A 69,525-nucleotide genomic window follows, 5' to 3' on the forward strand; every position below is an offset into this window, starting at 1 on the left:
CAGAGCCCCGTGCCCAGTTTTCCTCCAAGCCATGTGACTTGGGACCCTTCCAAACGTGGGCCCCTGGAGAGGGTAACAGAGATACAGACCAGCTCAGAATTGGCGACATTGATTTATTGAACACACAAATCAAGACAGAGAGGAACAGAGCAGAGAAGGAAGGAGAGAGAACGGGGGGCCCTGGCCGAGGAGGGGACCCTGGTCAGGGACACCCTGACCTGGAGTCCCCTTCCTGTGTGCGCCAAGGGGATGCCCTCCTGGGGTATCCTTAGGAGAGCCAGGAAGAGGCCGTCCCAAGGAGGAACGGGAAGTCAGGGCTGGGCGGATCTTACAAAGTGCTGGGGAGGTGGTTGGTGCTGGCCCCAGGGGGCCCCTCTAGCGGAGGGCGGGGGCTGGCAGGGCAGGGTCCCTAACATTTGCGGCAGCCGCTGGAGCAGGAGCCGCCTCCACAGGGCGCGCACATGCCCGTGCTCACCGCCAGGTTCCCGCTGCAGGGGGCGCAGCAGGCGCTGCCCGTCACGGGCCGGGAGCCCGACATGCAGATGTCCCCGCAGACGACCCCACCTCGGGAGCTGCTCACACCTGCGGGCACAAGGGCAGAGTCAGAACCCACAGCCCGACCTCCCCTGGGCTAAGGCACCACTAGTTAGGAACATTTTCTTTTTTTTTTTTTTTGCCACACCCAGCAGTACTGGGATCAATCCTGGCACGGTTGGGGCACCAAATGGGATGCTGGGAATTGAACCCGGGTCTGCCATGTGCAAGGCAAGTGTTCCTTTCACGCAGGAACATCTTGGTTTGACAATGCTAGGGTCAGCCCCCCTCCCCCAACCCCAGTACAGTCTTTCCTATTGTCTGACTCCAAATCCCTCCGGCTGTGATGCCAAACCCCTCTTTTAAGGGAGTCTCGGTGGAAAAAAAAAATAAGCTCTTTGCAAGTTCATCCATGCACGGAAAAATGGGTGTGGGCAGGGGTGGGGGAGGAGCCCTCCTGGACCCAGTACTTACAGACATTCACGGAGCCAACACCTTCACACAACCTGTGTGGGAGAGAGAGAGACAGGTGAGGATCACCCGGAGGGCAAGACAGAGATTCACAAAATTGCTTAGCCAAGGGGCCAGGAAGAGAGCAGGAATTACAAGAGAAGGTCTCCCAGTACACAAGTATTTCTGGCAAAGTCACACACACAGAAAAAGAAAAGCCAACCCCCAACACCAAACAGCAGGACAATCAAGGCCCACAGATCTTGTCCAGCCCAAGAGTCAAATGTCACGCAAGGCATCGTGGGTCACGTGGACCACAGGTAACACAGGGGAAGGTCCCACCTCTGCTCCTCGCCCTCCAGCAGGCGCCGGTAGGTGGCGATCTCGATGTCCAGGCCCAGCTTGGAGTTCATCACCTCCTGGTACTCCTTCACCAGGCACGCCATGTCCTGCTTGGCCTTCTGCAGGGCCTCCTCCAGGCCGGCCAGCTTGCACTTGGCGTCACACAGGGCCGCCTCGCCCTGCTGCTCGGACTGGGACACGGCGGCCTCCAGCTTGGAATTCTGAGGAAGGAAGGGATCGAGTGGACTGTGGGCCCTCTGTCCATTTCCCAGAGTGTCCAGTCCCTCTGCCCACTGGAAGCCCAGAAGCAGCCCCGAGCCCCTGCGGAGGTCACCCTCAGTGTCCCTCAGGGACACACCCCTGCTAACAGGAGAGCGGTGAGGGAGATCCGGACAAGGACACTCAGCCCAGGGCACCTGGCAAGCCCGCGGTCACTCTGGCCCAGGTCGAGATGACCCGTACCTGGCACTTGGCGTTCTCCACCTCGGCCGTGAGCCTCTGGATCATGCGGTTCAGCTCGTTGATCTCCTCCTTGGTGCGGCGCAGGGTCTCCCCGTGCCTGATGACGGTGGCCTTCATCTCCTCACACTAGGGGCAGAGGGGACAGAGGGGCCTGAGACTCAGGATGAGGTGGGGGGTGCCATCATCAGAACCCCCAGGTGCGTGTGCGGGTTGTGCAGTGCCCAGCTTGAGTGACTGTGTGGCAGCCCTGCCGGGAGCTGCCGACCCTTCGTCTTGCTGTCCTTAGGGGCCAGGGTCCCGGGTAAGAGAAGCCTTTCGCAGTCTGTGCTTCACTGCTGGCTGTGTGGGAGCCGGGCCCGTGCCTCTCACCTTGCTGCGGTACCAGCTCTCGGCCTCGGCCCGGCTGCGGCTGGCAATGTCGTCGTACTGAGCCTTGATCTCGGCGATGATGCAGTCCATGTTCAGGTCCCGGCTGTTGTCCATCTTGACCACCACCGAGGTGTCTGAGATGTGGGCATTGAGGACACGGATCTCCTGCAGGGCAGGGGGAGGGTCAGGGGGCTGCTTGTTGCGGGGCCCTCCCCACCCGTTGCTCAGGTCTCCAGCCCTGCCCCTTCTGACAGCCTCCAAGCTCATGGCCACTCCACGTCCACCTGCAGGTGGACACGGGCCCGCCGGATGCTGCCCAGTGTGCCTGGTCGGGCCTCACCTCCTCGTACAGGCGCCGCAGGAAGTCGATCTCCTGGGTCAGGGCCTCCGCGTTGGCCTCCAGGTCCGACTTGCGCAGGTAGGCACAGTCCACGTCCTGAAAGTGGGTCTCCTTGAGCTCAGCTGGCCCCGACTGTCACCCGGTCCTGACCCCTCACTCATTCTGGGGTCAGGGCGGCTCCACTGCGTCCCCATTCCTGTCTGCGTTCGACTGTGCAGGGGCCTCCCCAGACACCCCACCTTGGAGCCTTGGTGCTGGCCTGAGTCTCTTGGGACCCCCACGGAGACTCAGTCCCCGCTGCTCTTCATAGAAGGATCCACGCAGGCTTCCCACGGCCCCGTGTCCTCCTCTCTCCAGCATCCCTCATGTTTGACCGTCCCCTGTCCTCAAAGTTCCCACTGTGCGGGCTGGGGTGTGGCCACCACCTCAGGGCCCATGACACACCGCACCCCAAGACACAGCTGCCATGCACAGGCACCCCCATGTCCACCCCAGAGGTGGCCAGGCCACACTGCGCACACCTGGAGCAAAGCCCACCCTGCACCTTGCATGGAGCCATCCGAGCCTGCCAAGGCCACTGTCCCCGACCAAGGCTCCTCACAAGGGCTGTCCCTCTCAGGTCCCCATCCCAGGCCCGACCCCAAGCCAGGGTCTCACCTTCTTCAGGGCCACAAACTCGTTCTCAGCTGTCGCTCTCAGGCAGACTTCCTCCTCGTACCTGAGGCAGAGCAGGGCCAGAGGTCATGTCAGCAGCCGCCCGGCACCCACCCATGCCAGCCAAAGGGTTGTGGTCCCACCCACACAGCCAGGGCCCCGAGCCCCCTGGCCTTCCAGATGTCTTGGGATTGTCAGACCCGTCATGATAGGTTGGGGGTGACGGGCCATCTGGGCCTCAGCATCCCAGTGCCAGCCTCTCTGAGGTCTCCTCAGCACCCAGCACACTCAGGACACCCATGGGGGCCCAGCAGCCAGGCCCCTCCCTGTGTCTACCAGGCTCAGGTGTGGGGAGAAGGGCCCCAGAGACCCTGGCTCACACACTCGAGGCTGGGGGCACACAGAGTCAGCACCATCCCCCGAGGGAGCAGAGCCCCCAAGGGGTCTGGATGTCACAGGCTGGGCAGGATGGGACCCGGGGAAGCAGCAGTTGTGCCCACAGCACTCGGGAGCTGCTGGCCCCAGGGCCGGGGATCCCGGGGATCTGGGCCCTCATCCTGGCCAGATGCTGGCACCAGCCGCTCAGAGAAAGCTCCTGCCACGCAGAACCCTGCATCCTGCGCACCCCCCCCCCCCCCCAGCCTCCGTCCCACACTCACTTCTTCTTGTAGCCCTCCAGCACCTCCTGCACGTGGTTGAGCTCAGAGGCCAGCCTCCCGCTGTCGGCCTCCACACACTCGGCCTCCCGCCGCAGCGTCTCGATGTAGCCGGTGAACAGAGGCTCCAGGTTGCTCTCGCAGCACTTGCGGTTCTGGTAGAACTGCCACTTGGTCTCCAGCAGCTTGTTCTGCTGCTCCAGGAAGCGCACCTGCGTTGGGTGCAGACGAGGGGTCAGAGGGCTCTTCGGGCCCCTGCGCCCATGCTGGGGGGACCTGGGCCAGCGCGGGTGGCTCTAAGGAAACTCCCGGGCCCAGAGCTCTGCAGGCCTTGGGCGAGGGGCTCACCTAATGGGAGTGCAGACATGGGCCAGGATGGGAGAGGCAGAACCTGTCTGATCTCTCGGCGCCCTATCATGAGGGTGGGCATGAGGGGACAGTCCACTCTGGGCCTCAAACACCATGTCGGGGGACAGTGTTGGCTGCTTTGCACAACTGCCAAAGCTGGTGTGGGCCCTGGGCTGATAGGCCGTTGTCTGGCTCAGTCTGATGAGCCTCTGGACTGCAGGTGGCATCTGGTCTTGGCCCCTCAGAGGCAAATGTCCCCATTGTGGGCACACTTGGGGTGTCTGGGAACCCCTCAGCGAGCTGAAGCTATGGGCTCTAGGAACAGTGCTAAGCCCCTGGCCCCTGTCCTGCACCTGAGGCCAGTGCATACTGCTGTCCCCCACCGGACAGGAGAAACTCTGTCAGCCGGGAGCTGTGCAGAGCGGGAGGGTTTCTGAAGTATCTGCCTTTTTCCTCCAATTCAGGGTTTGTCTCCGTTTGCAATGCAGCCCTTTCCTCCCCGCTCTGCCCCTCTGCACTCTCAGCTGGCCTGGACAGCCCTGCTGTGCTCCTGTGTTGTCTGTCTGTCCCCTTGGAGTCAGCCTCCCGAATCTGCAGACTTTCTGCCTCATTTCTCCCAAGCCTCTGGTCTAATACTAAGTTTTGGTGGCGTTCAGGTGTGACATCATCGAGTCCTACCCAAAATTTGAACCCTAGACTTGTTTCTGTTTTCAGCTGTATTTCTCGTCTTCTTTGTAGATCTATATTCTTCCTGAAACTAACATTGGACCTTTGTCATGGTCTCTCGCTGGTTCCCACCCTGCCCAGGCTATGCACAGCGTATTTGTGCCAATAATCAGGGTACCTTGCCCTATCTTCTCTGTGTCCGGGATGAGTGTCCATCTCCTCCATCACGCTAGAAGTTCACCTGCTTCGCATCCCTGCTGCCCTTGTCTACTTCCCCAGTCCTAGCTAAGGAGGCAGTGGGGTTCAGGAAGGGTTTGATCAAGGTCACCCACCTTGTCGATGAAGGCCGCGAACCTGCTGTTGAGGCACTTGATCTGCTCCTTCTCCTCCTGCTTCACGCACTGGGCGTTGGGGTCGATCTCCAGGTTGAGGGGCGTGAGGAGGCTCTCGTTGACAGACACGGTGGTGATGCAGGGCGGGCTGGGCCCGCACACCCCCCCGGAGCGGTACCCGAAGCTGCTTCCGCAGGAGCCGGCGCGGAAGCCCCCGCAGACGCTGCGGCTGCCGAAGCCCCCGGTGATGCCTCTGTAGCAGGAGATGCCGCGGTAGGGGGCGGCCGTGATGCAGCAGCGGCCGGGCCGGGGCCCGCAGGCCGAGGCGCAGCTGAAGGCGCGGCCTCCGCAAAATCCTGATCCGCAGGTCATGGTGCTTCTGGAGAATTGAGTTGTGGGGTGCAGGAGAAGAGTTCTGGAGTCTGGGCTGAAACTCCAATGTGCTCCTGGAGGCCCTTCAGCCCTATTTATGCTGGACCGAAAAGGGGCTTGGCCATGCAGATGGAGTTGGGGCAATTTGTGCTTTATGGGCTTGGGCTGGTGGCCGGGTCCAACGCCTTTCTAGAATGTGCTTTAATGCTGGAGTGGCCCGCACCCTCCTCTGTGTATAGGATGCCAACCCCATGGGCTGGAGGGGCATTTAGCATGTTTCATCTTCAAAGTGCCTCGCCAGCAGGTGCTTGCTCTCATCTGAGGCTGCGGGGAGAGCAGGGCTGGGCAGGGCGGGGAGGCAGGAATGAGGCCAGGGGAGCAGAGCAGGCAGCCACGTGCTGGCGGGTGGGAAGGATGGGCCCCCCTGTGCGAATGGATGGGGAAGGAACCCAGAGAAGAAGGTGTTTACAAAGAACATCCAGAAGTTTCCATCCCATTGGCGCCTGCCTTCTCTGACATACATCTGGATCCTCCTGTTTCAGGTTGCCCAGAGATTTCTTTCCAGGATAGCATTGCTGGAATCTTATTATCTCATTCTTACTTTGGACAACCTGGCAGGCTACCAAATGTCACCTGCCCACACGGCAGAGTCTGCCAAACTCCTCGTGGCGTACCCAATATGCCAAATACCAGTAACAATGATGGGTCTCATTCTCCTAACCCTGAAAGAGCCTTGAATGTGGCACTTTTTAAAAAATCTCAGGGCTAGGACAAAGGAGACGTTACTGGGGCCTGCTCGAGGCAATCGACGAACAACAGGATGGTCGTGATCGTGATCGTGATAGCATTGTTGATAAAATACTGTCCCCCCTCCCCCATTTTGTATTTTAAAACTTATCACACAGGAGCCAGGGTTATAGTATAGTGAGTAGAGTGTTTGCTTTGTGTGCAGCAAGAGAAAACGGAAAAGCATGAGGTTTCCATGGTAGCAGCCAACATCTGAGTAAATATTTGTGTTTGATGATTTTTTTAACCTTTATGCTGGAGAGCTCGGCAAGCTACTGAGAGTATCTTGCCTGCACGGCAAAACCTGGCAAGCTACCCATGACGTATTCGATACGCCAAAGACAGTAACAACAAGTGTCACAATTTGTTGTGAGACGGTCCTGGTGTCCGCTCAAGCAAATCCATGAACAACGGGAGGACAGTGCTACAGTGCTATGCTGGAGTGATAGCACAGTGGGTAGGGCATTTGCCTTGCACGTGGCCAACCTGGGTTCGATTCCTCCGCTCCTCTCAGAGAGCCCGCAAGCTACCGAGAGTATCCCACCCACACGGCAGAGCCTGGCAAGCTTCCCATGGTATAGTTGATATGCCAAAAACAGTAACAACAACTCTTACAATGGAAACGTCCCTAGTGCCTGCTTGAGCAAATCGATGAACAATGGGAGGACGGTGCTACAGTACTATTATGAGAGTTTTACACATATACAAAAGTAGAAAGAAGAGTTTAAACCAGAGTTTCTCAAAGCTGGGTTCCCCAGTGGGTCCCAGGATATTCCAAGAGGGTCAGAGGTGAACATCACATAAATAAGGGGACACAGCCCCAGAAAGGGCCCACAACAGGACAGGGGCCCACAGGAAGGTAACAGGGCTGGAAAGACGCCACATTTGGGAAAGGCTGTTTTAAGAAACACTAGTTTAAGCAGTGTTTATTGCAAATGTTCTACCAAGGGATGCAGATTTAACTTAGCCATTAACACTGAGATATTTGCATTGACATTTGCACAATTCTTTGATTGTTATAGGATTATGGCGTGTAACCCTGAAATACTTCTATGTTTCTTAAGACTAGGATGTTACCATTTTCATATACAGGAAAATTAATAATAGTTCCTGAAATAATTTCCTAAATTATTTTGTTAGGTTTTGTTTTGGGGCCACACCCAGTGTTGCTCAGGGGTTACTCCTGGCTCTACACTCTTGAAAGTGCTCGGTGGACCATATGTGGTGTTGGGGATTGAACACATGTTGGCCGCATGCAAGGCAAGTGCCCTACCACTGTACTATTGCTCTGGCCCCTAGTATCCATTTATTATTGAATTTTTCAATAGCCAAAACACTGTTTTGCTGGGCCATTCACTGTGCAGCCCATTTGCTCACATGGCTGGGCCGTTTTTATAGGATGCGTGAATCCAGACCATTCCCACCATCACAGAGATTCCATGGCACAAAGCTGGACCAAAGACACAAATAGGTTTTTGTTTTGTTTTTTCCCCATTTGTTTGCTTGTTTGGTTTAGGGACCACAGGTGGCAGTGCTCAGGACTTACCCCTGGTTCTGCACTCAGGAATCATTCCTGGCAGGCTCGGAGGACCATATGGGATGCCAGGGATTGAACCTGGGTTGGTTGCTTACGAGGCCAACGCCCTGTCTGCTGTACTTATCGCTCTGGCCCCAGACATGATTAGGTTTAAGATACAAAATGTTGGGCAGTAGCACAGCAGTAGGGCATTTGCCTTGCACGCAGCCAGCGCGGCCGAGCTGGGTTCGATTCCTTCGCCCCTCTCGGAGAGCCCGGTAAGCTATCAAGACCTACTGAGACGTAACAAGAAGTCTCAAAATGGAGACGTTGCCAAACACAGTAACAGCAAGTCTCAAAATGGAGATGTTACTGGGCCCACTCGAGCAAATCGATAAACAACGGGAAGACAGTGTTTGTTTGTTTTGTATATTTTATAAACAATGCTCTACAATTCTTAATGTGCCTCTGCAGAAAACCCCAACTGTCAGGTTCTCCTATTATTGGGGACAGGAAACCAGCAGATTACTTGAGGACCGTTTCTTCTTTATAACTCCTCTGGGAAGCATAGATTCTATATCGGGAGGGGGCTATCTTCTTTTTATGGCCACCTACTCTCTGATCATTGTTACACACCATAAATAATCACCAATTCTCACACTGACCCTCTCAAGTATGTCCTATGACCACACATAAGGAAATGGAGGCTCGGGGAGGTCAAATAACTTGGCCAGACTCTCCCACCTGGTGGGCAGTGGTGCCCCGGACTGGGGGCCGCAGTGGGAAGCTTGTCACCACCAGCAACAACAGCTTCTACCTTTATGAGTTTCTCAAAATTGAAGAAGGCAGAGGCAGCTGCGAGAGGGGCTAGGAGTGGGGACAGACAGTATAAGGAAGAAGGACAGAGGCAGAGATGTTGGGAGCAAGGGAGGTGGCAGCAGGTACATGGAGGTTGGGAGGATCCTACAACCAAGAACTGAAGGAAGGAGATGAAAGCCTCAGCTAGCCCTGTCCATCTGGTTAGCTCGAGAAGCTGTGCTCACCCCAGCCGCCCCGGGAAGTAGAAGAGGCAGAGAACAGTGAGAACAATGATGGTGAAGGGCAGAGAGGCCGGATGGGCAGAGTACCACTGCTGAGGGAGGGGCGGGAGGGAGGGAAGGACGGAGGGAGAGCAGGGCCTGGCATGTCCACGCAGAAGGTCAAGGATCAGGCTTGGGGATGGGAGACAGAGGCTCACGCACGGCACCAGGCTCCAGTGGGGTGTGGCACCCGCTGTCACTTTATGTGTTTGGGGAGCTGGGCCAGCATTTCCGAGGCCCTTTATCCCCTCACCCGCAGGTCTGGGCCCTGCCCACAATTGAGCGGGGCAGCTCCCTGCCAGCCAGGTGGCCAGGTGTCCGCAGAGAAGCACCGTGAGTCAAGGTACAGCTCGCGAAATGCCCCTGTCCCCGGGATAACTCCCTGTAAAAATATCCTGCGTAGTCATGAGCTGATGACTCGTGACCAGCCCTGGCTAAGCAGTTTTAAAGAAGCGCCTGAAAACAAGACCCGCAGTGTCAAAGGGGACAGCATTTCGGTCAGCTGCAGGCACTAGTCGTGGCTGCTGAACTGATTCAGCCTGTAGGTTGTCTGCTAGTGCAAAAGCGTGGAGTGGGGTAGCCAAGGGTTGCCCTGCTGTGGCCAAGGCGGGGGCATGGGAGCTTTATGGAAGTTCAAATGGTTTGTACTGTGAAGCCTGTCGCTCACTGGGAGAATGTTTGGGGACGCATGTGAGGCCTTGGGGAAGAACTGGGGTGCCCCTGTAGTTCTTCCCGGAGCTTCCTGTGGACTTCATCCTGATGCACCCCTTTCCTACCTGACCTCCGTTTGGATCCTGGGTTTCATCGTTCCCTTGGTTTTCTTTCTTGGGGCCCAGTGATTCTAAGCTATCCAGGCCATCCATTTAGCAGAACAGCCCAAGGAGTAACGTTGCTGGGGGCCTGCGATGTCAGGGACCCCGAGGCTACCCCGCTGGCACCGGAGGCCTCCAGGGCCAAGCCTGGCATACTTAGGGTACATTGTGATCATGCCCAGCGTGTAACCCTCACCACTGTACCATCTCCCATCTCCTCCCGTAATTTTTTTTTTTTTGTGGGGCTGGGAGTTGGAGCACCTTGGGAGTGCTCAGGCTCTGTGCTCAGGGATCACTCCTGGCAGGACTCTGTGGACCATGTGTGGTGCCAGGGATGGAAGTTGGGTCAGTTACATTTAAGGAAAGAGTCTTATCGGCTGCACGATCTCTCTGACCTTGGTTTTATTGATTCTCTCTTGGTTTTCTTTTCTTTTTCTTTCTTTCTCTCTCTTCCTTCCTTCTTCCTTCCTTCCTTCCTTCCTTCCTTCCTTCCTTCCTTCCTTCCTTCCTTCCTTCTTCCTATCTCTCTCCTTTCTTTCTTTCTTTCTTTCTTTCTTTCTTTCTTTCTTTCTTTCTTTCCCTCTTTCTTTCTTTCTGTCCTTCTTTCTTTGTTCTTTATTTTTTTTAAATTTTGGGCCATGTCCTGAAATGCTCAGAAATTACTCCTGATTTTGTGTTCAGGAATTACTCTTGGCAGTACTCAGAGGACCATATGGGATGCCGGGATTTGAACCCAGGTGGTCCTACCGGCTGCACTATCTCTTTGGCCCTCTTGGTTTTCTTTCTGTGTGGCCTTACTAGCATGTTTAGAGAACCCACACTCCCAGTGATCCTCTGCCAGGAAGTGGGAAGTTCTGCACTAGGACCCAGGATATGGGGCCTTCAGGCCTGGTGGTGCCATTGTTAGAGACCTCCAGAGCAGGCTGATTCCCTGGGGATGGAATTGCTTTGTATGTGTACCTAATCCCCTTGTTATTATCCTGGGCCCTTCATTGATTTTCCTGACAACTTTAGATCCAATGTATGCATCTGTTATACTATATAGTGTTCAAATTTCCGGTTTCTGAACATCATACGTCGGCAGATTATGGATTCCTTCTGAACAATGTTCAACATCATTTGCTGGATAAAGCTCGTTTGTTTATACTGGAGGGTCTCATGATTGTTTTGGGTCTACTTTATGAGCAGTGCTGCCACAAATGTTTCTTCCTCTGATTTCTAGTTTATCTCTGCAACTTTTTTTTTTTTACTTTTGGGCCACACCTGGTGGTATCCTGGGCTTACTCCCAGCTCTACTCAGAGATAACTCCTATGAATGCTCAGGGGACCATATGGGCTGCCAGGGATTGAATCTGAGTCTGCTGCATGCAAAACAAGCCCCCTACCTGCCATACTATTACTTGGCCCTGAGTGTACAACAGCTCGACTAGGGCACCAGATTATGTTAAAGATCATGCAAGAGGTATATACTCAGTACTGAGAACTGTTTAATAAACCTTGTTCCAAACTTAAAAGATATTATCATCTCTGGATGTCCACTTTTCTCCACATCGTATGGTTTACGGACAGCACCTTTGCTTCAATATGTTTAAATCTAGTCACTCCGGCAGGCTTGTGTGATTATTCTAGACTTACAGAGCAGGGCACGGAGGCAAGGGAGATAAGAGGCTTGTTTTGGTAGTTTAGGTGGTGCTGGGGCTGGTGTTCAAGCTGGTGTACCTGATACCCTCAGAAGGGATCAGCATGTCTTCTTGCTACATGGCCACTGAGCCAAGATGCCTGTACATCCCACACAGGTAAGGCGTCCAGCATGCAACACCCACTGGTCTTTGCCCAGTGCTCTCCACATGCCCCGTCCAGTGTTCTAGAACAAGAGCATGCAGGAGGACTCTCCTGATCCGTGAGCTCAAGAGAAGCCCTATGTTCAGATCATAGACAAAAATATACCTGCCCCCTCCCCCCACACACTGATTGCTACAGATGTTCGGTTCCTGAATCTGTTCCAAGGGCTTGGCACACAGTAGGTGCTCAATAAATATTTGTGGAGTGAGTGAAATGAGTGCCAGCTGCATCTTTAGTGCTGAGTCAAGGAGCCACCAAAGCTTGGTGGTTAATTGCACAAAGCTTCCAGAAGGGAGGGGGCGGGGGCAGAGTGACGCTCTGCAGACGGTGGGCATTCCTGAGTGGGTGGGGGGAGATGGTGCTAACTCCTGAGGGGAGTCTAAAGGAGAGATCCAGTGAGTAAATGTGTCCTTGGCCGAAGTGAAGGCCTTGGCTTGAGTAGTGATGGGAGCCACGGGGAGACCCAGTGAATGGGATAAGAACGCTGATCCCGCGACTCTATATGGAGAAGATGATTGGTCTAAGATTATTACTCTCCAGGGCCACTTGGAAGCACAAGGACCAGCTGGCGTTGGAGAGAATGGGAAGAGCAGAAGGTTGGGTAGGGGTGTGGGCGTGACAGAGGGAAGAGGAAGGAAGTGGAGGACAAGAGAGAGGGTGGGAGGGGAGATGCCTTAGAGGAAATGGTTGGGGTGGGAAATCGGGGTGAAAGAAGAGAGGGAGAAGCATCCGTCTAGAGGGGCGGGGGAAAGGGCATGGCACTGAGTTGGACTCCCCTGACAAAGTGACATATCTGTTCCCACACTGGCCTTGGACGGGACAGGAGCAGGGCTGGACTGGCCCGTGGGCTCGCCAGGATCAGACCTCCTGAATGAGGCGCCACCTTCCAGCCTCTCCAAGACTGTGTGACCCCTTGTCCTCGGATGTGTAACAGGGAGTCGTCAGCCAGTGTCGGGCTGTCCTGACTCTGAGCAGAGCCTCTTCTGCACTCAGCAGCAGCAGCTGCCTGGGTGTCACAGAGACAGTCACTCCCTGATGCTCAGTTTCCCTCTCGGTGACAGAAAGCACCAGAGCTCGATTTAAAGAAAACGTTCGGGGCATTCCCTTTTGTTCTCTCTCTCCTTTTGGGTGCTGTGGTTTGCAAAAGAGGCATTGAGTGGCAGGGTGGGATGTGGGGGATGGGGGGTGGGAGGGATACTGGGAACACTGATGGTGGAGAACGGGCACCGGTGGAGGGATGGGTACTCGATCATTGTATAACTGAAACCCAAGCACAAAAAAATTGTAAGTCTACAACTGTACCTCATGGTGTTTCACTAATAAAAATTTTTAAAAAATGTAAATGATGGAGAATGGGCACTGGTGGAGGGGTGGGTGCTCGATCATTGTATAACTGAAACTCAAGCACAAAAATTTGTAAATCTACAACTGTACCTCATGGTGTTTCACTAATAAAAATTAAAAATAAATAAAAATAAATTAAAAAGTTTTAAAAAGTCTTGGTGCTTCCACACCCGTCAGCAGAGAGCATGTGCTCTTCCCAGTACACGGAAACCATGCTTATGTACTTCCAGAAAGAGGCGGCAGACATCAGCCCTGGGTCATGGAGCAGAATCCTAGCAGCGACATGGTCCTGCATCCCTGAACACTGCCTCCCCGATTTCTATGTTCACGTCCCCATCTCCTCTTGCACTGGGGCAGCATAGAAGGTCACAGTGGCAGAGCTCAGGGTCTCAGTGGACGATGTCCAGTACCGTGGGGGACGGAATTAGAGGCTTCGCGCCTGCACTGCCACTGTGTCACATCACTGGGTCCTGGAGTTCTCTTCTGGCTGAGATGTTGGAGCCAGGACAGAAGTTCTCCCAGCCCCCTGGACTCACTCACACAGGAGGTATTTTTTTTTTAGTAGTGAAACACCATGAGGTGCAGTTGTAGACTTACAAATTTTTGTGCTTGGGTTTCAGTTATACAATGAGCGAGTACCCATCCCTCCACCAGTGCCTATTCTCCACCACCAATGATCCCAGTATCCCTCCCAACCCCCATCCCCCCATCCCCTCCTGCCTCTGTGGCAGGGCATTCCCTTTCGTTCTCTCTCTCCTTTTGGGTGCTGTGGTTTATGAAAGAGGCATTGCGTGGCAATCATGTTCAGACTATAGTCTACTTTAAGCATGCTTCTCCCATCCTGGGAGGATCCTCCCAGCACCCTTTATTGGTGCTCCCTTCTCTATCTGGGAAACCCTAGTGTGTGCAGCCGGCCTCCAAGCCATGGAGTAAATCTCACAGGACGTATTTCTTGAGCACGGGCGGTGTGCCCTGGGAAGCATTGTCCATGAAGGATTTAAGTTAATTCCTCCTCTAGTCCTTCAGGGAGGCACTAAGGTAGGCGCTAGTGGAATCGAGACGGTATAGGAGTAGGAATTGGCCCATCCCATGAACCCTGGAACTTCAGGGCGGCTGGATCTGCAGCCCCACGGCAACCTCAGGTCTGTTCAATACCACAACAGCAGCAACAACAACTACTAATATGATTACATACACTCAGAATGTGTCAGGCTTTCCTAAGTGGTTTACATGGATCGACTCTTTTAATCCTTACAACAACTTTATGAGGTGGGGGGCTATTATCATCCCCATTCGACAAATCATAAAATGAGGTACAGAGAGGTTCAGTAATTGCCTGAGGTTACGCAGCTAGAAAGTGGAAGAGCTGGATTCTGAAACTCGACAGTTTGGAATCTGGGCCTGTGTCTTTGGGGGATGGGGTGGGAGAGGGGGTACTCTCAGGCAGTGCTCAGGGAGCCTGGGGGGTCACTCCTGAAGATAATTAGCTGATAGAACTTGTTGGTTCAGAGCTAGGGCTAAGGACATGGAGTTCCTTGGGGGTCTCCAGAGAGAGAGAGAGAGATACATTCAGAGGTGTTGGGGTTGGTGTGAGGTGCTGGAGTTTAATCTCTGGTCCTTGAGCTTTTGTCCAAATTGCTAAGCCGGCTTCTGACTTCTGGGCACGTAACGTTTGTTAATGTTGCTGTTTGTTTTGGAGTCACACCTGACAGTGCTCAGAGGACCATGCAGTGCCTGGGATGGAACCTGGCGTCCAGCAAGCCAAGGATGCACAAACCCTTTTGAGCTTCTCTCTGGCCTATGGGTCTGTATTAACTGAGATCCCATGATTTAAAGATTTTTGGTTGCAATCATGTTAGAAAAAAAATTTGCTGAGGATGTAAGTACACATCATCGATTTGCTCGAGCGGGTCCAGTAACGCCTCCATCGTGAGACTTGTTACTGTGTTTGGCATATCGAATATGCCACGGGGAGCTTGCCAGGCTTTGCTGTGCGGGCAGGATACTCTCGGTAGCTTGCCGGGCTCCCCGAGAAGGGTGGAGGAATTGAACCCGGCTCGGCCGGACCGGCTGAAATTTCTTCTTCTTCTTTTTTTTTTAAAGCCAGCAGAGCTCAGGGCTTACTCCTGGCTCGGCATTCATGGATCATTCCGGAGAAGGCTCAGGGGACCACATGGGGTGCCTGGCAGGCATTAAACCCAGGCCAGTTATGTACAAGGCAAGAGTCCTATCCACTATACTGTCTCTCCATCCCAAACCACAGTTGAAATAAAAGTGTTATAAAACATTATTCTTATGTGTATGATCCTCGTGGGTTTTTTTTCACTGCTTGATTTTGTCCTATGTCATCCAAAACAATTCTGTCCATTCAGATTCGGTCCCAACACGATCTTCGAGAGTAAGGAGGCTGTGAAGCTCCAGTTTCTTGATGCTTGTAGAAACACATGTTGTCTGTATTCTGGAGTTTTCTGAGCACATAAATACCCTCTAAGTCTCCAAGACAGGACTGGATGGGAACACTCTGCTTCCCAGAGAAACAGTGCTTCCCTCAGCTTATACTGAACCGCCAGTGTCTGGGGTTCTATGCAGTCCTTTTGGGTTCAAGCTCCGCATGAAAGATCCACACCACGGAGGCTCATTCTAACATGGTTGCAGGTTACTGAGAAACTTCTGCAGAGGGGAAGGGTGTTGCCTATGAGTAAAGAAAGCAGTTCTCAAGAGACTGATGGTGCAGAGATAATTTTTTATAGGACTCTGTCTAGATTGATTCTCTAATAAAAACAAATGATAGGGCTTCCCAGAAGCAGGCTGAAGGCTTCTTGGTCCCAGAGGAAACATGGATGTTTATGGTAAAGTTTGAACAAACCATCCATGCTCAGTGGCTTATTGGGCCTGGGCCATTCCTGAGATCGCTGGGCCAGTGCTGTGCTCCCAGGGTTCCATGGAACCCTTGAAGGGCTTCTTCTCTCAGTGGAGGCTGACCAATAAGGACAAAATATTGACCTATCACTGATCTGTATTCACATGGGGTAGGTCAGTAAGTGCACAAGCATATGTGTGTGTGTGTGTGTGTGTGTGTGTGAGAGAGAGAGAGAGAGAGAGAGATTTGTGTGGGGAGACGGATGAACAGAGACAGGGGACAGAGACAGAAATATGTGTCTAGGTGAGGGATTCGGCCCCAGATGTTGGGTTTTCAGGGGTATCTGAGTGAGGCTGTGAAGAGTGGGTCTTTGGAGGTACAAAACCAGGCTCTGATTAGTGTGGTTTGTTCAGATCAGGGGAGGGTATGCAGTGAGGAGTAAGAAGTGTTAAAGAAATAAAAGACAGGAATGCCGAGTCAAGGGCTTTGATGAGCATGAGAGAACCGGCAATATGATGACTTGACCCAAAATTTCTGGACATTTCAAACATCTTGAGCACGGGTACTTGAGCAACACCATTTATTTATAAAGTATTGATAAACGGCAAGATTTACAGCCGAGGACCCTGTGTGTGTGTGTGTGTGTGTGTGTGTGTGTGTGGTGTGCTTTCAATACTTTCCCCACTTACAATCATGAACAACTTTGTAACTGGGTATCTCATGGTGATTCAGTTACAAAATTATTAAAAGAAAATGCCAATACTCAAAAAACAAACGAACAAACAAACAGGCTCTGAGTGTGAGAGAAGCGAGTGCTCCGACCCACAAACCCTACACTGCATTACAAGCCTACACTCCCAGAAGCTCTAGGGCTGGCCCATCAGCACCGTGGACAGCGCCACTGACCTCACCCTGGACCTCGGAGGGTAGCAATGCCCTTTTGGCATCACTCATGAACCCATTTTCCAGTCCCTCACTTTGGCCAATTGCACTGGGGCATTTGGGGAAGGTGAGCTGGCCCTTTGAAGACAAAAATTGTGCAGTTTGGGGTAAAAGGCCATAAACATCTGGCCATGTTGGGTCCCAATTAGGGACATTAAGGGAGGAGCATCAGCAGCTAAGCAACCCAAGCCAATTATGGAGCCTAATTGCTCCTAACCCCACGGGTGCATCAGGCTTCTGGATATATAAAGGCCCCACTACGCCCGAGACGTAAACATTTAGTCCTCTTGGTCCTGCACTAGGACATCCAGCTCCTCACAGTTCTCTGGGCCCCAAAGAAACACCATGACTTGTGGATCATTCTGTGGCAGCTCCTTCAGCTGCGCCTCGGCCTGCGGGCCCCGGCCCGGCCGCTGCTGCATCACGGCCGCCCCCTACCGCGGCATCTCCTGCTACAGAGGCATCACCGGGGGCTTCGGCAGCCGCAGCGTCTGCGGGGGCTTCCGCGCCGGCTCCTGCGGAAGCAGCTTCGGGTACCGCTCCGGGGGGGTGTGCGGGCCCAGCCCGCCCTGCATCACCACCGTGTCTGTCAACGAGAGCCTCCTCACGCCCCTCAACCTGGAGATCGACCCCAACGCCCAGTGCGTGAAGCAGGAGGAGAAGGAGCAGATCAAGTGTCTTAACAATAGGTTTGCGGCCTTCATTGACAAGGTGCGTGGCCCTGATCACATCTGTCCTCAACTCCACGTAGACTCTCAGGCTAAGCTGTGAGGGTGAAGTAAGAGGCAGGAGACCTCACCGTCCAGGAGTTCTCAGTCAGACAGGACAGGCAGACAACACAGAGGCACAGCAGGGCTGTCCAGGCCAGCCGAGAGTGCAGAGGGACAGAGCTGGGAGAAAAGGGCTACCCTGCAGACGTGAAACAAACTCTGCATTGGAGGAAATGAGGAAATTGGCAGCTGCTTCAGAAACCCTCCCGCTCTGCCCAGCTCCAGGCGGACAAAGTTTCCCCTGTCCGGTGCGGGACAGCAGTGTGCACTGGCCTCAGGCGCAGGACAGGGGCCAGGGGCTGAGCTTGTCCCTAGAGCCCGTGACTTCATCCGGCTGAAGTGTTCCCAGACACCCCAAGTGTGCCCACAATGGGAACATTTGCCTCTGAGGGGCCAAGTCCTCTGTCCCCCGAGACCAGGCGCCACATACAGTCCAGACACTGATCAGACTGAGCCAGACACCGGCCTGTCAGCCCAGGGCCGGCACCAGCCTTGACAGTTGTGCAAAGCAGCCAACACCGTCCCCCAACATGGTGTTTGAGGCCCAGAGTGGACTGTTCCCTCATGCCTACCCTCACGACAGGGCGGAGGGAGATCAGACAGGTTCTGCCTCTCCCATCCTGGCCCATGTCTGCACTCCCATTAGGTGAGCCCCTCGCCCAAGGCCTGCAGAGCTCCGGGTCCGGGGGTTTCCTTAGAGCCACCCGCGCTGGCCCAGGTCCCCCCAGCATGGGCGCAGGGGCCCGAGGAGCCCTCTGACCCCTCGTCTGCACCCAACGCAGGTGCGCTTCCTGGAGCAGCAGAACAAGCTGCTGGAGACCAAGTGGCAGTTCTACCAGAACCGCAAGTGCTGCGAGAGCAACCTGGAGCCTCTGTTCACCGGCTACGTGGAGACGCTGCGGCGGGAGGCCGAGTGTGTGGAGGCTGACAGCGGGAGGCTGGCCTCTGAGCTCAACCACGTGCAGGAGGTGCTGGAGGGCTACAAGAAGAAGTGAGTGTGGGACGGAGGCGGGGGCGGGGGCGGGACGCAGGGGCCGCATGGCAGGAGCTTTCTCTGAGCGGCCGGTGCCAGGGTCTGGCCAGGAGGAGGGCCCAGATCCCCGGGATCCCCGGCCCTGGGGCCAGCAGCTCCCGAGTGCTGTGGGCACAACTGCTGCTTCCCCGGGTCCCATCCTGCCCAGCCTGTGACATCCAGACCCCTTGGGGGCTCTGCTCCCTCGGGGGATGGTGCTGACTCTGTGTGCCCCCAGCCTCGAGTGTGTGAGCCAGGGTCTCTGGGGCCCCTCTCCCCACACCTGAGCCTGGTAGACACAGGGAGGGGCCTGGCTGCTGGGCCCCCATGGGTGTCCTGAGTGTGCTGGGTGCTGAGGAGACCTCAGAGAGGCTAGCACTGGGACGCTGAGGCCCAGATGGCCTGTCACCCCCAACCTATCATGATGGGTCTGACAATCCCAAGACATCTGGAAGGCCCAGGGGGCTCAGGGCCCTGGCTGTGTGGGTGGGGCCACAACCCTTTGGCTGGCATTGGTGGGTGCCAGGCGGCTGCTGACATGACCTCTGGCCCTGCTCTGCCTCAGGTACGAGGAGGAAGTCTGCCTGAGAGCGACAGCTGAGAACGAGTTTGTGGCCTTGAAGAAGGTGAGACCCTGGCTTGGGGTTGGGCCTGGGACGGGGACCTGAGAGGGACAGCCCTTGTGAGGAGCCTTGGTCGGGGACAGTGGTCCTGGCAGGCTCGGATGGCTCCATGCAAGGTGCAGGGTGGGCTTTGCTCCAGGTGTGCGCAGTGTGGCCTGGCCACCTCTGGGGTGGACATGGGGGTGCCTGTGCATGGCAGCCATGCCTTGGGGTACGGTGTGTCATGGGCCCTGAGGTGGTGGCCACACCTCAGCCCACACAGTGGGAACTTTGAGGACAGGGGACGGTCAAGCATGGGGGCTGCTGGACAGAGGAGGACACGGGGCCGTGGGAAGCCTGCGTGGATCCTTCTATGAAGAGCAGCGGGGACTGAGTCTCCGTGGGGGTCCCAAGAGACTCAGGCCAGCACCAAGGCTCCAAGGCGGGGTTTCTGAGGAGGCCCCTGCATGGTCAAATGCAGACAGGAATGGGGATGCAGTGGAGCCACCCTGACCCCAGAATGAGTGAGGGGCCAGGACCGGGTGACAGTCGGGGCCAGCTGAGCTCAAGGAGACCCACTTTCAGGACGTGGACTGTGCCTACCTGCGCAAGTCGGACCTGGAGGCCAACGCGGAGGCCCTGACCCAGGAGATCGACTTCCTGCGGCGCCTGTATGAGGAGGTGAGGCCTGACCAGGCACACTGGGCAGCAACCCGCGGGACCGTGTCCACCTGCAGGTTGACGTGGAGTGGCCATGAGCTTGGAGGCTGTCAGAAGGGGCAGGGCTGGAGACCTGAGCAACGGGTGGGGAGGGCCCCGCAACAAGCAGCCCCCTGACCCTCCCCCTGCCCTGCAGGAGATCCGTGTCCTCAATGCCCACATCTCAGACACCTCGGTGGTGGTCAAGATGGACAACAGCCGGGACCTGAACATGGACTGCATCATCGCCGAGATCAAGGCTCAGTACGACGACATTGCCAGCCGCAGCCGGGCCGAGGCCGAGAGCTGGTACCGCAGCAAGGTGAGAGGCACGGGCCCGGCTCCCACACAGCCAGCAGTGAAGCACAGACTGCGAAAGGCTTCTCTTACCCGGGACCCTGGCCCCTAAGGATGGCGAGAGAAGGGCCGGCAGCTCCCAGCAGGGCTGCCATGTACTGTTGCTCAAGCTGGGCACTGCACAACCCACACTCTCACCTGGGGTTCCCGATGGGCGGTGACCCCCCATCCTGAGTCTCAGGCCCCTCTGTCCCCTCTGCCCCAGTGTGAGGAGATGAAGGCCACCGTCATCAGGCACGGGGAGACCCTGCGCCGCACCAAGGAGGAGATCAACGAGCTGAACCGCATGATCCAGAGGCTCACGGCCGAGGTGGAGAACGCCAAGTGCCAGGTACGGGTCATCTCGACCTGGGCCAGAGTGACCGCGGGCTTGCCAGGTGCCCTGGGCTGAGTGTCCTTGTCCGGATCTCCCTCACCGCTCTCCTGTTAGCAGGGGTGTGTCCCTGAGGGACACTGAGGGTGACCTCCGCAGGGGCTCGGGGCTGCTTCTGGGCTTCCAGTGGGCAGAGGGACTGGACACTCTGGGAAATGGACAGAGGGCCCACAGTCCACTCGATCCCTTCCTCCCTCAGAATTCCAAGCTGGAGGCCGCCGTGTCCCAGTCCGAGCAGCAGGGCGAGGCGGCCCTGTGTGACGCCAAGTGCAAGCTGGCCGGCCTGGAGGAGGCCCTGCAGAAGGCCAAGCAGGACATGGCGTGCCTGGTGAAGGAGTACCAGGAGGTGATGAACTCCAAGCTGGGCCTGGACATCGAGATCGCCACCTACCGGCGCCTGCTGGAGGGCGAGGAGCAGAGGTGGGTTTTGTAGCCAGTGTCTCTCCCAGGTCGCTGGGTTCTCAGGTGCCTCTCCCTCATACTCCCGGCCTCACCTGACTCCCGTTTCCAAACCTCCCCATCCTGCAGCTGGACAGGTAATTTGAGTCAGTCCTTGGGGTGTGTTTACAGCTCCTGTCAGTCCCTCCTGCCCCTGGAGGATGGGTGGGGGCAATAGCCAATGTGCTTCACAGGGGTGGAACCGGCTCTCATTCCTGATTCTGAGATGCACACTGAGTTGGGGTCCCCCTTTTTGATTCCTCTTCCTCGGGACCCTCAGGTCTGTGGCTTCTGTCTGTCACAGGACTCTGGTTGAGGTCACCAGGATGCTTTAGATAGTCTCGTAAACCCACTCCACTCTCTTAGATCATAGCCAGTCCCACTGTGGTGTTCCATTGAAGCAGGCAGGACCCGAGGGGAGACAGACAGCAGGACTTAGTTAGATAGACAGATAGCAGGACTTAGTAAGACAGACAGCAGGCACTTTGTCTGGGACATCGATGCAGAAGTCTGGGAACCTGCTTGCTGTTTGCTTTTTGCTGGAAGTGACCATATTCTTCCAGAAAGCAATAGAATACATACTACGAGCACAAAACCATACTAGAGAATTTTTCCCCTTTCCTCCATGCCCATCCCAAAGCCTCCCTCTGCCCAGTGAGACCCCTGGAACTGGGTGCAGGAGCCCAGTGGGTGAGAAACCAGAGGAAACAGCCAGCAAGATCCTGTGTGTAGGGGCCTTTGTACCCAGGCTTGAAATAGGAAGCCCTGGTCCTGCTGCTGAGACTGGGAGCAGTTCAATCATGCACAGGGCACTTCAGATGCTCTTGGTTGAGAGCCGGGTGCAGGGGTGGGGTTTCCTCTGTGCAAGATTCAGGTGGAGTTTTCTAAGAGAGTGAGCGGACCTTGAAAGGACTGTGGGAGCAGCACACAGATCTGGGTGAGCCAGTCCCCTGCTGCAGTGTCCTGGGGATGGCTCAGCATGGGGGTTCCCTGGGAAAGGGCCCGATGATGCGGGCCACCCTACTTCCCATCACCAAGCACACTCCTGCCACCCCTGCCACCCACCACACTCAGAAAGGCGCCTGCCTGCTTCTCTCTTGAGGAGACAGTTCTCTCAGAAGGAACCGTGTTGCAGTGGGAGGCCCTAATTTCAACCCTGCCTCTCACTGGTGCCTCTCTCTATTCCTGGGTCCCAGTTTCCTCCCCTCTGTCAAATGAGGACACTGGTGTAGGTGATCTCTAAGGCAATACTTTATTTAAAATTTTTAATTTTTAAAGAATTTTAATTTGGGGGTGGGGGTTGGTCACACCCAGAAGTGCTCTGGGCTTACTCCTGGCTTTGCACTCCAAGGTCACTCTTGGTGGGCTTCAGAGGACCATATTGGGTGCCTGGGTTCAAACCCAGTGAGCAGTGTGCAAAGCAAATGCCTTACCTGCTGTACCAGCTCTCCATCCCGATTTAGAAAATGTTTAATTTGGCTTCTCCTGCCTTTAAGGGCCAACCCCAAGCCCAGGACTGCCTTCCTAGGGTGAGAGCAAGATGGCTGTGTGGCCCTCTGACCCTAGGGTTCAGGACAGTCTCTGAGGCATTCAAAATAGACTCTAAAAGCCCATTCACTCATCCAACTGCTATTGATTGAGCCAGGCACAGCAGAATATAATATTAATAACATGATATTGATAGCAAGTTAAAAATTATTAATAGCACTATAAACATATTATTGAGTCTAAATATCAGTGAATATAATAGTACACTCCCCTTTGGGATGCTCTGATGGGAGCATCAGAGATAAGTTTTGGGAAAATGACTTAAAGGGAAGCCATGTATAACGGAAGCATAGGATGAACTGATTGAATAATGAGCATTGCTCAAACGAACAGGTTTCCTTTTTCTTATCAACACTATAACCAAATGACTTTGAATTGAGGATCTGCTGTATTATTTTGGACAGAGGGGCTTCGCAATGGGGAGGAAACGAGATAAAAACATCTGCCCTCCTAAAGGCACATTCTTGTTGCATGAATTCGAGCAGCTCCAGAAATGAGAACTCAGCCTCACAAATGCATTCACAGACAAGGGGAAAGAGAAATAGTGAAAGAGGATCCCTGCCTGCCCCTCACAGCTCAGCTCGTCCCAGCTTTAAACACTCTGGGGCAGCAGGCAGCTTCGGATTTCTTTCTCTCTCTCGGTGCAAAGTAGATTTTCCTGCTAATAATTTATGAGGGGAGGGTTTAGTAAATCTGAAGTTCGCAGCAGAAATCTGGGTCGGGGGAGCCTGATGCCCGAGGAATTCTGCCCTAGGAAGTCCAGTTGACTCCTGGCTACTCTAGGGTCGGGATCCTGCCTAGTGCTCCTTCCCCCTTGGCAAGTGCCCTGGAGGTGACCTTCCCCGGCCACCTCTCCCCGCGCTGACCTGTCTCCCCTCTCCTCTCCCAACAGGTTGTGCGAAGGCGTTGGCTCCGTGAATGTCTGTAAGTAGCTCTTCCCCTTCTCCAGCCGGGGTGGTCCCACTGCCTCTGGGGAGGGGACAATTTCGCGTCGCCCCCTAAGCTGCCGGGCGGTGGCAGGACCTGACACCTGTTCTCCCTCCCGCCCCCTCCACCTCATCCCAGGCGTCAGCAGCTCCCGCGGTGGCGTCGTCTGTGGCGATCTCTGCGTCTCCGGTTCTGCCCCTGCTGTCACCACCAGCGTCTGCAGTGCCCCCTGCAGCGGCAACATGGTGGTGGGCACCGCCTGTGCCCCCTGTGCCCCGTGCGGCGGGGCCAGCGCCTGCAGCGTGGGCTGTAAGAGATGCTAAGAGGCGCGGCCCCGCCCCCTCCGCGGCCAGGACCCGCCCGTAGCCACGCCCCCTACCAGGACACGCCCACACCGCCGCCCATCCAGGGAAGACCACGCCCACCGCCACGCCCCTCAGCAGGCGGGACCACGCCCAGCGCGCCCTGACCACGCCCATCTCGCCGACAGGCCACGCCCACCCCCGCTCTTCCAGCGAATCTGTCATCAGATTTGGCGAAGCGCTTTGCTCCCAAACGCTCCCTCTGTGCAACATCCCCCAGTCGCCCTTGGGCGGAGCTGGGGGCACCTGGGCATCTTTCTGGTAGCCTTTCCTAGCAGCCGATTTGCCGTGCTGCGGACTCCTTTCTGCTGCCTTTTGTTATTTTTGCTGGAGTCTTGGTCCTTCCTAATCCTGCCCTGAGTCTCTCTGCGGGCACTTCTTGGGAACCTGTGGATGGGGCGGGGACAGGGGGCAGGGTGTCTGTAACTCTGTGGGGGCATGACCCGTAGGAGGAGAGAGCCTCTCAGGCCACAGAAGCTTCTACAAAGCCAGTGACGCGAGCACCCGCCCCGCACGCATGCCTTTGTTTCACGCTGTGTCTCCAATAAAGTAATTGCAGCCAATCAAGCCTGGTGCTGAGTCCTGAAAAGTGCCGGGGCATGGGGGGTGGGGAGAAGGTGGGGGCTTCTGGGGTTCTTCCTGGTGGAGATTTCCTCAGAACCTCTGCACTCAAGTGAAAATGATGGTAAGTGCTGCTTGCTGAACCGTGGACCCAGAACGGAGTGGGTGGGGACTTTGCTGTGTCCTGGTTCCTTTCCACACGGTTTCTCTGCTGGGTCTTCATAGACTCTGCTGGCTGCAGAATTCTTTGCTGTGGGTTGACAGTATAGTATAGCTCTGTTGGGGGTCACTGGCCTCTACCCCTAAGATGGAGTAGCACCTGGTAGGTAGCACGCCTCCTCCACCCCCACTGGTGGCAATAGGAGCCATCTCCAGACATGGCCAATGCCCCCTCAGAGGCACTTCTGGAGAGGGGAAGTGTGACAAGAACAGGAGGGCTGAAGGGCAAGAAAGCCCTGGTAGCAAGGGCGGGGCTCAAACTCACACCTGCAGGCTCCTTTCCCCAACTGTTTCCTTCCTGTGAATGTCTTCCTCCTTGGCATTAGATGAGGGAGATTGTAAACTATTTCCCAGGAGGGTGCTTGTGGCTCCTGAAGTGGGATGATGCATCTAAGAGGGTGTTTGACCAGGCTGAAGGCCGGGTCAGCTCTGTGTGGCTCAGGAATTGTAGGCATGTTATTCAACTTCCTCATCTGGGAGGTTGAGACTCAAGGAAAGTATCTTTACTCCTCTGACCCCAAAGAACTAATGGGTTGTGTGGGGCTCAGATATCTTGCACATAGCCAATCACTCCAAAATCTAGAGGCTTAAAACATGATTAAGGTTCAGAGGCTTGAAACATTATTCCCTGTGATTCTGTGGACCGACTGGGAGACTCTACTTGATGCTACATAGGGTCCTAAACAGTCTGGAAGGTCCAAAATGGCCCCATTTCACTTGGACAAATTTGATACTGGTCACCTGCTGAGGGCTCAGTGGCTATTGCTGGCCAGGGTATTTGGCGAAGGTCTAATCAGGAGAGAATGATTTGAACCATTAGTATTTAAAATAAAGAATTTTGGGCCAGAGAGGTAGTAATAGTAGGTAAGGTACTTGTCTTGTATATAGTCAACCTGGACTCGATCCCCAGCAATGCAGATGATCCCCTGAGCACAACCAGAAGTGGTCCCTTAGCATAGAGCCAGGAGCAAACTATAGGTACAGCTGGTGTACCAAGAAATAAATAAAAATGAAAACTGAAGTCAAGAATATTTAAATATAGGACCATTTCAGAGAGCACAGCCCAAGTTTGAGCATTCGTGCATGTGATTTGGAGGAGGTTCAGTGCCAAGAGTGCAGCAGGTGGGGTGCTTGCCTTGCATGCGGCCAGCCAGGTTCCACCTCCAGCCCGCCAGGAGTAACCCTCGAACATTACCAGTTAAAAGTATCTATGGAGAACTCTGAAATCTTAGTAGATGCAAAATCCATAAAGAATTCAAAACCAAAGATCATACAAGGCAGCAAGTCAGTGGACTCTGGAATATCCTTGGTCAATAGTTACAAAGTGGATTATCCTGAAATGGGAGTGTGTTTAATAAAAACTTTAAAGGCCAAGGAATATCGACTCGGACTTGGACAGATGTAGATGCAGCAAGACTCAAGGAAACATTTACTAACTTGAAATACGAAGTCAGGACCAAAAATGATCTTATCAGTGAGGAAATTAAGAAATTGCTGTACGGTGCTTTTTAGAAGATCATAGCAAAAGGAGCAGTTTTATTTGTGTGTTTCTAAGCCATGGTGAAGAAGGAACCATTTTTGGAACAGAGAAGCCTATAGAGCTGAAGATATTAGCAGGTTTCTTCAGAGGGGATTGTTGTAAAACTCTAACTGGAAAACCCAAAATTTTCATGATTCAGACCTGCCAAGAACTCGACTGTGAGATAGAGACTGACAGTGGTTTTTGAGGATGACATGACGTGTCAGAAGATATCAGTGCACCCCGACTTCTTGTATGCATATCTTACAGCACCTGGTTACTATTCCTGGCAAAGGATTCCTGGTTCATTCAGTCACTTTGTGATAAGTTGAAGCAGTATGCTGACAAACTTGAGTTCATGCACATTCTTACTCGGATCAACCAAAAGGTAGCAACAGAATTTGAGCCTATTCCCTGGACATAACTTTCCATGCAAAGAAGCAAATTCCATGTATTATGTCTATGCTCACAAAAGAACTGTATTTTTATCACTGAAGAAAAGAATAAGGGCTTTTGGGTTTATCTGTATACCAAGGTAGGAAAAAGGTTTGATGGATACTGTATTTTCATTTCTCTCTCATTTAAATCTGATCTAATACTCCAGATGAAGCTTTAAATCATGCATTTTTCATAGCAATAAAACTACTATAATACTACCTCAAACTCAAAATCAGGTAAGTTGAAATCGAATTTTCACAGAAATAAATAAAAATGGTACAATCACTATGAGACGAAATAATTGGAAATTTAAAATGGTACAAACACTATGAGACGAAATAATTGGAAATTAGCAGTTCTCATAACTAACAAGTTTTAGGGAGGTTATGCTATGAATATTCAAGTGATTATGAAAAAGTTGACATCTGCAGTAATGAATTTCAAAGACATTGATGTAACAGTTAAGAGTTTGCGTTCTTGTCATTATCAAATCACAGAACCAATGAAGTGGAATGCTGTTTCCTAGAGCTAGGGCATCCAGGGGCACCACTAATGGCCTAAAGACACGGATACTAGATTTGGAATTTGGAAATGTTAATTATGTGTTTAGATCATTTACCTGAGCCCATGACTTCATGGTATGTGTCTTGAGCATGTCTCTGTTGTGAAAAATCATGTTTCGTATTGAAAAAGAAACTCAATTGGTTTACTTGATACGGTGTGGGCAAACTGAGTTGATCTTCTGAGGTTCCTAAGTTCAACAGAGAGGGACAGAGTGGCCCCAATAAGGTGCTGAAACATGCAGCCAGTCCACCAGCATACGGAGCCTCTCTTGCCCCTGAGCCAATATATGAGTTATGCACCAGCACAATATCTAGAGAACTGTTAGGTCAGGACCTCAACCCCTCCACTATTATTTGAGCCAATATCAACATGAACTGGAGACTTTCTACGGAAGGAATTAAAGTACAACTCAGGTAATACAGAGGGAAGGGTGAGAGAACCAGCACTGCACAGTCCTTGAATGGGACCACCATCTGCTCGCACATTTCTGCATCTGGACTGGTACGAGGTGGGTGTCTCCAGGCAGGACTCCTCCAACAGCCAAATCAGAAAGTTCAGATGTCCCAAAGAGGATCGGAGACGGGAAGCACCCATTCTCTCGTGCTAAGCCTGTGAAGTTCCTGTCTGTGTATGTTTACAATCTGAGTAAAATGATGCTGTTACAATGCAGTCTGTCATCCAAATACAAGAACCGTAGCACACAGACTGGAAGATCATCTGCCCTGCCCCCTCCTTTGGTGCTCGGGGAGCAGAAGGCCAGAGAGAGGCAGCGCCCAGCTGCCGCGAGGTCTTGCTTGGTCACCTCACGTCACCCCACCACCATATGTCACTGGTGTTGGGTTTCTTTTTCTTACAGATAGAAGCTCGTATTTATAAGTGATGGTGGTTGGGTTAGACTCTAATTTTCTAAGTAAACGAGGCATGTAATTATCATGAAAAAAAAAGAATACTTAAATATATAGGAGATTGGAGTCATGAAAGATTGGCTAGTAAGTGAAAGAGCAGGAACCTTTAAGAATGCATCAACTAAAGCCGTAAGGAGCAGCCTCTGTCCAAGAAAGCTCCCCAGGACAAGGGGCCCGATCCTGAGGTCCAGGTCTTGTTGGGAAGATGCGTGGTTCATGGCGGTGCTATTCTGTCCAGGTGGAACTTGTTGGAAAGCCTCCTCTGTTTGTTTGTTTCTTTGCCACACCAGGTTCTGCTCAGGGTTCACTCCTGGCCAACTGGGGGGTGGGGGTGGGACCATATGTGATGCCAGTGATTGAACCTTGTTGGCTGCATGTAAGGCAAGTGCCAAAACTTGCAGTACTATCTATCTCTCTGACCCAAGAAAGCAACATCCTTTAACTTGTTAAATATAAGAAGAAATTGATCAGGGACTGGAGAGATAGCACAGTGGGTAGGGCATTTGCCTTGCACGCGGCCAACCCAAGTTCGATTTCCAGCAACCCATATGGTCCCCTGAGCACCACCAGGAGTAATTCCTGAGTGCAGAGCCAGGAGTAACCTCTGTGCATTGCCAGGTGTGACTTCCCCTCTCCTCCCAAAAAAATTGCTCATGAAGACATATATTCATCTTAAAACCTGTGGGACATATTTCAGGCATAGTTGGGGACAGCTAGGGTGAGGATTGAGCTCCCGAGATTTGACCCAAACAGGTGAACCGGTAGGTGGCCCTTCCCCCAAGGCTCACCTTTTGGCTTCCCAGCAATGGGTCCCCCTCCCCTCCAGTAAATGTGAGCTCAGTAAAATAATGCCAGGGGACAGTTGAGGGAGCAGGGCTCCAGCCATCAGGAATCAGCATCCTGTTTTGCCTTGCTTTCTCTTTGTGCAGGTGTGTTACTTACTCTGTGCAAGTATGTTCTGAAAATCCCCCTAAGGTATTTCTTTCTTTTTTTTTCTTTTTGGGTCACACCCAGTGATGCTCAGGGGTTACTCCTGGCTATGCACTCAGAAATTAGTCCTGGTGGTGCTCAGGGATGCCGGGGATTGAACCTGGGTCAACTGCATACAAGGAAAATGTCCTACCCACTGTGCTATCACTCTGACCCCAGGTATTTGTTTTTTTCCCTATTATAGTATATTGTAATTACTGGTTTTGGCATACCGAATACACAACGAATAGCTTGCGAGGCTCTGCCGTGCGGGCGGAATACTCTCGGTAGCTTGCCAGGCTTTCTGAGAGGGATAGAGGCTTTTGGGGCGACCTCTAATCACCCTTGTAGGTGTTACCATATTTGAACCCTATCAAATATGGTACGGCAATTCTGGAAGATGGGTATTTAGTGTCTTTTAATGGTCCGGAAATCATCCTGGAGTGTGGCGGTGGCTGGGTAGTGGAGGTAGTGGAGGTCCAGTAATTATAATGGGTCTCATTCCCCTGACCCTGAAGGCATCACCAATATGGCAGCATTGAGAAGGATGAGAAAGGAGAGGACGATAAAATCTCAAGGCCGAACTAGGCTGCCACAATGAAGGAAGACAAAAATGATCGTCTGAGGACCTGATGGTACAAGCGCAAATGATCAAGTACGACATCATTGGTCTGACCGAGACAAGAAGGCACCAATCTCATCACGCCGTTTTCGACACCAAAGAAGAATTTTTCCTCGGAACTTTCGATAAAAGAGGTGTCGGAGGCGTCAGTGTCCTTGTCAACACAAACTTGGCCATGAGCATTGATTCATTCGAATGCCTAACAACCCGAATCGGACGATAGCACAGCGGGGCTGGAGCGATAGCACAGCGGGTAGGGCGTTCGCCTTACAAGCGGCCAACATGGCCGACCCGAGTTCGATTCCTCCGCCCCTCTTGGAGAGCCTGGCAAGCTACCGAGAGTATTCGATATGCCAGACACAGTAACAACAAAGTCTCCAATGGAGACGTTACTGGGTCCGCTCGAGCAAATCGACGATCAACGGGAGGGCCTTTACTTTACTTTACTTTACTTACATTTGAATAGATGTGGCTCACTGCCGGCAGTTTTGATCTTCATTGTCTACGCACCAACATCCAATTATGATGAAGGAGAAATTGAGAAGTTCTACATGGAGCTGGAGAAGTTCTATAAAGAAGACCACACCTTCTACAAGATCATTGTGGGTGATTTTAATGCCAAGATAGGACCGAGAAGATCAGCTGAAGAACTTCACATCGGGACCCATGGCCTAGAATGGAACGAACAGGGTGAGAGATTGTCTGAGTTCATCATGTCAACCAAGACCATCCATGGTAACTCACAGTTCCAGAAGGCCGAATCTAAACGTTGGACATGGGAGTCTCCCGGTGGACGATTCCACAATGAAATAGACCACATCATATTCAATCGATGGTTTTGCCTGACTGATGTCGTTGTTGTCCCAAAATTCCAAATGGGATCGGACCACCGTCTCCTTCGTGCAAAATTCTACTTCACAGAGTGGGGAGAAAGGGCTGCAAAGTTTAAAAAGAGGACTCCCAGAACGACCATCAACTGGGAGCTCTTTGGCACTATTGCGGCAACATGGAAAGATGCCATTGTTGACAACATTGATGAGGAATATGATCGACTGGTTCAGCACCTCCATGATTGTGCGAGGAACACCAAGAGAGAGATAGCCACAAAAAAACGCCTGTCTTCGAAAACTCTTGAGCTAATTCGCCAACGTGGTTTGGCGCATGCCTCAGGCAACTGCAAGGGAACGTCCGAGCTCGCAAAGCAGTGCAGAGATGCAATCAAGGAAGACCTCAAAGAGAGAAGAGCAGAAGCACTGGTAGATGCGGCAGAAGCCGGGAAAAGTATTCGTGACGCCCGCCTGTCCTTAGTCAACTACAAGACTAAGATGATTGCCCTCCAACGTCCTGATGGATCTATCACATCTTCCAGAACGGCCATGGAGAAGATTATCCATGACTTCTACTCAAATCTCTTTGATAGCCATGTCCACCTGCCGACATACCAAATTCCACAGGATGGATATGTCATTCCCAATGTTCTCCCTTCTGAAATCTGACATGCCATTTAGTCAGTAAAGAAACGAACAGCACCTGGCCCAGACAAGGTCAGACCTGAACATCTGAAGAACCTGCCATCAGTACTCATCAATACGCTGGCTCGGCTCTTCACATGCTACCTGTCTGAATGCAAGGTTCTGTCCCAATGGAAAACCAGTACAAGAAGGGAGACATCCATGACACTGGCAACTATCGCCCGATCTGCCTATTGTCTGTCATCTACAAGTTGTTCACTTGAGTCATCCTGAATAGGATTGGCAGAACACTAGATGAAGGACAACCATGTGAACAAGCCGGGTTCTGCAAAGGATTCAGCACCATCGACCATATCCACATAATAACCAAGCTCATTGAGGTTTCTCGGGAGTTCAAGATGCCGATCTGTCTAACATTCATTGATTTAAAGAAGACCTTTGATTCTGTTGAGACGGAAGCGGTCATTGAAGCCCTAGCCAATCAGGGCATTCAAGCCCAATACATCAGGATCCTCCGTGAGCTGTATTGCGGATTCACTACCAGGATCTCACCATTCTACAAAGAAATAATCATTGATGTCAACAGAGGGGTTCGGCTGGGTGATAGCATTTCACCAAAACTCTTCAGTACCACCCTCGAGAACATCATGCAATGACTGGAATGGGAAGGAATGGGAGTGAAGATAGAGGGTCAGCAACTACACTACCTCCGCTTTGCTGATGACATTGTTTTAATAACACCCAACATTAGCCGAGCGGCACAAATGCTGGTTGACTTCGACCATGAGTGTGGAAAGGTCGGACTACAGCTGAATCTTACGAACACAATGTTTATGAGAAACAGCCTCGTTCCTGATGCCCCATTTGCTCTCAACGGAATGACCATCTCCAAATGCAACAGCTATGTGTATCTAGGTCGAGAGGTCAACATGACAAATGACCTGGCACCCGAGCTGCGCAGGAGGAAGAGAACAGCTTGGAACGCCTTCAAGAGTGTCGAAGAAATAGTTAAGAGGACAAAGAACCTCCAGCTCCGGGCACATCTCTTCAATTCCACTGTTCTTCCTGCATTAACATACGCCTCAGACACCTGGGGCCTACGCAAACAGGATGAGAATGCTATTCGGGTCTCCCAAAGAGGAATCGAAAGAGCTATGCTTGGAATATCACGTTTCACTCAAATGAGAGAAAGAATCCAGAGTTCCGACCTCCATCGACGATCAAGAATCAGGGACATTGTCTTGTTTGCCAAGGTGTCAAAAATCAGATGGGCTGGTCACGTAATGAGATTTAGAGACGACCGCTGGACTAGAGCTGTTACCGACTGGATTCCACAGGATGTCAAAAGACCGCGTGGCCGCCCACCTACCAGATGGTCAGACTTCTTCATCAAGATCATGAACGATTGGTTTGAGGCTCTTCGTGTTCCTAGAGTGAACAGACTCCACTGGGCTACACTAGCACGCGACAGGGACAAATGGAGACATTACTGGTGCCCGCTCGAGCAAATCGCCGATTAACGGGAAGTCAAGTGATCAAGTGATAGTATATTGACCCTGCTAGCAATAAATGAGCTCCATCTCTGAAGCGTTTCCTGAGTGCGTGTCCTTCTTGTGCCTCCCTGTACTTACCCCGCCTGCCCCACTCTGTGGCTGTCCACGGCCCTCATAATGGTGCACGTGCAAAGAGCAGAACGAGGCGAGCTGCCGTGGCTGGCCTCTTGGTTAGCCTGGTGACCCTTGTGTGTTGAGAGCAACAAAAACTATCGTGCAAGGAATCAGAAATCACCACTGTTCCTTAGGTCTACCTTTTCCCGGGGTCGAAGCAGTGGAATCAAGGGTAAGGGGAATTGGCTTGGTAACTCATCTCTTGGTGACTGTGTAGAGAGGGATGGGTTGTTGGGTGCCTCAGGTGGAGAGAGGCCCCACAGTGCAGTCTCTGGACTTAGTCATTCATTTTGCCCCACAAATAAGCAACGTAGCTTCTCAAGATCCCCCCACATTTCACTTATTTGTTGTTGTTTTTGGTCACATCCAGCAGTGCTCAGGGGACCATATAGGATGCTGGGGATCAAACCTGGGTCAGCCACATGCAAGGCAAGCTCCCTACCCCTGTACTGTCATTCTGCCCCCACATCAAGATCCCCCGTTTCATCTCATGAAGGACATAAGCTCGAAGTACAGGATCTGGCTGTCTGGGTCAGAGTCAGGTGGATGTGAGACTTTTGGGAGATGATTTCTTTGGTGCAGTACCCTGTCATGGTTCACCTTGAACTGAGCACTTAGGACTGGGGACATATTCTGTTGGCGCTGAAGAGGCAGCTAGACAGGGGAGGGCCCCATGACAATGAAACTTCTAGGAAAAAAAAGTCACCAGAATTTACAATGAGATTTCTGGGAAGTAAAAATCCTAAAGTTGAACAAGACCCAAGGTAAGACCTTCAGCAGTGGATCCTGAGGAGTTTGGACCCCTTCCCATGAAGGAAATTCCCCGAATACCATTAGATCTCTCCCTTCATCCAATTAACTTTAGTGATTCAATCCAGAGAAGACTTCAGAACATTTCAGACCAAGACATCCTGAGAAGATACCCTATAAAAGCCACCTTGAGCAAAGGAAGGGTGCACATGGGCTGCCCAAGCCCATATGCTGCTTGTGCCCACATGGCCAAGTACATATGATGCCCGAGCACATGTGTGGCCCACATCTCTCCTCTTGAGATGTGTACTTTCATGTCCAGTGCTGGGATATGTGTAGGGGCTCTCTTTGCCCTTGGAGAAGCTGCGTTTTCTCTTGCTCTTGTTACTCTCCACTCTCTCCCACTTTCTCTTCCTCCTTCCCTTCAAAACCTTCAAATAAAATCTATTTGACTTCAATGGTTGTGTACTCCTTAAATTCTTTTCTGCGAGGTGAGACAAGAACTCTGGGTCCAGGCGGCAGAGGCAGATGGGGCGAATGTGACCATCTTTCTCCTCTCCGCTTCACATAAGCCACCTGTGGGGCTACCGACATCATTACCACATCCCTGCCTTGCACTGCGGAGTTAGGACAACCACCAAGCGTGCTCCATGCAGAGGAAGAAAAACCATGGAGGCACATAGCACAGATTCACAACTTTCCAAGCACGATGGGATGTGTTGCCGATTCCTCCTATGCTAAAGCTGGGCGTGGTATTTGATCAGCACCAAGTTTTGCTTCCTGGAAGTCGTTCTCTGCTCCTGGCTCTACACCTTGAGATCTTGGCTGCCCTTTGAAATCACCCGCTTTGCCATTTGATCAATGTTCTGAGTATGCTTTCTTTTCTATTTTTTGGGGGGGATAGGGGTGAGAGGCACATCCAGTGGTGCCCAGGGCTTACTCCTGGTTCTGTGCTCAGGGATCACTCCAGGTGTGCTCAGGGGATGATACGGGCTTTCAGGGATAGGACCCATGTTGACTGCATGCAAGGCAAATGCCCTACCTGCTATACTATCTCTCTGGCCTCTGGCCGATATCTCTATGGATTTTTTTTGTAGGAGTACTGCTATTTATTGAGCCACTGATTAGCTGAATGAATTGAGCAGGAACTCCACCTTAATTAATTAATTAATTAATTTTATTTTTATATTTATTTATTGAATCACTGTGGGAAAAGTCACTAAGCTTTCAGGTTTAAGTCTCAGTCATACAATGATCAAACACCTTTCCCTTCACCAGTGCTCGTTTTTCACCACCAAGAACCCCAGTATACCCCCCTCCCACCCCTCCAAATGCCTGTGAGGCAGATAATTTCCAGTTAGCTCTTCTCTACATTGATTACATTCATTATTTTGACAAAAGATGCACCATTATTGTTTAGAATTTCCCCCCAAACAATCAGAAGTTTTGTGACTTATATTAACCCATCCTTGTGTAGGAGTCCTCGGTACATATAATGCATTAATCGATTATTTGGGTTTGGAACTACATCCATCAGTGCTTAGGGACTATTCCTGGTTCCGTGTTCAGGAGTGACACCCGGCAGTGCTTGGGGGGCGAGGTGCAGTGCTGGGAATTGAACGTGACCCCTTGTCCTCTCCCCAATTAGTCATTTAATAATGACCCGTTGGTTGGATCCATGAACTCCTGATCTTTGTTGACCCCTTAGGTCTCAGCTTCTGTTTTGCTTTCTTGAAGAAATCGCCAGAATGTCCTGGTTAGCCATCCTCTAATGGTGGTTCTCCCTCCCTCCTAGTTCCCAGGCCCAGGGTCTGGCCTGGCAGGTGACAGGGGTGGCAGCGGAGGTGAGGGCTCAGGGACTCAGGACTGGGCCTGTGCCAGGTGGGGAGCAGGTGGCACTGGTCTCCTGAGCTGCTGGAGAGAAGGAGCAGAGGCAGAGAGGACAGCCCGGCTCCCGACATGACACCAGGCTGGGTGCCCACAGCAGGCAATCCTTCCTTTCTGTATCTGCCTTGACTTGGGGCCTTTCCAATCTCTGAGTCACTTTCCAAGAAGGTCAGAGCTGGGCCAGCTGGGAGAATCTCTGCCTCTCCCCCACTCCCAGGAGCTCAGGCCCTTTGAGGTGAGGGGCCCCACGGCTGCTCAGGCGGATGATTGGAGCCCGCATGCTCTGTTCGAGTGTCTGGACTCTCCCCGAGGGCCGGGGAAGATCCACTGCCTGCCAGGCTCTTTCCCGAAACTCTCAGGCAGCCCCAGAGTGTGGAGTGGGGTGAGAGGGAAGGGCTGTGGGCAGGAGAGGAAGATTAGGGGGTGGGAGAGGAAGGGAAGGGGATTGTTTTCTTCTTGACGTCCCAAGCAGTGCTCAGGAGACCCAGGGCCCGTCCTGGTGATTTTTGGCCTACTGCCTCAGTAGTGTAAAGTGGAACTTGCAGATGTGATGCTGCTGGGAATGCAAGGGGTGGGGTTGAGAGGGGCGGGGAGCCGAGCCTGCAGGAGGTGGGGGGATTGGTGAGCTGGGCCTCTCAGGGGTCAGGAGGGAGGGGTGAGCTGGGATCATGTGGGGTGTGGAAGGGGAACTGGGCCTGCAGGAGGGAGGGGTGAGCTGGTTCTGTGGGGGACAGGGGGAGTGAGTTGGGCATTCAGAGGGGCAGGGAGAGGGGTAAATTGGGCCTGTAGGGGAAGGGGCCAGCTAGTTCTATGGGGAGCGGGGGGAGTGATCTAGGCCTGTGGGGGAGGGGAGGGGAGGGGTGAGCTGTTTCTGTGGGGGTGTGGAGGAGGGTGAGTTGGGCCTGAAGGAGGGAGGGATGAGCTGGGCCTGTGGGGTCTTCCAGGCCTGCTTCTTCCAGAGCAGGGTTGAGGGTCCCTGGTCTCCTCCCGGGGGTTCTAGATGAGCAGAAAAGCCATGCAGGGGCCGGGAAACTGTAGCCTGGGGACGAGTGTTGGGGTCTGGGGGCGTCCAAAGTCAGAGTCCTCCTCCACCAGCCTGGGATGTGGGAAGCTGTCCAGGGTGCTGAAGGGGAGTGGATGGGACTGGGGTCGGGTGCATGTGGGTGTCAAAGGGCTCTTTGGTCTTTGTCTGAATGGTGGTGTGGGGGCGGGGCTGGGGTTTGGAGTGACACAAGCGGCCACGGGGGTCTTTCTGGCTCTGGCCCTTGAAGTGCAGGAATATGACAGGAGTGTGATAAGGGTGCGGCAGTGGTGTGGCAGTTAGTGGGGCAGAGTCAAGGTGTGCTCAGACAGTAGTCTCGAACCAAAAATACCCAAACACACACATACAAACACACCTACTCACATATACACAGACAAACACACCGATACAGAAATACATACACATCTATATACATATATGCAAATAATACACAGAGATAAACACAGACACAAAGATAAATCTGGACACATCCATAAACACGCACACAATACATTCATATACGCATACACACATAAACACAAACATACACATACACATGACCACATAAATAGAGATATACCTATACACACATAGTCATGTATAAACATGCATACATATACCTACAGATAAACACGGGTCCATACATGCATAAACACACATAAACAATACACTTTTATGTATCTACATACATAACCAAATACAATAGACAATTCTTTATAAACATACACATAACACACATAAATATATATGCATACACACAGATAAACACAGGTGCATACACATATAAACACACATACACAACAGTACATGGACACACATATACTCATATACCTGCACACACACAGACACCCACATACACTCACACACCGCCTTCCCTCTCCTTGAGATCAACCAGAGGAGTGTGACCCCGGAGGCAGGTGTGACCAAGGTGAGGAGGCCAGGGTGGGCACGGGCACAGTGGGGTCCCACGGTGGGTGCAGGCCCTGCGGCGTGCAGGCAGGGGTGCTCACTCAGGAAAGGCAGACACAGTTCCCCAGTTTATTGGCAAAACAGGAGACAAGAGGCCAGAGTGGTGGGGGAGGTGGGGGGGTGTTCCTTCCAGGGCCACAGCGGGGTGACGCAGCAGCCCCTTCCGTCTGGACAGGAGCAGAGGAGGGGCAGCTGGATCCTGCCTGCGGCCTGCGCTGCGTTCTCAGAACACGAAGTGCCGCCGTACTCAGCCGGGGTGGGAGTCAGGGCCCTTCTCTGGCTCCCTGTCGGGCACCTAGCACCTGCCCATGCCACAGGACGTGCTGGGCTGGCAGCAGGGTGCGCACATGCCCGTGCTCACCGCCAGGTTCCCGCTGCAGGGGGCGCAGCAGGCGCTGCCCGTCACGGGCCGGGAGCCCGACATGCAGATGTCCCCGCAGACGACCCCGCCCCGGGAGCTGCTCACACCTGCGGGCACAAGGGCAGAGTCAGAACCCACAGCCCGACCTCCCCTGGGCTAAGGCACCACTAGTTAGGAACATTTTCTTTTTTTTTTTTTTGCCACACCCAGCAGTACTGGGATCAATCCTAGCGCGGTTGGGGCACCAAATGGGATGCTGGGAATTGAACCCGGGTCTGCCGTGTGCAAGGCAAGTGTTCCTTTCACGCAGGAACATCTTGGCTTGACAATGCTAGGATCAGGCCTCCCCCTCCTCCCAGCCCCCAGAACAGTCTTTCCTATTGTCTGACTCCAAATCCCTCCTGTTGTGATGCCAAACCCCTCTTTTAAAGGAGTCTTAGTGGGAAAAAACACTCTTTGCAAGTTCATCCAGTGCTGACGGCTACCCGCCGCCCTGCCATCACCAGCAGCCTCTGACCTGCTTGGCTTTCAGGATGGAAAGGGCATCAGTCCGGTCCTGGGAGGAACTGAGCCCGGAGCCACACCCAGACGCGTCTCTGGGCCCTCAGCGAGACCTTCCTCACTCTGCCGCTGCCTGCAGGGGTGTGCAGCGGCCCCTCCTCAATGTCCTCTGGGCAGCTCATCCCCCGCTGTCACCCCAGGCCCTCCTGGTCCATGCCCAGTCAATTCCCACTGCCGGGGAAATTTCTGGAAACTCTCCACTCAGTATCTCCTACTGCCCAACCGAAATGTTTCCTTTTCACAAGTTAAAATACTTACAGACATTCACTGATCCAACACCTTCACAGAGCCTGAGTGGGGAGAAGGTCAGAGAAAGGGAAAGTCAGAAAGGGTTCCTCAAATTCCCACGAGTGCTGAGACGTGTCCTCTCAGGTCACTGCAGGCCTCTGTGAATGCCTTTGTGTAACACTGCAAAAATGCCTCTCCAGCAAAGCAGCGATGCCGGGACACAACATTTAGCAAGCAGAGTTACCCGCTGGATCTCAGCCTTCATTTGTCCCCAGACAAGCTGCTTTTGTACAGTGCAAAACTTGAACAACCATACTTGGCATACCCGGAGTGGGAAGGTTCTGTTGGACAGTGACATGAGGCCAGGGTTGGCGTTTGGCCACAGATCCCACCCTTAGGTAGGGTGACCACCAAGAAACCAGGCAGAGAGCAGGTACTGGAAGGATTAGGGTTGGAAAAACACTGAGTGTTCTATTTTTTTTTTTTTTTTTACTTTTTGGGTCACACCCAGCGATGCACAGGGGTTATTCCTGGCTCTGCACTCAGGAATTACTCCTGGCGGTGCTCAGGGGACCATATGGGATGGCAGGGATTGAACCCAGGTCAGCCGCATGCAAGGCAAACACCTTACCCGCTGTGCTATCGCTCCGGCCCCAAAACACTGCATGCTCTAGACTGAGAGGTGCTTCGCCTTCAATCCTAGCAAAGCCTGGGCTCTCTGGGGCTCTTTATTTCACAGGCATTGTCCTGTGTCCAAGCTCCAGTCCTCTGAGGTCTGGGATCCAAAGGCTCCAGAATCTACCTGGGCCTCCAGGACTGAGTGGAGGACCAAGACTGGGCTATGGGGGAATCCAAGGGAACACAGGTCTCTGCAAGCAGAGCTCTGGGAGTTGCTGGTTCGAGACCCACCTCTGCTCCTCGCCCTCCAGCAGGCGCCGGTAGGTGGCGATCTCGATATCCAGGCCCAGCTTGGAGTTCATCACCTCCTGGTACTCCTTCACCAGGCACGCCATGTCTTGCTTGGCCTTCTGCAGGGCCTCCTCCAGGCCGGCCAGCTTGCACTTGGCGTCACACAGGGCCGCCTCGCCCTGCTGCTCAGACTGGGTCACAGCGGCCTCCAGCTTGGTGTTCTGGGGAAAGGAAAAGGGTTGGGGAGAATAATGTGAATTTTAGTTGGAAGAGATCTTATAAAGAATCAACGGAACCCTGGCTACAAGGCTACAGTAAGGAGGTGCTTGCTTTGCACGAGGCCAACCTGGTTTGATCTCTGGCATGCCATAGGGTCCCCTGAGCCCTGATTTCTCAGGAATAATTCCTGAGTGTAGAGCCGGAGAAACCCCTGCGCGTCTCTCAGTGTGACCAAAAGAAACCAAACCAAAAAAGAATCCAACAGAACCATCCATTCCCAACTAGAGAAGTTGGATGTCCAGTCAGCTTCCTGCCCATCCCCTGCCCACCCTATAGACAACACCACACCCCCAATCTGAGCCTTGTCAATCAGGAAAGCCTTGTAGGTTTTCCATTATTTCTCTATCACCCGGGGCCTTGCATGTACCCAGATCTCTAGGAAGGTCTTTCTAGAGTCTAATTTAAATCCTGAACTTGGAAAACTTGGTTTTCCTCCTACACCCAGGGAGGGTGGGGTAGGGGCTCCCGAACCTGGCACTTGGCGTTCTCCACCTCGGCCGTGAGCCTCTGGATCATGCGGTTCAGCTCGTTGATCTCCTCCTTGGTGCGGCGCAGGGTCTCCCCGTGCCTGATGACGGTGGCCTTCATCTCCTCACACTAGGGGCAGAGGGGACAGAGGGGCCTGAGACTCAGGACGGGGGGTGTCGCCCATCGGGAACCCCAGGTGAGAGTGTGGGTTGTGCAGTGCCCAGCTTGAGCAACAGTACATGGCAGCCCTGCCGGGAGCTGCCGGCCCTTCTCTTGCCGTCCTTAGGGTCCCGGGTAAGAGAAGCCTTTCGCAGTCTGTGCTTCACTGCTGGCTGTGTGGGAGCCGGGCCCGTGCCTCTCACCTTGGTGCGGTACCAGCTCTCGGCCTCGGCCCGGCTGCGGCTGGCAATGTCGTCGTACTGAGCCTTGATCTCGGCGATGATGCAGTCCATGTTCAGGTCCCGGCTGTTGTCCATCTTGACCACCACCGAGGTGTCTGAGATGTGGGCATGGAGGACGCGGATCTCCTGCAAGGCAGGGGGAAGTTCAGGGGGCTGTTTGTTGCAGGACCCTCCCCACCCTTGCTCAGGTCTCCAGCCCTGCCCCTTCTGACAGCCTCCAAGCTCATGGCCACTCCACGTCCACCTGCAGGTAGACACGGGCCCGCCCGGTGCTACCCAGTGTGCCTGATCAGGCCTCACCTCCTCATACAGGCGCCGCAGGAAGTCGATCTCCTGAGTCAGGGCCTCTGCGTTGGCCTCCAGGTCTGACTTGCGCAGGTAGGCACAGTCCACGTCCTGAAAGTGGGTCTCCTTGAGCTCAGCTGGCCCCGACTGTCACCCGGTCCTGGCCCCTCACTCATTCTGGGGTCAGGGCGGCTCCACTGCATCCCCATTCCTGTCTGCATTTGACCATGCAGGGGCCTCCTCAGAAACCCCGCCTTGGAGCCTTGGTGCTGGCCTGAGTCTCTTGGGACCCCCATGGAGACTCAGCCCCCACTCCCCTTCATAAGAGATTCCACATGGGCATCCCATGGCCCCGTGTCCTCCTCTGTCCAGCAGCCCCCATGCTTGACCGTCCCCTGTCCTCAAAGTTCCCACTGTGCGGGCTGGGGCCTGGCCACCACCCCAGTGCCCAGCACATACCATACCCCAAGGCATGGCTGCCATGCACAGGCACCCCCATGTCCACCCCAGAGGTGGCCAGGTCACACTGTGCACAGCCTAGAGCAATACCCACCCTGCACCTTGCATTGGCCATCTGAGCCTGCCAGGACCACTGTTCCCGACTGAGGCTTCTCGCAAGGGCTATCCCTCTCAGGTCCCTGTCCCAGGCCCGACCCCAATCCATAGTCTCACCTTCTTCAGGGCCACAAACTCGTTCTCAGCTGTCGCCCTCAGGCAGACTTCCTCCTCGTACCTGAGGCAGAGCAGGGCCAGAGGTCATGTCAGCAGCTGCCTGGCACCCACCCATGTCAGCCAAAGGAGTTGTGGCCCCTCCCGCACAGCCAGGGCCCAGTAGCCCCCTGGGCCTTCCAGATGTCTTGGGATTGTCAGACCCTGTCACGATGGATTGGGGGTGACGGGCCATCTGGGCTTCCGTGCCCTGGTGCCAGCCTCTCTGAGGTCTCCCCAGCACCCTGCGCACCCAGGATGGACAGCATCCCATGGGGGCCCAGCACCCAGACCCTCCCTATGTCCACCGGGCTCAGGTGTGGGGAGAGGGGCCCCAGAGACCCTGGCTCACACACTCAAGGCTGGGGGCACACAGAGTCAGCACCATCCCCCGAGGGAGCAGAGTCCCCAAGGGGTCTGGATGTCACAGGCTGGGCAGGATGGGACCTGGGAAGCAGCAGCTGTGCCCACAGCACTCGGGAGCTGCTGGCCTCAGGGTCCGAGGAGGGGGCCCAAGGCAGGACCGGGGATCCCGGGGATCTGGACCCTCATCCTGGCCAGACCCTGGCTCCGGCCACTCAGAGAAAGCTCCTGCCACGCAGACCCCTGCATCCTGCGCCCCCCCCCCCCCCAGCCTCCGTCCCACACTCACTTCTTCTTGTAGCCCTCCAGAACCTCCTGCACGTGGTTGAGCTCGGAGGCCAGCCTCCCGCTGTCGGCCTCCACGCACTCGGCCTCCCGCCGCAGCGTCTCGATGTAGCCCGAGAACAGCGGCTCCAGGTTGCTCTCGCAGCACTCGCGGTTCTGGTAGAACTGCCACTTGGTCTCCAGCAGCTTGTTCTGCTGCTCCAGGAAGCGCACCTGGTGGGGAGGTGGAGTCTGAGAATCTCTTCTTGCAGGACCAGAGGGCAAGATGGGGTCTCGACCCCAGCCTCTCGCCAGACCTCTCTGAAGGGTTCTGTCTTGGTTCTCCAAACCTGGCCGCGACTTACCAGTGCACCCGCAGCCCCTCCTGAAAGCTCCCTACAGCTTCTTACCAGGTCATATTTTTGGCCAAGGCCCGTTCAGTTGTCCTGAGTCCACACTGACTGTGGGGGTCTCTTGTGCATGCAGTCGGCACAGACCCTCTCTGCAGAGAGGGGTACCTTACACCTGCCTTGCTCAGGTGGTTCAGAGAACCCCTCTAGGAAGGGCTCTGCCCACTGAGCAGTTCTCTCCCCAAACCAGGAGTGATGCCAGAGCCCGTGAGCAGACAGGTTGACTGAGAGTCGCGGATAAAGGACCTCCATGAGAGAGATCCTCCAGCAAGGGTGCCGGTGGGGGATCAGGGGGGCTGCTTTGCCTACAGGCTCTCTTCCGGGCTGGTCTCCATCCCTTGGGCTTTGAGGAGTTCCGCAGAGGTCTGTGCAGCGGGTGGTTCTGGCGTCAATTCCTTTTCAGGGTGGGCCACATCCGGCAGTGTTCGTGCCTAGCTCCTGGCTCTGTGCTCGGGGATTGCTCCCAGTGGGGCTCAGGGTGCCAGGTGGTGCCAGGGGTTGACCTGGCTTAGCCATGTGCAAGGCCAGAGCCAGCCCCACTCGCTGTGTTCCCTCTGGCCCCTTGGTGGTGTCTTCACAATCAGTCAATTCCGGAAGCACCTCTGGGCCCCCTCCCGTTCCTGCTGGCGTCTGATTTCCATGGAGAAGACGGTTGCAGACTTGAGCTGGATATTCGGACATCTGCAGGTGGATCCCCCCCACCACCACCCCAAGGCCTGGTCCTGGTGCCTCGCCCCCTCTAAGATGCCCTGGAATTCAGGGCTCTGTCCTGGGAAAGCCTCTCTGTTCGACCACTTTGTATAAAATAACAGATTTCCGTGAATCCAGAGATTCCCTTCAAGGCCCCACCGGGCCTGCCCTTGTTGGGGGGAGCCCTCCTTGCCTGGCAGGAAACACATGGGCTCCAAAGGCTTTGAACACCCAACTGTGGCCCTTGGCTGATGAAACAATCTTACGTCTAACTCTGAAGAATTTGGTCCTGGTTCTGCTGAAGTGTTTGCAGTTGTCTCTACCACCAGACTAGAGGACCCTAACCTATTTTGGTTTTCAATCTAAGTCCTAGAGCTAGGACTCTCTCTTCTTTTGGACTGGAAGCTTCTGCGGACAAAGGAACCGGGCCTAACTCCCCCTTTAGTATGCCGCCTGCGTCCTGAGCATGCCCTGCGTTCAGGTGCAGGAAGGGTTTGATCAAGGCCACCCACCTTGTCGATGAAGGCCGCGAACCTGCTGTTGAGGCACTTGATCTGCTCCTTCTCCTCCTGCTTCACGCACTGGGCGTTGGGGTCGATCTCCAGGTTGAGGGGCGTGAGGAGGCTCTCGTTGACAGACACGGTGGTGATGCAGGGCGGGCTGGGCCCGCACACCCCCCCGGAGCGGTACCCGAAGCTGCTTCCGCAGGAGCCGGCGCGGAAGCCCCCGCAGACGCTGCGGCTGCCGAAGCCCCCGGTGATGCCTCTGTAGCAGGAGATGCCGCGGTAGGGGGCGGCCGTGATGCAGCAGCGGCCGGGCCGGGGCCCGCAGGCCGAGGCGCAGCTGAAGGCTCTGGGGCCGAACCCACAGCCCATGGTGCTGATGCCGCAGGTCATGCTGGAGAGAGGAGCGAGTGAGTGAGAGGTGGCGAGCTGGTGGAGGGCGGTCGGAGGCCTGTGCTCCCCGGGCCTGGGCAGGTCCTTTTATGCACCAGGGACAGCGGCATTAAAAGGTGGCGAAGAGACAAAAGCTGCGTTTTATTGGCTTGGCATCACTCCGGCCTCTTCAGAGCCAGTCCAGCTTGCCTCTTCGGCGTAGCTGCGTCAACAGCCCCTGGCCGCAGGTCTGTTTCATCTTCAAAGCCCTTCACAGGTTTTCTCATAGCCTCTCCCCTCCCACTGCGGCTGGAAGAGGCCAGTGCAGAAGGGCCCGGGGAGCCTCCATGGGACCCCTGCCCCAAGCGCGGGCACAGCTGCTCTCAGACTCTCCATCTTTCCCTGGAAGAACCAGGGCAGAGCCCAGGATGTCTGGCCTCATGCAGGGCTGAGTGGTTGTTCTGTCCTGGGACGGGGGCGGGGGGTGGGATAGGGAGCGGGAGAAACAGTGCCGTTGGTTCTAGATTTTTCCCCTCCTCTCCTCTCTGAGCAAGTTCCTTCCTTCCCATGAGCTTCAGCCTCTCCTAAGGGGCACGGGTGAGATTTAGGGGGGAGCATGGCCCCTGAATTCTGGGTATTCCTAAGTGCCTGTAGCCAAAAGGTCAATACAGCCTGACATGCAATTTAGGAACTAATTTCTTCTTGGGAAAATGTTAAAATACGTTGTGTAAGTTTCTGAGCTTCGCCCGAGATAACTACCATGAGCCCGCTGTTAGGGCTCACACCCTGATTCTGAAAATCTGCCTGCTTTGTTAATTCCCCATTTTGCCCACTTCCTCATGTAATCAATTATAAAAAGCTAGCTTGGGAGAAATAAATTTGGAGCTTGATCAGAGTCTTGTCTTGTTCCCATTCTTCTGTCTCTCTTTTTTTCCTACTCACGCACCCTCTTCCGGTTATCCACATTGACTAGTCCCACGGGTCGGGGCACCTAGGAAGACAGATGCCAGGGGGTCTGCATGGGAAGAAGGGAGGAATCGAAAAGGAGGAAGGGGGAACCGAGCCTTCAGGGGAAGCCAGGGCCGCTCTCAGAATTCCCAGCATCACTGCTGAAGGAATGAGAAGGAACTGAAGAATAGCCCTGAATTCCAGAGGCTCATCAGGGAGGGCTTCCTGGGGGTAGAGTGGGATAGTCTTGGGAGGGGGTGAGACAGGAAGTGAGCACTGACTTGGAGACTTGACTGCACATAACCTGCTTGCTTTCCTCTCCTTTGGTCAGTGAATACGTGATCGTGTCCCGGATGGCTGGTGAGGCTCTGGGAAGCCAGCAGGAGATGGAGGCATGCATGTGGGTGCCAGCACCTGACCAGCAGGAGGAGGAGGTGTCCCAGGTGGAGGGAAGGGGCTGCGACACCCAGGTGAAGAGTTAGGGTCACCTGGGGTGGGGGTGGGGAGCACTCAAGCCTAGGGAGCAATGGCTGTTGACGTGTGCATCATTGCCACCTAAGGTGAAAGGGGTTGAGATGGGGGGTGGTACCCAGGGTCCTGGAACTGCACCTCTGACCATCAAGCCCTGAGGGTGGGGTTAGCTCAGGTGGTTGCCCCGCACCAGGCTTCCTCAGCGTGTCTCCTCTCCTAGGGTCTGGCCTTGGCTGGGATGGGTGCCCAGTAGGACAGAGCAGGGTGCCCCCATGTCTGAGGTTCTGGGTACCCAGTGGGATGGAGCAGGAGCCCCCCCTAGTCTGAGGATCTGCCCATAAACCCTGCCAAGCACTCGTGTCTTGACCGCCTTTGAGGATGACTCTTCTGATGGGCCTGTTCCCCCAGCGGTCATGGCCACGCGCTGACCCAGTCAGCTAAAAATAACCTGCACATTCCCACACACTCCTGCATGCCCCTCCCCTACCCCCAGTCTCACATCCTCTGGCATGAACCTCCCCATCCTCTGTTTCCTCCCCATGAACCTTCCTCCATCTTCTTCTGCTTCTTCTCACACGAACCTTCCCCATCCTTTGCCTCCTCTCACGTGAACCTCCCCACAACCTCCCTGTGAACCTCTCTGTGAGCTTCTGCAACCTCCCACATTCACCCTTCACCCAACCCAGACTAAGTGTGGAAATTGTGTCTTGTGTCTTCCTGGGGGTGCTGAGGAGGTCTGTCTGATGTTGCCTAGTAACATCACCATGGATCCTAGAGGAAGGACCAGCCCACCCGGAAGCCTTGGGAAAAACTCCCCAAGCTGCTTGGATCTGGGGTTTCCAAGGATTTTCTGGTGTTAGAGATGCACAAGGAGTCAAGGCTGGGGGTCTAGGGTGGCCCATTGCAGCTGGAGGCTTGTGAGAGCACTTTGGGAGGGTCCTGGCTGGCTTGAGTTTTGTCAGGTGCCTAAGAAAGACCGGATCTTACCGTCTCTCTTGATTTAACCCTCATGGGATGGGTGGATCCCTGGAGGGTCCCCGGGCATGGCTAATGGTTCAGTGAACTGGAGGTCCTGGGGACATGGGAAGGTGGTGAACGCCCCCCACTGGAGAGTTCTCTGGGTTGTGCTGAGAACTGCCCTTCTGCCTCACCCCGCCTTCTCTGTCTTCACCACAGGGCTGGGTCTCAAGGTGATTCTCCCCTGAGAGGTCTCTTTCTCGCACTCTTACAAACTTGGGGTGAAGGGGGGTGGTCCATGAGCATGCCCAGGTCCTTTTCTGGTTGGAGAGGATGGTCTGGGAGCTCTGGGGATGGAGGGGCAGGGTTTGGGACTAGGCTCTGACACTCACTAGCTTTGTGATCCCGGACGAGTGATGCTTTGCAGCCTTATCTGTGAGCTGGAAGGGTGCTCCCTGCTTGGCTGGGCTGTCCGGTTCTCCCACCCCACACCCCCATGTCGCCCAGCAGAGCCCCACCAAGGAGACTGTGCCAGGTGGTGTCCTCGTGTGAGCAAAAATAGCCCAGCAGTTTTACAAGGCAATCATGGGCACCCCAGAAAGCCTTAATTAGAGTTCCCCTCTGTGAATGGCTCAGAACAAAGGGCGGGGACTCTCGAAAGCAGGAAGCTGCCCGCAGCCACCGTTCTCTCCGACTCAGCCCTGCGCCCTCTGCTTGCCCTTCTGGCTCTGCCTGGGCACCGGGTGACTCAGTCAGCTGCTCTGAACCTGGCTTCTGCCTCCTGCCCTGAAAACTACCCTTAGACATAGGTCTGGTTATCGGAGTGTCACTAACTTGTCTGCCTGGATTTTCAAATGCTTTTCTGGGGGTTCCCAGGGCTCAGGGGTTCTGGGGATACTGGCAGCAATGGCCAGAAGGGCTAATGGTGAAACCTGGCCACATGGTACTGCTTGGGTCCGAAGGAGCTGGGGGTCACAGTCGGGGATGCTGTGAGGCAGAAGCCTAACTCAGCCCTGGTTCATGCAGGGAATGATGAGCCCTTGGTCCCTGAATCATCTTCCCAGTCCCTTTGTCTGGCTTTGGCCCACCCGCGCTTGGACTTAGACTATTTTTTTTCTTGCCTTAACATCCACAAGCCTCCTATGACAGTTCCGTCCCTTCCTTATGGTTTTATGCTTAACAACTCTCCCTGTGATGACCACTTGCCAATATGTCTTCCTGCACACCCACACCAGTTTCCTTATTTCATTTCTTATTTTGATTTTGGAGCCTCATCCTGGGAGCTGGAGCGATAGCACAGCGGTAGGGCGTTTGCCTTGCATGCAGCCAACATGGCCAACTCGAGTTCGATTCCTCCGCCCCTCTCAGAGAGCCCGGCAAGCTACTGAGAGTATCTTACCCGCACGGCAAAGCCTGGCAAGCTACCTGGGGCGTATTTGATATGACGAACACAGTAACAAGTGTCACAATGGAGACGTTACTGGGCCCCCTCGAGCAAATTGATGAACAACAGGAGGACAGTGACAGTGACAGCTACATCCTGGTGGTGCTCAGGGCTTATCCTGGTTCTGTCCTCAGGGTTCATTCTTGGCGGTGCTCAGGGGTCCATCTAGGGTGTTGGAGACTTTGGTTGCCCACATGCAAGGCAAGTGCTTTAACTCCTGCATAGTCTCTCTGGCCTCCAACACCTGTTTCTTTAAGGTGGGTACCTGGAGGTGAGCATGTGGGCTCAGCAGGAGGCTTGGTCAGGATTGGTGCCCAGAAAGGCACTCTGGTTGAGAGGATAACGGGAGGTAGGATGCACCCTTACTATCTGCCCGTGTTAATACGCCCAGCACTGAAGGTGGGAAAGGGAAATCATCAACTAACATCTGTACTGAGCATCTGTACTGTGTGTACTGCCCTCGGGGATATATGTATAGATACCCCTGTGTGAGAGCTAATGAACGGAGAGCTGCTTTTCCCTCTCTCTGCGTGGTTCTTTCTCGGAGGTGGTGGGGGCCCGTGGTGCGCAGGCAGCCAGGGCAGTAGTTTCTCCCCATCCCATTCCCTCTCCTATAGGGAGTAAGTCTGGAAGCTTGGGGGGTCATACTCCAGTTTGCCAGGATCGACTGGCCAGGACCCTGACAGTGTAGTATTAGCCTGGCAAGCTACCGAGAGTATCTCGCCCGCACGGCAGAGCCTGGCAAGCCACCCGTGACATATTCGATATGCCAAACACAGTAACAACAAATCTCATAATGGAGACATTACTGGGCCCACTCGAGCAAATTGATGAACGACAGGAGAACAGTGCAGTGCAGTGTAGTACTTATGAAGGACCAGGTTATATAGGCCCCTGGACCAGAGATCGGAGCTCCAAACAGGCAGTGGACTGAGAATACTGCGGGTTTGAGGTCACTGACAAACAGCGAAAGGCCAGTTACTCAGCTGGTAGAATTTTTGCAGGAGATTCTACCAGGGGACACTGGTAGAAATGAACTCACACGCAGGACAAGTGTGATGCTGGAGGCCACTTTGCCTATATACAACAGAGACTGCAGGTGAAAAAGAGGCTGACAGCTAAAATCCTGAAGCAAACCAAGAGGAATGAGGAATTACCCTTGTGATTGAGAGGTGGGGTGAAAACTTAAGATTTTGGATTGGCAGAGAGGCAATTGAGAGACACAAAGAGCAGGAGAATGGTTCTTTAATAGGAAGCTTGCCACTGGATTCGGGGTTCGGGGAATAAATTAGAGAAGGGAACAGTAGAGGAATGATGGAGGAAGAAAGTGCTTCTCTAGAGGCAGGCTGGGGCCTTGAGGGAAACTGGGCACGTTGGTGGAGTGAAGTGGACATTGGTGAAGGAATTGGTGTTGGAACACTGTTTACCTAAAACTTAATAATGAATAACTTTTGGGGGCTGGAGAGATAGTACAGCAGGTAGGGCTCCTCTTGCCTTGCACATGGCCAACCTGGATTTGATCCCTGGCATCCCACATGGTCCCCGGAGCCTGCCAGGAGTGATTTCTGAGTGGAGAGCCAGGAGTTAACCCCCCAAGCATGGCTGGGTGTGGCCTTGAAACAAACAAACAAACCTAAAACAAACAACGCCCCCAAACTTATCAATTCTGTAATGTATGATGATTACAAATAAAAAAATAATTAAAAAAAATTTTTTGAGTTGGGGAGTTAGTGTAGTGAACTGGAGCACATGTTTAGCATTCAGGAGGCCCAAACTTGATCTCTGGCATCTTATGTCCCCAGACACCACCAGATGTGACCTCTGAACACTGACCTAGAAGTGGCTGCTTACCACCAGTGGGTGTGGCCTCCAAACCAAAACCATCAATCTGATAAGGGAGGGTCCCCGTGTTGGGGTCAGGAGTTCCCTAGCCCTGGGAGGCACGGAGAGACCAGACAGACAACGTTCCTGCAGGAATTCAAGCGGGGTTTTATTCAAGCCAGCATGCTGGGGCTCTGCAACATACCCAAGAGCGGGCAGAGGCTGAGAGCTCCGAACTCAGAAACAGGTCATCTTTTATACAGTTTGAGAACAAAGACCACATATTTTCCCCACATATTTTTCACATACATGTTTTGCTAGGTTCCTTACAGTTTTTCTTGCAGTATCTCGACTCAAACACCTTGACCCGGTCACATAGTTTCAGTTTCCAGAATGGTCAAAACACTCTATCTATCTTTAAATAGTTATGTCTAGCCCATACCTTACACATCTACTGGGTTCAATCCAATTTTGTAATCTCAAGGCTGCTGAACCGTTTACAGAAAGCAATTTTGCAAGTTAATTAACTCCTTCCTAGCCTTCCTAGCTCCTTTCACCTGGTGCGACTTCCGTGGAATGGTGGGGAAGGGGGCAACAGCCTTGAGAAGGGAATCTGCTGCTTCCTCCAGATCTACCTCTCCCATCCTGGAAACAGCTGGGAAATCTAGGACTCAGGAGTATGCTGTGAGGGTCAGAGTGGAAGCACAGTGGGTAGGGATTTTGCCTTGCTCAAGCTGGGTTAGATCTTCAGCATCACAAACGGTCCCCTGAGTCTCACCAGTAGTGATCCCTGAGTGCAAAGCCAGGTGTAAGCCCTGCGCCCTGCCAAGTCACTGTCACTGTCCTCCTGTTGTTCATCGATTTGCTCGAGAGGGCTCAGTAAAGTCTCCATTGTGAGACTTGTTGTTATTGTGTTTGGCATATGGAATATGCCATGGGTAGCTTGCCAGGCTTTGCCATGCGGGCGAGATACTCTTGGTAGCTTGCCGGGCTCTCCAAGAGGGGCGGAGAAATCGAACTCGGGTCTGTGGTGTTGGCTGCATGCAAGACAAATGTCCTACCCACTGTGCTATTGCTCCAGCCAGCCCTGCCAAGTGTGACCCCAAAATCAAAACCAAGAGTCTGCTGTGAGCCTCACCCTTTGCAGGAGAGTCAGTCAGTCCCCAACTCATGAACTCAGGTCTCTCAGGTCTATGTCTTTTCCTTACAGAAAAATAATTTTCAGAAGGAGACAGCAGTGAAGCAAAAACATCTTTTATTTGTAAATTTTGAGGATGATGTGGGGGGGGTGAGAGAGAGAGAGACAGAGAGACAAAGAGAATGAGTGTGTGCGTGTGTTTGTGTGTGCCTGAGTGTGTGTTTGTGTGTGAGAGAGTGAATGTGTGAAGGAGAGAGACAGTGAGTGTGTGTGTTTGTGTGTGTGAGAAAGAGTGTGTGTTTGTGTGTGAGAGAGTGAGTGTGTGTTTGTGTGTGTGTGAGAGTGAGTGTGTGTAAAGGAGAGAGACAGACTGAGAGTGTGTGTGTTTGTGTGTGTGAGAGTGTGAGTGAAGGAGAGAGACAGAGAGAGAGTGTGTGTTTGTGTGTGTGAGAGTGAGTGTATGAGTGTGTGTTTGTGTGTGAGAGAGAGTGTGTGTGAGAGAGTATGTGTGTGAAGGAGAGAGACAGAGTGTGTGTGAGAGACCGAGACAGAGACAGAAAGAGTGTGTGTGTGTTTGTGTGTATGAGAAAGAGTGTGTGTGTTTGTGTGTGAGTGAGTGTGAGTGTGTGTTTGTGTGTGAGTGAGTGTGAGTGTGTGTTTGTGTGTGAGAGTGAGTGTGTGTAAAGGAGAGAGAGTGAGAGTGTGTGTTTGTGTGTGTGAGAGTGAGTGTGTGTTTGTGTGTGTGTTTTTGTGTGTGAGACAGTGAGTGTGAGTGAAGGAGAGAGACAGAGAGAGTGTGTGTGTGTTTGTGTGTGTGAGAGAGTGTATGAGTGTGTGTTTGTGTGTGAGTGTGTGTGTGAGAGAGTGAGTGTGTGTGTGTGTGAAGGAGACAGAGTGAGTGAGTGAGTGAGTGTGTGTGAGAGAGAGACATAGCCAGAGAGACAGAAAGAGTGAGTGTGTGTGTTTGTGTGTGCGAGGGAGAGAGAGAGACAAGCTCGAGAGAGAAGTTGGGTTTCTCCAAAGGCAGACAGAACCTCAGAACACATGCCAGCACTAACGTATGAAAGTCCACGTCTCAGGAGGGAGATGCGGGTGACGCATTCGTGTGCTGGCCCCACATGTGCAGGGCTGTGTGTGCTTCCTCTGCTCAGCTTGGCTTTATGTGCTTTTCCCCCAAAACTGCCCCACGTGGGGCTTCCACCTAGGGAAGAGTCTGTTGCTAGGTGGTTGTACAGGGGAGAGCTGAAGCGACAGAGGGTCTTCTTAGATGACCCTTCCTGGCCTCTGTCCAGGCTGGGGCTCCAGCCTCCTCTGGGTCTGTGCTGGCACCATTCAAGGTCTTCTCAGGCCTCAGTTTATGTGTCCACAAAGTGGGTCCTGGCAGTGATACTAGCAGCTTAGGGCTAGTAACAGAGTTCTTCAGATCCCTAAATCCACATTTTACTAGTCCCAAGAACTCATTGGCAGAGTCTCCCCTGACTCCTTTCAAAACCCAAACTGAACACGCAAGAACCACTTAAAGGTTTCAGCAAAACTCAAAGGTCTAAAGTGAGGGCCGGAGCGATAGCACAGTGGGCAGGGCGTTTGCGCAGCCAACACCGCAGACCCGAGTTCAATTTCTCCGCCCATATAGTCCCCCGAGCACTGTCAGGAGTAACCCCTGAGCAACACTGAGCAATACTGTGTGACTACAGAGGTAGACACTAAGAGTTGGTAGTACGGGGGCCAGAGAGACAGTGCAGGGGCAGAGTGCTGCGGGGGCGGCGTGGGGCCTGGGGCTGACCTTGGCTAGATTCCCGTGACTACTTTGACCCCCTGACCACATCCAGGACTAGGTCCTGAACTTGGAGCCTGGATGGTGGGGTGTGGTCCCCAAATCCCAAAACCAAACAACTGAAAACATTGTTGATAGCTTGGGAAAGGTTCACTAAGTGAGGACATCTCAGGGGCTCCCACAGGAGCAGGAACTTGGGAGAACGGCAGCAGTACTGGCACAAAGTGCTCACAAGACAGTGCTCCGGTGGGGGAGAAGACAGCTGGGATAGAGAAGGGATGATCAAGCCAATGATGGTTGGAGGGATCACTCTGGATGGGAGATGTGTGCAAGTAGAGAGAGAGAGAGTAAGAGGTAGGGGGTGGGTGGGATGGGGGGAGGGATACTGGGGACATTGGTGGTGGAAAATGTACACTGGTGGAGGGATGGGTGTCCGAACATTGTATGACTGAAACTCAAACATGAAAGTTTTGTAACTGTAGCTCATAGTGATCACTTGATCACTTGATCACTTGACATCCCATTACTCATTGATTTGCTCGAGCGGGCACCAGCAACGTCTCCATTCGCCTCTTTCATGTGCTAGTGTAGCCCAGTGGCATCTGCTCATTCTGGGAACACAAACAGCCTCAAACCGATCGTTCAGGGTCTTGACGAAGTCTGACCATCTTGTAGGTGGGCGGCCATGCGTTCTTTTGGCGTCCTGTGGAATCGAGTTGGTAACGGCTCTGGTTCAGCAGTCGTCTTCAAATCTCACTACGTGTCCAGCCCATCTGATTTTCATGTGCCTTGGCACGCGAGACAGTGTCCCTGATTCTTGATCGTCGATGGAGGTCGGAGCTCCGGATTCTTTCTCTCACTTGAGTGAAAGCGTGATACTCCAAGCATAGCTCTTTCGATTCCTCTTTGAGAGACCCGAATAGTGTTCTCATTCTGTTTTCGTAGGGCCCAGGTCTCTGAGGCATATGTAAATGCAAGCTCACTAATCCCTACTAGCTCATAGTGACTCAATAAAAAACAAAAAAGACAGTGCTCAGGGGTAAACCACCATGTGCAGGGAGGCTGGCTCACTCTCTGCCATCTTGATGGCCGGGATTGCGAAGGCGGGTGCCACCCAAGACGGGTCCAGGGTGGGAGTCTGCACGCACTGGGCGGGAGTGTGGGCATTTAGTGCGCTGGGAGTGTGCAAAGCCTGTGTCCTTACAGCCACGCCACCGAGAGAAATCCAATTCCCCGGGAGCACGCTTGTCAGGCAAGGATGACGTTTCTGGGGCATATTTGTGGCAGAAGGCAGTCAGAAGCCTCCTAGATGGGCACAGCTGGGACCAAGAGGTGACAAGCACACGATGGAACAGAATGCGGAGGCCTGAAGTGGCTGCTATGATGTACCTGCAGCTGATGCTGGGATGAAGTTAACGTGTGTGGAGGGCTGGGAATGTGGCTTACGAGGCAGGGCACTGTGAAAGACCTGGCTCTCAGCCCCGCGTTGTGTGGGCATGAGCTTTGCAGCAGCAATAATAGCAGCAAAGCAAAGAAAAAGTGTCAAGCCACGCATTCATGTCCATGGCAACACGTGCCCAGAAATTACTGCTGCTGGAACTGGAGCGATAGCATAGGGGGTAGGGCATTTGCCTTGCACATGGCTGACCTGGGTTCGATTCCCAGCATCCCATATGGTCCCCTGAGCACTGCCAGAAGGAATTCCTGAGTGCAGATCCAGGAGAACCCCTGTTCATCGCCGGGTGTGACCCAAAAAGCAAAGCAAAACAAAACAAAAAGAAAAAAAAAGAAATTACTGCTGCCTCCAGGTGTGCTGGGGACACCACATGTGGCCTACCTTGGGGCCACCATGAGTGGAGGACAGGGAATTAAGGAAACAGGTTAAACAGTTTGGTCTGTGGGCGGCTGAGGGCACTGTCAAAAACTGGAGATGTGAGGGACTTCGTGTGGGCCAGAATGCCAAAGTAAAGACCCCAAATAAAGGGGAAAGAAGCTGGCGGAGAAGCAGGAGTGTTTTGGTGGCCAGGAAGCGGCCTCCAACAGTGCTTGGGTATCTTTGGATCTTTGCCTGGGGAGTGTGTTGGCAGCAGATTTAAAATGTTAAAAAAAATTGGGGCTGGAGCAATAGCACAGCGGGTAGAGCGTTTGCCTTGCACGCAGCTGACCCAGGTTCGATTCCCAGCATCCCATATGGTCCCCTGAGCACCGCCAGGAGGAATTCCTGAGCGCAGAGCCAGGAGTAACCACTGTGCATCGCCGGGTGTGACCCAAAAAGCAAAAAAAAAAAAAAAGTTAAAAAATTATTGAAGAACAAAATTACTGATAGTTGAATTTTAGACATACCATGTTCTAACACCACTGCCACCACCAGTGTCAATCAGAACCCCAGCTCCCCTCCCAGCCCCCCGCCTGCTGTTCCTGATGATTTGTTTCCGACATTCAATGCTCCAACACCAGTCCCACCGCCTGTTACCTTCCCTCCACCATTGTCCCTATTTCCCCAGCCACCTCTCAAACTTGCCCCTTGGCAGGCCCAGAATAATTTATTTAACATTGCTTGTTACCACTAAATGACTAATGGAATCATCGAAAAGTATTTCAGTAGAAGAATATTTGTGAAAATTGTTTCAGCTCACCAAGGGAACATTAGTCCTTCCCTGAGGACCACTGTTACAAGTTAAGCCTTATTGTTGCAAGTTGTTGCCAGTTGTTGCAGTTGTTGCTGTTGTTGCAAGTTAAGCCTTATTGTAGCAAGTTGTTGCAGTTGTTGCAAGTTGTTGCAAGTTGTTGCAGTTGTTGCTGTTGTTGCAAGTTAAGCCTTATTGTAGCAAGTTGTTGCAGTTGTTGCAAGTTGTTGCTGTTGTTGCAAGTTAAGCCTTCTGTGGTCACGTTTCTGTTAGTCGAGATTGGTTGGCTTTTGTGTTACATCCCATCCAATCTGATGTGCTCCTACTGGGAAGTCAGTGTGGTAGAATTTGGAAATGTCACTCCAGAAAATCCAGAATATTTAATTGGATAAGCCGGTGGGAAGCATGGTGTCGGGCTTGAGGCGTGAGTGTGGCTCCCAGGGCTCTGGCAGGGAAGTTGCTGACCTGCTGCTCTCCCAACATTGCCCTGATGTCTCAGCTGGGAGTGGGCATCCGAGAAGACAGCCACGTTTAGAGTTTGATGATTGCAGTTTGGACCTTATGGTTTTCAGTGATGCTGACTCGGTGCTTTGGATATATAGCAACGCCACTCCCCATGTTACTGAAGCTCTTTTTTTTCTTTTTTGGGTCACACCCAGCGATGTTTATGGGTTACTCCTGGCTCTGCACTCAGGAATGACTCCTGGTAGTGCTCAGGGGACCCTATGGGATGTTGGGAATCGAACCAGGGTTGGCCGCGTGCAAGGCAAACTCCCTGCCCGCTGTGCTATCGCTCTGGCCCCTCACTGAAGCTCTTGACCCCTGCTTCCCCCACCACTTCCTCTCCCCGTCTTCTTCAATCTCCTCCCGATCCCTTTCCTTCTCTGTCTTTCTCCTTCCTATACCCTGGGGTCAAGGCTGATCTGGGCACCTCACCCCCTTTCCTACTCTGCGTTCCCTCCTCGTCCGGTTGTTTTATGTACCCCAGATAATGAGATCATCCTGTGCTTGTCCTGGCTCACTTCACTCAACATGACATTGGAAACAGATTGTTTTTAATCGAATCACCGTAGAGACAGTCACTGGGTCTGTCCAGACATCCTCCTAGAAACTCCCTTGGCTCCTCCTTTTCTCCTTTCGATTCTTAGGGGTCAGAGGGACCCTCTAAAAGGTTGTCTTTGGAACCGACCCTTTCTTTTCCTCCCTTTTCTTTTTTAAATTTTGAGATATACAGCTACAAAGTTGTTCATAATTAAGTTTCAGTCATACAATGTTCCAACACCCACCCCTTCACCAATGTATCTTTCCCACCACCAATGTCCCTGACTTCTCTCCTGCCACCGTCCCTCCAGCCTGCCTCTATCTGTATAGCAGATGCTTTGCTCTTCCTCCTCCTCCTCCTCTTAATCCTCCTCTTGTCCTCTTCCTCCTCCTCCCCTCCTTCCACTACCACCTCCTCTTTTTCCTCCTCTTCCTTCTTTTCTTCCTCCTCCTCCTTTTTCTCCTCTTCCTCCTCCTCCCCTTCTTCCACCACCTCTTCCTCTTCCTCCTACTCTTCCTCCTTCTCCTATTCTACCTCGCCTTCCTCCTCCACTTCCCCTTCCTCCTTTTCCTCCCCTCCTCTTCCTCCTCCTCCTCTTCCTTCTCCTCCTCTTCTCTTCCTCCTCCTCTTCCTCTTCTTCCTCCTCCCCCTTCTTCCTCATGTTCTCTCTTTTCTTTGGGGCATTGTGGTTTGCTATACCGTAATCGAAAGGTTATCATGTATATCACTTGACCTCCTTTCAGCACTCAGTTCTTGTTCAGAGTGATCATTTCCAACAATCATTGTCATCGTGGTCCCTTCTCTGTGCTGTCACCGCCTCCCACACTTGCAGCAAGCTTCCAAACAGAGACCTGTCCTCCTAATCCTGTGGAAACAGATTTTTAAGAAGCTGAGGCTGTTTGGGTATAGGATGGGACAGAGGGAGTGGGGGAGAGAGAGAGAGAGAGAGAGAGAGAGAGAGAGAGAGAGAGAGAGAGAGAGAGAGAGAGAGAGAAACCTGTCCATAGGTCTCTTAGGGAATTAACGTATGATGGAATGGCCAGCATGGTGGGTACCACGGGGGGCTGAGCACTTGGAGGGGAGTGGCTGAGAGACTGGGCAATCCAGGCAGGCTTGCTACAATCAGAGAGAAGGCTTCCTGGAGCTCAGGTGGCGATGTCGGACGAGGGTGCCCCCTGGTGGGATCTGTGCAAGATGCTGCACGCCACGGGCTGTGATGTGGCCGCTGATTCTGGCTGATTCCTAGAACTTTGGGGCCTTTGTGTCTCCTCTTCCCTGGCAGACTTCTCCCACGGGGCGGGACTCGCTGCCTCTGTTTCCTGTGCTAGGCTGGCAGCCTGAAAGGAACGGAGCTGAGCCCGGTCACTCAGCCCCTCACTGGCCTCCACCTCTCAGGTTTCCCATATCCACCCTGGACTATCTTGCTTACCCTGGACTGCCCACCTCCCCCCTCTGCTGCTCCCTGGGCCTTGCGTCTCTGTCCTGGTCTGGCTCTTACTCCCTGCAGCTGCAGTTCTGGTCCACCCCATCCTGGCAGAACTGCATGTGGCTTGGAGGCATTTTAGCAGCAGGGATCCAACCCCCAGAAGGAAACTTCTTCTCACCTGGAATGGAGGGAGGAAGGCTCACACTGGGGAAATCTTTATTATTTAGTTAGTGATTTGCTCTCATCTTTTTGTTTGGGGCCACATTCAGAGGTGCTCAGGGCTTACGCCTGGCTCTGCACCCATGAATCACTCCCGGAGGGCTCAGAAGACCCTCGGGGATGCTGGGGTTCGAATGTGGGTTGGCTACATGCAAGGCAAGTGCTTTACTCACGGTACTATCACTCAGGCCTGGTTTGCTTATCCTTAAGAGAATTATTTATTATTTTATTATTTACTTTTCGGGGGGGGCTCACTCTGGGAATCTGGGGAGTACTTCCAGCGATACTTGGTCAACAATTTGGTACTTCAGAGCTCAGGTCCTGGGATGTGGAGCTGCTCAGGTGCTGGGACCACCAGGACCCACATTGTGACCCTCAGGAGGCTCCACGACCACACATGGGGGTGCTTGGGGTCTACGTGATACCAGGGCTGAGACCATCTGGCCTGAGTGGGTTTCATCCACCATGACTGAATCCCTGTACCATTTCCCCAGCCCGTATAAGTTGATTTTTTTCTTTTTGGGTCACACCCGGCTATGCACAGGGGTTACTCCTGGTTCATGCACTCAGGGATCACTCCTGGTGGTGTTCAGGGGACCATATGGGATGCTGGGAATCGAACCTGGGTCAGCCGCATGCAAGGCAAACACCCTACCTGCTGTGCTATTGCTCCATCCCCATAACTTGATTTTTTAGATTTCTTTTGGGGTCACACCCTATAATGCTCAGGGGTTACTTCCTGGATTTGTGCTCAGGGAATCCTATGCAGGACCAGGAATCGGCTGCATGGGTCGGCTGCTTGCAAGGCAAGTGCCTTAACCCCATTCATTACTCTCTCTCACTCTGACATAACATTTTAAAAATAAGGGCAGGGGCTGGAGTGATAGCACAGCAGGTAGGGCACTTGCCTTGCACGTGGCCAACCCGAGTTCAACCCCCAGCATCTCATATGGTCCCCTGTGCACTGCCAGGAGTAATTTCTGAGTGCAGAGCCAGGAGGAACCCCTGTGCATTGCCGGGGTTACTGACCCAAAAAGCAATAAATAAATAAATAATGCATTAACATATGCCTCAGAGACCTGGGCCCTACGCAAACAAGATGAGAATGCTATTCAGGTCACCCAAAGAAGAATAGAAAGAGCTATACTTGGAATATCACGTTTCACTCAAATGAGAGAAAGAATCTGGAGTTCTGACATCCGTCGACGATCAAGAATCAGGGACGCTGTCTCATTTGCCAAGGTGTCGAAAATCATATGGGCTGGTCACGTAATGAGATTTAAAGACGACCGCTGGACTAGAGCTGTTACCGACTGGATTCCACGGGATGTCAAAAGAACGCGTGGCCGCCCACCTTCCAGATGGTCAGACTTCTTTGTCAAGATCATGAACGATCAGTTTGAAGCCCTTCATATTCCTGGAGCGAACAGATGCCATTGGGCTACACTAGCACGTGACAGGGACAAATGGAGACGTTACTGGCGCCCGCTCGAGCAAATCGACGACTAACGGGAAGTTAAGTGATTAAGTGAAGTGAAGAATGGCAGATGGAAAAACTTGAGGTGTGATCCTAATCTTCCGTGCATTTGGAGTTACCTGAGGTCTAGTCCGGACTTACCTGCTGCTTAAAGTGCCGTGAACATAGCGTGAGCGGGGGCAGACAGAGACAGCCCTGTGACCTCAGCATGCGGTCAGCTCAGGGCCCAGAGCAGTGGAAGCCTCAGCTGCTGCCACCAATGCCCTGTTTTCTCATGGGCAGGGCATCAAGTCTTTGTCCGGAGTTCCATATCACTGGGGGGTGCTGGCTCCGCTCCCGATTACTGGGGTCTGCATAGGGTCCCATGCTTGGTGGCACAAAGAAGGTGCCACCTGTGGGCTCTGTTGTATATGTGCCCTTTGTTTGTGCTGTTGTCTGGTGTCTGGTGTGTGGTGCCTGTGGGGTGCCTTTGTGGAAGTAATAACGCGAGTGGCCGTGTCCTGTGTGTGCAGTGTGTGTTCTCGCCCGGCTAAGTGGTCTGCATTTCCTCTACTCCTGGTGTCCAGGCAGCTGGGCTTGGGGTATGTGTATGATGGTAGGGCAGCTGCCCTTGGTTTTTGCCCTGGCCCTGATATTCCCCAGACAACACCCTGTCTTGCGGGGGGAGGCCTTCTGTTGGACCTCCTGGGCCAGCACGGTCTTCCTGCTGGCATGAATGGAACCCAGGAGCCATCAGGTCGTGGGAGGCGCCAGCTGCTGTCCCTGCTGTATGTATCTGAGAGAAGTCAGCTGGGAGGGGAGAGACAGATGCAGAATAATCTCTCTCACAGGTGGACTGCAGAGCAGCAGGGTAGGGGAATAAAACATGATTAAAAATAACAGAATGGCTTCCCTCTGGAAACAAAGATGGCAGCCGCTTGGGAGCTTTGTGGAAAGCCAGGTATGAGCCGGTGGTGATGGGGCGACTAAAACCTCATGGGAAGGGGGGCGTTCCCAGCTTGTCCTTCACGCCCTACTGAGGTCACCGGTTGCCCCCCACGAGCGGCTCTCCGGCACGGCCATGGCTCCAGACCACAGAAACCAATCTCTTAATTATCTAACTCTCAGCAGAAATACTTCCAGGGTTAATAAGTAAAATAGCAGAAATCCAAGACCGTGCGGCTGCTATTGCGGCCGGGCGACATCATTTAATTCTTGAACCCAGCTGTAGAAAGCAAATCATTTCACAATGCCTTTTCAGCATGTCTGATTTGGGGGGTGTAAACTCTAAATAATAATGGTGCATCTTTTGTCGAAACAGTGAATCTAGTCAAAGTAGATAGAGTGTTAACTAGAATTCATCTGCCTCACAGGCATTGGGAGGGGTGGGGGGTGGGGGTTTATTGGGGTTCTTCATGGTGAAAAATAAGTATTGGTAAAGGGAAATGTGCTTGATGTTTGCATGACTGAGACCTAAACCCGAAAGCTTTGTAACTTTTCCCACAGTGATTCAATAAATAAATAAATAAATAAATAAATAAATAATCCTAAAAATAACAGAATGGAGTGGCCCCACCCACACCTGTCAGCTTGCAGGCAGAGAAACAGCTCAGCCCCACAATTAATCTCCAAAAGAACACGATGTCCCAGCATCTTCCCAGGGGGATGTCCAGGGGCAGCTCTGGGGTCTTCTCGGGATGGGGGAGGGCAGATTCCCCTTTCTGCCTTGAAGCACCGCTGGCAGTCACACCCGACACCGTCCGACACAGAAACAGCTCAGACCCACAACTGAACCTCAGCAAACTGCCAAGTCAACAAACTATTCCAGATCCACAGCTCCTGAACACCTCATGGAGCTTGGGGGCTTCTGTGCAACTTTCCCATCAGATCTGCTGTGATCTTACTGGGTGGGGTGGCCAGCATGGTGGGTGCCATGGGGAGCTGAGCACTTGGAGGGGGGTGGCTGAGAGACTGGGCAATCCAGGTAGGCATGCTACAATCACAGAGAAGACTTCCTGGAGCTCTGGCGGCGATGGTGGGTGAGGGCGCCCCCTTGTGGGATCTGTGCAAGAGGCTGCACACTGCAGGCTGTGATGTGGCGGCTGATCCTCAGACAATGACTTCAGTGGCGTCCTGTCGCTATGACAATGCTCACAAGTGGACTAAATACTGTAGCACACTGTAGCACTGTCCTGTTGTTCATCGATTTGCTTGAGCAGGCACCAGTAACTCTCTATTGTGAGACTTGTTACTGTTTTTGGCATATTGAATATGCCACGGGGAGCTTGCCAAGCTCTGCGGTGTGGTGGGTGGGATACTCTTGTATTGAACCCAGGTTGGCCGCGTGCAAGGGAAACACCCTACCTGCTGTGCTATGGCTCCAGCCTAAATCGCTCCAGGGCTAAATACTAAGTTTTGATAATTCCATTTGCCTTTGTGTGGTAACAAACTATAGGAAGTAAATTTGATTGTGCCTGTAAGGAAGACAGATTGGGGTAGTGGATGGGCTCCTGGGCACACTGGTGGTGGGACTGGGCTGGACTGTGAATGGCTCGTCTGTGACATGTGTGTGGTCTCTGAGCTGTCTGCCCGCCTCATCGCTCATGCTGTGGCCCTGTTCTGGCCTCTCTCCCTTGAGCTTTTTCTGCTTTGTGACCGGTCAGACCCCATTTCAGTGAAGGTTAGGGAGGGGCGAAGTCACAAAAATTCCCGACAAAGCTTAGCCACACGACAGGCTTCTGAAGGCAGAGCTGCTGCTTCCTGGGGCAAAGCTAGCGACCCCTCTATCCTGGCTGTGGCTCCCCAGTGACAGGGGATCTCTGTCAGGTCGCCTGAACTCAGGAGGCAGGAGGACATGGGGGTCCTTGAGTGGAAGCCACTCTCTCCCACTCCCACTGTGTCTTCAGACAAGACACTAGCCACCGAGCAGAGGCTGGAGCATCACACCTGGGGCATCACACCTGGAACATCACACCTGGAGCATCACGCCTGGAACATCACACCTGGGGCATCACGCCTGGGTATCTCACACCTGGAGACTCACGCCTGGGGCATCATACCTGGAGCATCACACCCGGGGCATCACACCTGGGGCATCACACCTGGAACATCACACCTGGAGCATCACGCCTGGAGCATCACACCTGGAGCATCACACCTGGGGCATCATACCTGGGGCATCACACCTGGAACATCACACCTGGAGCATCACGCCTGGGGCATCACACCTGGAACATCACACCTGGAGCATCACGCCTGGAGCATCACACCTGGAGCATCACACCTGGGGCATCACACCTGGGGCATCACGCCTGGGTATCTCACACCTGGAGACTCACGCCTGGGGCATCACACCTGGAGCATCACACCTGGGGCATCATACCTGGGGCATCACACCTGGAACATCACACCTGGCGCATCACGCCTGGGGCATCATACCTGGAGCATCACGCCTGGGGCATCACACCTGGGGCATCACACCTGGAACATCACACCTAGAGCATCACGCCTGGGTACCTCACACCTGGAGACTCCTGGGGTCATCATGTCTGGGGCCGTCACTTCTGGGCCAACACACTGTCTTCCTCTTCAGGAGAGAGCTCACCTCTGACCTGGCAGAGCTGATCCGGGTCTTGAGCAGCTCAACATCAGCAGGTCTGGGAGGTCTGGTATCCATGGAAGGAGTGAGGGGGCGTGTGCCATGAGGGGGTCCACAGGTGGGGGAGAAAGTGACACCCCATGCCAGGGTGTCACCTGTCCCTCCGGGCTGCTGTCTCCACCTGTCAAGCTGCTGCAAGAGGTTCTTTCCTGCCTGACACTCCCTTTGAGTCTGCAGCCAGAGAAAACCATCGTGAGAGGGTCTTCCTGGCTGGAAGAAGCTTTTAAATACTCAAGTCACTGCCCAGAAATGTTCATTTTCTCCTTTAAAATAAAAGCAGAGCTGGGGCCAGGTGATAGTACAGCAGCTAGAAATTTTTGCATTGCACATGGCAGACCCAACTTCCATTTCCAGCATTTCCATATAGTCCCCTGAATACCGCCAGGAGAAATTCCTGAGTGCAGAATCAGGAGTAAGCCCTGAGCATCACTGTGACCTGAACCCAAAAGGAAACAAATAAATGAATAAAGGAGGGGCCTGGGATGTGGTTCAGCAGCAGAGCATGTGTTTTATATGTCCAGTCCCCCAAACCATCAACAAATATTTTTATAAACTTAAACATTTTTGACGGGGGCTACAACTGCGTGTGCTGAGGTCTTAGTTCTGCTTCTGTGCTCAGGTATTATTCCTGGAAAGCTTGGGGGAGCATATGAGGTGCTGGGGGTCAAACCTGAACCGGCCATGTGTAAGGCAAGTGTCCTGCCCACTGTACTATCCTTCCAGCCCCTGCCCTTCTTTCCTTTCACCTGGAAGCGTGAGCAGAGTCAGAGTCTGGTTTGTGGAGGTACAGGGGCCCCCACAAAAGAGTCGCCTCCAGGAGCAGGGAGGTGACTCAGAGATGCATGCAGTGCTTGGGGTTCTGGGCCCCTCCCAGTGATACCAAGGGCCATGGGGTGTCAGGGATCCAGTTCGAGGCAAGGCATGTGTTCTGTCATTTGAGCCATGTTCCCATTTACAAAATGACAGTACAGGGGCTGGAGTGATAGCACAGTGGGTAGGGTGTTTGCCTTGCACACAGCTGACCGGGTTTGATTCCCAGCATTCCACATGGCCCCCTGAGCAACCACCAGGAGTAATTCCTGAGTGTATGAGCCAAGAGTCACCACCCTGTGCATCGTCGGGTGTGACCCAAAAAGCAAGAAAAAAAAGACAATACAGTGGTAGTAATGATTACAATGACAGCTAATGATAGTGTTTTGAGGTCTTGATGGGGTTGGAGCAATAATACAGCTGCAGGGCGTTTGCCTTGCACACAACCAACTCCAGGTTTGATCCCTGGCACCCCAGATGGTTCCTCAAGCACTGCCAGGAGTGATCCCTAAGTACAGAACCTGGAGTAAAACCTGAGCATAGCCAGGTGTGACCCAAACCACCACCCCGAAATTGAAAAAAAAAAAACATTGAGGGCTTGAGAACAAGTGCAGGGATTAAGGCATTTGCCTTGCACACAGCAGTGAGAGTTCAACCCCCTGAATCTTATATGGTCTCCTAAGCACCACCAGGAGTGACCCCCATAACACAGAACCTGGAGTGGCCCCAAGCACTTCTCACCTCAAAAATGACATTGAAGGGCTGGAACAATAGCACAGCAGGTAGGGTGTTTGCCTTGCACGCGGCCGACCCGTGTTCGATTCCCAGCATCCCATATGGTCCCCTGAGTACCGCCAGGGGTAATTCCTGACTGCAGAGCCAGGAGTAATCCCTGTGCATGACCAGGTGTGACCCAAAAAGCAAAAAAAAAAAAAAATGACATTGAATCCTGGGAATGTAGCTTAGTGGTGGAACACAGGTCTCAAATGTACGTAGCCCTGAGTTTGAGCCTTAGCACCACAAAAAAAAAAAAATACATATAAATAAAATCAAGAAAATGACATCAACTTTTTTTTTTAAACCTTCCAAACCTGGTGATGTTTTGGGACGAGGTCCTGGCTCTGCACCCAGGAATTACTTCTGTTGGTGTTTGGGGACCATATGGGATGCTGATATGGGATGCTGGGGACCAAAGCCCAGTTGACCCCATGGAAGGCAAGTACCCACTGTCCTATTGTTCTGGCCCTCAACAACTCCTTCAAACGTTTAGACATAGCTGTCTTCTAGAAAGTTCCAATTCTGAAACTATCTTCAGATGGACCTTTTGATGTTGTAGACCAGATAAACTCACCCCCCTCCTTCAATGAGGTAGAACTGGAGAGAGAGCACAATGGGTAAGGTGCCGCTTGGCACACAGCCAACTCAGGTTTGATCCCTGCCACCACATACGGTGCCCAGAGCCCTGCCAAGAATGATTCCACAAAGTCAGGAAAAATCCCTGAGCACCACCATGTGTGGCCCCAAAACAAAACAAAACAAAACAAAACAAAAAAACAAGTACTCTAAAGGGGACAGAAAGATGGTACAGCAGGTAAGACACTTGCCTTGAAGTAAGCGGCCCACCCAGGTTCAATCCCTGGCACCCTATATGGGGCCCTGACCCCCACTGAGTACTCAGAATCAGGAGTAAGCCTTCAGCACAGCTAGGTGAGGCTCAAAAAACCCCTAAAAAACAAAAATATCATCATCATAAATTAAAACATCCAATGACTTCCCAGTGCATTAAATGAGTTATGGACACTCTCCTTTGACTACAAAGCCGTAATGTGCCCAGCCTCCTTCCACAAGACACTCCTTCCCTCCATCCTCACGCCCTTGTTCTGAAACCTCAGTCCCCAGTTCTTCATCTGGAGGCCACATGACCCCCTATGGGCCCTCAGGGTATTCCACAGGGGCCACAGGTGAAAATCATATAAACGAAGGGGGAGGGTCTTGGCAGAAGACTAGGAGGTCGACTGGTAAGACTGGTAAGACCTTGGGCCACAGGTAGAAAACAAGGTGGAAAAGGAACCATGGTGGAAAAAAGATTGAGAAACGCTGTTCAGTGATACTGTTACACTGTTACACTGTCCTCCAGTTGTTCATGGATTTGCTTGAGCGGGCCCAGTAATGTTTCCATTTTTTTTTGAGACTTCTTGATACTGTCTTTGGCATATTGAATACTCTTGGTGGCTTGCCGGGCTCTGTATTAATGTTAAATTTCTTGAGTAATCTATGGTTGTGTTGAATATAACATATACACAGATACATGTGGGTATATTGTATGTAACCCTCTACTTTGGTTATTGAGAACCATAGACTTTTTATTGGGAGACAGAAATGCTTAGGGGTGAAATATGAAGTCTGAAACTTACTTTCAAAGAAACAGGCAAAACTTTGGCAATGAGCAAATCCAAGAGAAGGGCCCATGGGTGTGTATAGCAGCCATTCGGTTTGTTTGTTTGTTTGTCTGGGGGCCACACCCAACAATACTCAGGATTTACTCCCGTCTCTGCACTCAGGAATTACTCCTGGTAGTGCTCAGGAGACCATATGAGGTTCCAGAAATCGAACCCGGGTAGCCACGTGCAAGGTGAGTGTCCTGCCCTCTGTACTATTGCTCAGAACTGCTGCCATTCTTTAAAAAAATATTTTCTGACCTTATTTTTGAAAATCTTTTTATTTTTTGGGGAGAAAGTGCATCCAATGGAGCTCAGGGATTTTTCCCGACTGTGCACTCAGGGATCATTCCTGGCAGGGTTCAAGGGACCATATGGGAAGCCGGGATCAAGCGTAGGTTGGTTGCATATAAGCAACTATCCTGCCTGCTGTCCTATCTCTCTGGTCCCAATATGGACAATTTATTTTTTTAAAGGAAGATTATTTGGGAAATAAGGCAGGGTGGGGAAAGATGCAAAGGAGAGAACACGGGCTTCTCTGGAGTTCCCAATATTTAAAGAAAAGAGAGATTTAAAGATTTTCTAAAAAACTCTTAATTTCAGATATGTTCTAATTATCGCATATATTTAAAAATGTATTAGTTTTTAAAAATGCAATTTATTGGCCAGGGCACGTGTGTCCCAGTAGTACATCACATGCTTTGCATGAGTGAGACCCTAGGTTTGCCCCCCCAGCACCACCACACAAAGATGCAGTTCCTAGAGAACTGAATCTTTATGTGGAGAACTGAGTCGGGCACTTAAATCTTTCTTTTTTTAAAAAAAATTTTATTAGTGAAACACCATCAGGTACAGTTGTAGACTTACAAATTTTTGTGCTTGGGTCTCAGTTATACAATGATCGAGTACCCATCCTTCCACCAGTGCCCATTTCCCACCACCACGGATCCCAGTATCCCTCCCACCCCCACCCCCCCATTCCACCCTGCCTCTGTGGCAGGGCATTCCCTTTTGTTCTCTCTCTCAATTTGGGTGCTGTGGTTTGCAAAAGAGGAATAGAGTGGCAATCATGTTCGGTCTATAGTCTACTTTCAGCATGCATCTCCCATCCTGGGCATATCTTCCCAACATCCTTTATTTGGTGCTCCCTTCTCTATCTGAGCTGCCTTTACCCCTAGACTGTGCGGCTGGCCTCCAAGCCATGGAGTAAACATCCTGGTATTTATCTCGGCTATTCTTGGGTGTCAGTCTCCTAAGTTTCCTATTTTGTTACTTTATGTTCCCCAGATGAATGCAATCTTTCTATGTCTGTCCCTCTCTTTCTGACTCATTTCGCTTAGCATGATACTTTCCATGTAGTACCACTTGTATGTAAATTTCATGACTTCATCCTTTCTAACAGCTAGATAGTACTCCATTGGGGCACTTAAATCTTTTTTTGTGTGGTGACAGGGCCCCAGATATCCAGTGAGCAACATGCCTACCTATAAACCTGTTTTTAATGAGCCCAGAGGTGATTCTCAGTCACATGAGAAAGAAGGAAGGTTCTGGTGAAATACAGACTCATCCACCAATTTTGTTATGCCGTTGAAAGCTGACTAGAAAGTTCAGGCAGGAAGAAGTAAGAGCCTTTTTGTGGAAATGGCAGGACTGGAGATTGTTGCTAGAATAGAGGACTTGAAGGAGTTCAGGACAGATTTTGCCTTCCTAAACTTTTTTTTTTTGCTTTCTGGGTCACACCTGGTGATGCACAGGGGTTCCTCCTGGCTCTGCACTCAGGAGTTACTCCTGGTGGTGCTCGGGGGGACCATTTGGGATGCTGGGAATCGAACCCGGGTCGGCCGCGTGCAAGGCAAACGCCCTACCCGCTGTGCTATCTCTCCAGCCCCTTCCCAAACTTCTGATATCTGGAGGGCTCCTACAGTCCAGGAGAACAATGTAATATGAATTCTTCTCTCCTAATACCAGTTATGCTACTTTATTCAGTTTGTATAATTCTCCTCATCTGTAAAATGGAGCATATTAAAACATTCCCAAATTCCAAATGGCAGAACCTGGAGTTATTAGGTGCAAAGACTGTTATGTTGGCTTCTGGACAGAAGGTGGCAGCAACACACCTCTTTTTTTTCCCTTTATTTTATTTTATTTTTTTTTAAAGTTGTAGATTTACAATTTTTTGTGCTTTGGTTTCAATTATACAATGATCAGATACCCATCCCTCCACCAGTGCCCATTTTCCACCACCATGGATAATATCCCCCCACCCCCATCCCCCCATCCCCCCTGTCTCTGTGGCAGGCAATCCCCTGTGTTCTCTCTCTCCGTTTGGGTGTTGTGGTCTGCAAAAGAGGCATTGAGTGGCAAACATGTTCAGTCCATAGTCTACTTTCGACATGAATCTCCCCTCCTGGGAGGATCCTCCAAACATCCTTTATTTGGTGCTCCCTTCTCTATCTGAACTGCCCTTTCCTCTAGGATACCCGGCTGGCCTCTAAGTTATGGAGTAATCCTCCTGGTGCTGATCTCAGCTATTCTTGGGTATTAATCTCATACTTCGTTACTTTATATCCCCCAGATGAATGCAACCTTTCTATGTCTATCCCTCTCTTTCTGACTCATTTCGCTTAGCATGATACTTTCCATATTGTACCACTTGTATGTAAATTTCATGACTTCATCTTTTCTAAGAGCTACATAGTACTCCATTGTGTAGATGTACCAAAGTTTCTTTAACCAGTCATCTGTTCTTGGGCATTCAGGTTTCTTCCAGTTTCTGGCTATTGTAAAGAGGGCTGCAATGAACAAACAAGTGCAGATGTCACTTCGACTATACATTTTTGCCTCTCTGGGATATATTCCCAGGAGTGGTATTGCTGGGTCAAATGGGAGCTCAATTTCTAATTTTTTGAGAATCGTCCATACTGTTTTCCAGAAGGGCTGAACCAGTGAAATTGTCCATTGGTAAGCACAGTAGGACATATAGACTCATTTCTCTAAAAAAATTTTTTTAATGCATCATCGTGAGATACAGTAACAGACTTACAAACTTTCATGCTTACGTTTCAGTCATACAATGATCGAGTACCCATCCCTCCATCAGTACCCATTCTCCACCACCAATGTTCCCAGTATTCTTC

The 69,525-nt window shown here is 52.6% G+C and overlaps 3 protein-coding genes, 1 non-coding gene and 1 pseudogene across 4 annotated transcripts; 2 read left to right on the top strand and 3 right to left on the bottom strand.

Annotated features, from left to right (window-relative positions):
- Positions 1–409: 409 nt before the first annotated feature.
- Positions 410–5,525, bottom strand: LOC130029073 (keratin, type II cuticular Hb1). Its single transcript, XM_056119945.1, has 9 exons — positions 5,154–5,525; positions 3,811–4,019; positions 3,155–3,215; positions 2,498–2,593; positions 2,158–2,322; positions 1,789–1,914; positions 1,327–1,547; positions 1,009–1,040; positions 410–582 (listed from the first exon to the last, which is right to left on the bottom strand). Exons 1-9 carry the CDS (start codon positions 5,523–5,525, stop codon positions 410–412), a joined length of 1,455 nt encoding a protein of 484 aa, XP_055975920.1.
- Positions 5,526–17,051: 11,526 nt separating this feature from the next.
- LOC130029074 (keratin, type II cuticular Hb6) lies at positions 17,052–23,755 on the top strand. The gene is made up of 9 exons (XM_056119946.1): positions 17,052–17,417; positions 18,259–18,467; positions 19,054–19,114; positions 19,676–19,771; positions 19,947–20,111; positions 20,352–20,477; positions 20,719–20,939; positions 23,398–23,429; positions 23,571–23,755. Exons 1-9 carry the CDS (start codon positions 17,052–17,054, stop codon positions 23,753–23,755), a joined length of 1,461 nt encoding a protein of 486 aa, XP_055975921.1.
- LOC130029389 (small Cajal body-specific RNA 11) lies at positions 22,431–22,570 on the bottom strand. The gene has a single exon (XR_008793340.1). It is a non-coding gene; the product is annotated as a small Cajal body-specific RNA 11 (non-coding RNA).
- Positions 23,756–25,778: 2,023 nt separating the features above from the next.
- On the top strand, positions 25,779–27,069 carry LOC130029080 (caspase-3-like; annotated as a pseudogene).
- Positions 27,070–37,819: 10,750 nt separating this feature from the next.
- Positions 37,820–44,180, bottom strand: LOC130029075 (keratin, type II microfibrillar, component 7C). Its single transcript, XM_056119947.1, has 9 exons — positions 43,797–44,180; positions 42,210–42,418; positions 41,522–41,582; positions 40,865–40,960; positions 40,526–40,690; positions 40,167–40,292; positions 39,417–39,637; positions 38,548–38,569; positions 37,820–37,825 (listed from the first exon to the last, which is right to left on the bottom strand). The coding sequence occupies exons 1-9, from the start codon at positions 44,178–44,180 to the stop codon at positions 37,820–37,822; spliced, it is 1,290 nt and encodes a 429-aa protein (XP_055975922.1).
- Between the last annotated feature and the right edge of the window lie 25,345 nt (positions 44,181–69,525).

Source organism: Sorex fumeus, unplaced genomic scaffold (assembly GCF_029834395.1).
Source record: "Sorex fumeus unplaced genomic scaffold, SorFum_2.1 ptg000042l, whole genome shotgun sequence".
Classification (NCBI taxonomy): domain Eukaryota; kingdom Metazoa; phylum Chordata; class Mammalia; order Eulipotyphla; family Soricidae; genus Sorex; species Sorex fumeus.

Coding starts and splice junctions, on each gene's coding strand:
- LOC130029073 (XM_056119945.1), bottom strand. CDS start 5,525: ATGACCTGCGGATCAGGATTTTGCGGAGGCCGCGCCTTCAGCTGCGCC. Junction 2,323..2,497: donor TGCGGCGCCTGTACGAGGAG/GTGAGGCCCGAC, acceptor CCTGCCCTGCAG/GAGATCCGTGTCCTCAATGC. Junction 1,041..1,326: donor CTGGAGGGCGAGGAGCAGAG/GTGGGACCTTCC, acceptor TCTCCCACACAG/GTTGTGTGAAGGTGTTGGCT.
- LOC130029074 (XM_056119946.1), top strand. CDS start 17,052: ATGACTTGTGGATCATTCTGTGGCAGCTCCTTCAGCTGCGCCTCGGCC. Junction 20,478..20,718: donor TGGAGAACGCCAAGTGCCAG/GTACGGGTCATC, acceptor TTCCTCCCTCAG/AATTCCAAGCTGGAGGCCGC. Junction 23,430..23,570: donor CGTTGGCTCCGTGAATGTCT/GTAAGTAGCTCT, acceptor ACCTCATCCCAG/GCGTCAGCAGCTCCCGCGGT.
- LOC130029075 (XM_056119947.1), bottom strand. CDS start 44,180: ATGACCTGCGGCATCAGCACCATGGGCTGTGGGTTCGGCCCCAGAGCC. Junction 40,961..41,521: donor AGTTTGTGGCCCTGAAGAAG/GTGAGACTATGG, acceptor ACCCACTTTCAG/GACGTGGACTGTGCCTACCT. Junction 39,638..40,166: donor TGGAGAACGCCAAGTGCCAG/GTTCGGGAGCCC, acceptor TCCTTTCCCCAG/AACACCAAGCTGGAGGCCGC.